At 43.8% G+C, this 72,089-nt stretch overlaps 1 protein-coding gene across 1 annotated transcript; it reads right to left on the minus strand.

Moving 5' to 3' along the window:
• Positions 1 to 13,182: 13,182 nt before the first annotated feature.
• On the minus strand, positions 13,183 to 34,751 carry LOC147001190 (uncharacterized). Its single transcript, XM_085830252.1, is given in 6 exon segments — positions 13,183 to 14,307; positions 14,728 to 14,802; positions 14,867 to 16,248; positions 17,571 to 17,631; positions 17,834 to 17,960; positions 34,487 to 34,751. Coding segments are annotated over 6 exon segments (1,875 nt in total). The 5' UTR covers positions 34,613 to 34,751; the 3' UTR covers positions 13,183 to 14,203.
• Between the last annotated feature and the right edge of the window lie 37,338 nt (positions 34,752 to 72,089).

The raw sequence follows: 72,089 nt of genomic DNA on the forward strand, positions 1-72,089 counted from the left end.
CAAATACTAGTATTGAAGAGAAAAGATCTAGACCCGGTGAAGCCATGTAGCTCCAAGGCCCTCACCACTGAGCCATTCACACAGGGAAACTTACAATGTGTCTCTGGCCTGGAGTTCACTTAGAAATGTCACCCATCAGATACATCTTGCTAACCAGAGAACTGACCATCAGAGAGCTGCAGAACCTCTCCTAAGTGAGCCAGGACCTGACTCCAGGATACCCAGGTATGGGATTGTGCTGGTATGACAGTCCCAGAGAGGGCAATGTGGAAACAGCTGCATTGCCACCATAGCTAGCCCTGTGCTTGTGGCTCCTCTTCATGATCAACAGCCCTGGACCCCACTGCCTTGCCACAGACCCTTGGTTTCCAGCTCATGAACGCAGCATCCACCCACCTCATTGAACACACATCACTGCTGTGTCTGTGATCTATCATCTAACAGATGCTACTAGAATGCCAAACTCCTTGTACCCTCTCTGCAAAAACCTGCCAGGAGGAGGCTGCAGTGCAGACAGCCTTGGAGGTGTTGGAGGAGAGGCTTCATTTCCCTTATTTCTCATGCCCTTCCCAATGGCTTGAAGATCTGCTCCTTACCAAATATTTCGGAGGTAGGAGCTCCAGAACACAGGGCTGTGCCTCTGCCCAGCCTTTGCCTCCTCCCTGTTATCAGGCTGCTAATTAGAATTCATGCTTTGCATTGGTTTTGGACATTCTTGCTGTTGTGGTTATAGTACACACACACACACACACACACACACACACACACACATAAACACACATACACACACACAGAGACAGATGGCCTTGTTCTCAGGATGTACTAATACTAATTTGGAGGCAGGAAGAATTTTGACATAGCTCACATCCAAGCAGATCCCAAGTGACCCTCTGTGGATCAAAGAACAAGGCGTAAGCATCAGGAGGATGGAGATCACCCGGGAAAATTCAATCCATGTTTCAGGGCTATCCCTGAGGTGTTGAGGGTTCATGGGATGTAGAAAAGGGAAAAGGAAGGGTCTGATCCTTAGGACCTGGTTCTGAGGAGCAATGGCTTGAAGATCTGCTCCTGCATGCAATGTCATTCAAAGAATGGGTTGTGACAATGGGAATGTGTCTGGCCATCTTAAGCACCTGGGACCAATGGCATAAACAGTATGAGATAAGGAGGAAGAGAGGGTAGGATTGACCCTTTTCTAAAACTCCAGTAAAGAAGGGCTCTATGTAAAGAAGCCTCAGTCATGGAGGGACTCCATGGAGCATAGTCCTCCTGCCCTGCCATGTTCCACTACACCCAGATGGGAAAACACACCTTTACAATGCTAAGTGCTGCTGAGACTCTTCAATATCCAGCAGCTAGCCCTGAGCCATAGGAACTCTCAGCCACTGCAGTCAGTGACAGTGACCCCTATTCCCCTCCAAAGGGGACAAGGATTCAGTACAGACACTTGGGACAAAGGACCAACAATCATATAGCAAGCTAGCCAAATAACCCTCCAAGAAGGACAAGAAAGCAGGCTCCCAGAAGCAGAAAGCCCCCTACACCCACCTTAGCCTCTTTCTTGACAGATACACCCCTTCACCTGGGAGAGTGTATCACCAGAGAAGCCCATACTTGAGCAGACAGTTAGGACCTGCTTCAGTGTTTTCCAGTCTCTTGGGTTCTTGAAGTATAGATGCTTGAGTCATGCTGGATTTTGGTCCCTACTCTCGAGTGCTCTGCACTACAAATGCACATTCCTAGGCAGGACAACTAGGTGCTCTGGCCAAGAAGATGGAATTTAGAGTCAAAACTGAAGGCCAAGAGGGGATTTTGGAAGATGACAGAGCCTCCAGTGAGTGGTAAACCGTCTCACATGCTTCAGCTAGTGAAGGAAAATGAGATTTTGTAACTTGTGATTCATGTAAAGAGTTGTCTAGGAGCCCAGATGCCAGGGCAGGGCTCTTCTGTAAAGATGAAAAAGAATGCAAGGACACAGGCAAGGCTATCTTGTCTGAGTTGACACCATCTGGCCAGAACCTCCCCTCTGTCTACTGCCCTTTGGCGCCGGGGTAATGTCATACATAAACTGGTTGCTATGTGAACAAAGATAAGCCCCCAGCCCACAGGAACAAGGTCATGATGCCCTTTGGCTGACATGTAATCTTACTGTTAATGTTTGAATGAGCCAATCCCATACCTTTGTTGAAATTCCTTGCACTCCTATCCCGTTTTCTTTCATAAGAACCCCCCTAGTTCTGGAGACTCTGAGTTGACTCCCCTGCCGTCTGTGTAAGGTACATGTCGGCCCAGAGATATTCCAATAAAGTCTCATATGTATTGCAACAAGAAGGATTCTTGCGTGTTCGTGGGTGCACCCTATCCCTGGATTAGAGTGGGGGTCGCTATATGGGGGTGTCCTACATTTAGGGGCTTGTCCGGGATTTGGAAGCGCCCAGAACCCCAAGAATATCCCTTTGAGGTATGTCTGTGTGAGTTTGGTGTGTCTGAGTGCGGTGCTGCTGAATTTGTGTCTCGGTTTTCCAGTTTTAGTATTCTGGCAACTACCGCTGAGGTCCGTGTGAGTCCAGTGGCTGTGGAAGGAGATGTCCTGAGTCCACAAGCTGCAATCCTGGGAAGACATTCCAAGGGTGACCCTGGAGGAAGTGCTCAGGGTTAGGGACAGCCGGGATGACCTGGCTGTCCTCTGGCAGAGTGAGGAAGATCAGGTGCTCTTTCTGCCGAGCAAGAGTGGACACGGAAACCCACCCCATCAGAGGTAGCGTTTGGCTGGTTGTATAGTTCCAGGCAGGGAAGAGTGTGCTTGGACGTTCTGGTGTCCCTTGTCTCTGTCTTCATTTTGTCTTTGTTTCTGATTTTTGTCATGGGACAGACTGTCTCAACCCCATTATCTTTGACTGAGGACCATTGGACACACGTTAGGGCAAGAGGACGAAATCTATCAGCAAGAGTTAAGAAGAAACCTTGGCAGACTTACTGTACCTCGGAATGGCCCATTTTTGGGGTGGGTTGGCCTCCCAAAGGAACGTTTGATCTCCCCACCATTAGGGCCGTAAAGGCCGTTGTTTTTCAGGAAGGACCAGGATCGCACCCGGACCAGCAACTGTACATCACAGTGTGGGAAGATTTAGCGCGATTTCTGCCTGCATGGGTTCGTCCATTTCTCCCACCAGTACGTCCACGTACCAAGGTTTTGATGGTCTGAGAGAATGCTGAGAAGGGGAAATCGAAACTACTACCTGTAGAAGCCAGTGAAAAATCTACTCCGCTGCAGCCAGCGGCCATTTCTAAAATCTACCCAGAAAAAGAGTGGCCCCCTGAATGGCCCAACTCTCTACCACCACCTTATCCCCTGATTCTCCAACCTGTACCCCAACCCTCAGCTCCCATGGCTCCACCTTCGGTTCTAGGGATCGGGGAGGGAGGTCCCTCAGCAGGAACAAGAAGCCAGCGGGGAGCCCCCAGCGAGGGGCCAGCCGATTCTATGGTGGCACTTCCCCTTAGGGCTGTTGGAGCTCCCCCCTGCCAGCCAGAACGATCTACAGCTTCTGCAAAACTGGCCTTTTTCTTCCTGTGATCTCTATAACTGGAAAGTAAACCACCCCCCTTTCTCAGAAAATCCTACAGGGCTTAAAGTGTTGATAGAGTCTCTGATGTACTCACACCAGCCCACCTAGGATGGTTCCCAACAGCTCCTACAAACCCTGTACACCACCTAGGAGAGAGAAAGAATTCTCCTCGAGGCACGGAAGAACGTCCGAGATGGGGCCAGTTGGCCAGTCCAGACCCCGGTCAAGATAGACAAAGGATTTCCTTTGACTCATCCTCAGTGGGATTATAACACAGCACAAGGTAGAGAACGGCTGTCCAATTACCAACAGACACTAGTTACGGGTCTCAGAGGGGCCGCTCATAGGCCCACAAATTTGGCTAAGGTAAGACAAGTTATCCAGGGGCCAACTGAGCCCCCCTCAGCTTTTTTAGAGAGACTCATGGAGGAATGCATTTTGTGGTGAACTTAGGGATAGACTTTAGACTTCGGGGAATCTTAGGCAAGCATTCTACCAACAGTCGTAGCCAACTCCAGCCTACCCTCCCTCCTCTCCCTCCCCCTCACATTTTCATGTGACACAGTCTTTTCTCTGTGTAGCCCTGGCTGTCCTGAAACTCCCTCTGAGACCAGGCTCACTTGGAACTCACACAGATCCATCTACCTCTGCCTCATGAGTACTGGGATTAAAGAAGAGCCTCACCACCATCTGGCTATGATAGAGTCTTTCTAAACAGCCCAGTCCAGCCTTGAACTCAAGACACTCTTCAGTCTGCTGAAATTACTGGAGCACAGCATGCCTTAAGTGCTCTTTTGAAGGAGATGTAAGACATTGCTGCAAGCAGGAAAGGGCAGAGGCCTCCAATTCGTTCCCCCAGTCCCTCTACAGATGGATGTCTTGTGGGATGGAGTCAGAATAGGCTTCTCTGTCTTGCTGCTCAGCATCCAGGATCAGGTTGGAATGTTGGAACCAGGCTTGATGCAGCAGGTTCTTTTGGATCCCTGAGCCAGCTATGTAATGACTCACACATGGGTTCCTGATTGGCTGGGATGACAGGTCATATCAACAGTGTTCTGATGCTGCAGGCCAAGAAGCCAGCAATGGCCTTCCCCCAGTAGCCAGGGGAATGGCACGGGGCCTCTAAGACTGGTTCTGCATGGTCAATGACTGAGGCTGCCCTAGCCAGTGGCCAGCACCCAACACTCCTGGGACGGTCCAGCAGTAACCCAAGGGTGCTGAGCCAGGCCTAGCATAGAGCATGGTAGAATATCTCTCATTGCTTGTGAATGAGCCTATGTGTGTCCCTCTCTAAAAGGAACTGCAGTTTACTTCGTCAGGCTGCAATGGGACATGCAGATTTGGTAGTCCCTGGGTCAATCCCTGCCTACAGCCTTCCCTTCTAGCCATATGTTCTTGCTACCTTGATTTCTCTGAGTCCTGTCTCCTTAGCTGTAAACCAAGAGTGAAGGTCCCTGTGTGTGGAGTTTACAGCCTATTTCTATGAAAGGAAACAGAAGCTATGAGGAGACAGACAAACTGAACCACAGGCAAATGCTCGGTGGGGACATTAGAGGACTTTTACTGTGAAAGACCACAGGCTTCCTCAATGAGCTCCATCTGAGTACAGCACCCTGTGAGGAGGGAAGCCACCGAACTGAAAATCTTCTCTTGCAGGTCACACCTAGTGTAGTGCCATTAAAAACCGTGTTCTGTGCTGGTAAAGAGCCTGGGGTCACTGTGATTTGGAAGCATCCCTGGGTAGGGTCAGTGACGTCCTAACTCCTGTACTTCAAACAGGAAATGAGGGGAGGGAAGGAATGATGTAGCCAGGCAAACATCAGCCCAGGGACCACAGAGGCTCCTGTTGCTGAGGGGCAGGTCTAGTACAGGGGCCCAAGCACCAAGGGCTTGCTAGACACAGGGTTGGGGTTTCAGGAGGAAGGCCCCTTCTCTCATGGTGGCAGGTATCCTGGGAGGTCCATGCCTACTGCTTGGGAATAGGAGTGTGAGGGTTAGGGACCCTCAGGCAGTGGCTCACACTTCACACCATACACGTTGTAAAGTTTACAGACACACACACACCCGAACACCCCTTCACCAACACAGAGATGTGTTACCTCACTGACTACTCAGAGGCTCCCATCCCTCCTGGCTCCTGTGATAGCCCAGGAGGAAGAGCGGTTAGAAGGAGGACTCCTCAGAGCACTACATAAGACTCCGGAAGATATTTGTCCTGGGAGCTCGCTATTCTTACACACAGGAATATGAGTCCTTTGCTCATTCATTCATCCAGCCACCTTTACCAAGTACGCATGGACTTGGCCTGAAGATGTGCTGAGCGAATGACCCTAAACTTCGGCAGATGGAGAATATGCTGACTGGTGGACGGGAAAGATGGATGCTGAGAGGAAGCCTCACTGTGCTCAGAGGTGAATCACTATGGCCCAGAGAGAGCAGGAACATGTGGAGAAATTAGGGAGGAAGGGAGTAGGTCATTATCTACTACCGCAGAGCTGTCACTCAGTACACATTGAGCTCTGAGCTGCAGAGATTCACTGCACCCCATCAGCATGACCCTTCTTCCCATCCTCTCTGGCCACGAATATCTCCACTGCTTCTGTATCCATCCCTATGGCTGCCACTGGGCCTTTGCTCCCACACCTTCTTCAGGCTCTCTCCGAGCTCACATCTCTTAGCCTTCCTGGAATACTTTGAGGAAAAGGGAAGACTCTACATACAACCTTCTATGCCTAACATCTTTCCAGCTTTACTTTTTCCAATATTATAATGAGTTCAAGGCCCAGGCTTTACTTTGCTTTTCTTTGCCATTAGAAACCAGAGCACTCAAGATCACTTGGGACAGTGTATATTCTTAATACATGCTGAGCATAGCCATACTGTCTGCCAAGGTAGACAGCTAGCAGGAAGGCTGTGCCCCAGACTTGTACATGCTTTCATCCACAGGCAGGTGGGTGGGAATGGTGGAGGTGCCAATCATCAGAGGGATCTTTCTACTGATCATCCTCTGACTTCTGACCCCATAGCAAAGTTCTGACATAAGATTAAGAATTATCTGACCCAGACTCTCCTCATTCAGTGCCGAGGTGTGTGTGGCTACAAAGGAGTCACTGGGTGTACACCAAAGCATCCAAGGGCCTCAGGATGAGAAGAGGCACTATAGGCTAGAACTTGTACTCCTCTGACCTCTTTGTCTGCTCCAGCTTCCAGACATCAGTTTCCAGGCTTGACTGGACCCTACCATACACTTGTGCATGGATGGCATCTGGAGTCGAGGACCCTGGGGCCTGGAGGTACATATGCAGTTGACATTCAGTCATATAGACTCAAGAACTGCTCTCTTTAGCCCCAGCAGTGCACACCATATTCCATTGTGTCTATTTTCGATTGAAGGGACTCAAAGACCCTCTTTCCGAAGACAAGGGCCTCTTTCAGGTTATCTCCTTCAGACTTACTTACAACCTGGACAGAATGTCTATGGAATGTGGGGGAGTGAAGAAAAAGGCAGCAGGAGATATCCTCTCCCTCCAGGAGATGAAGGCCAGAAAGGAACTCCACCCAGAGGAAGTCCTGAGGACACCAGGTGCCATTAAAATCCCTCTATGAATGCTATAGGAGCTTCGGTGTCTGGGGCTGGGTGTAGGGGTGAGGGAGACCCAGCCACTCCTAGGTTTGCTGGGAACTGCTGGTCTAAGTCTCTAGGGAACTAGCTGCATTTACCAGAGCCAGGGACAGAAGTACTGCTTGACATTTGCCTCTGCATGTTGCAGACCTCTTGAGGTAGCAGCCATTGGGATTAGAAAGAACCACGACACATGCATAATCTCAGAAACAATGGTGGTGCTGCTGGCCTCATGGTTAAGTAGGCCTGGCTCATCCTGGTACTTACAGGGTTCTTCTTACCTCTCAGCCTCCATTTCATGACCTGTCCTCTGAGATCTCTGAAGAGACTGTCCCCACAGTCTCTGCAAATGGCAACCCTTTCATCCTCAGCTCTAATGCTCTGCAGGCCTATTGGCCTCGGGGTGACTTATCTAGGACCAAGTGGAGGCCAAGGCAGAGCAGGGATCAGACCCACTGGGGGATGATGCACAGGCTCGACAAGCTGCTAGACCATGCCTGTGGAAAAGAAGACCACAGGTCATATAGGGCACTGGCACCTGGGTGAGCTCACAACATCCCTTCACGTACCCCAAGTACCCAAGTAAAGCTGATTGTGTGTGTGTTTACGTGAGTATGCACGTGTGTACTATGTGTGCATTTGTGTATGCATGTTCTCTGTGTGTGTGTAATTCCTATGATCCCCCATTAACAGAAGCCTGGTGAGATACTGGTCACCCTCAGCTGTAATAACATTGTCACAAAGCCAATGTGGGTGATGGTCATGGCCATTGCTCTATGGATTCAGGTGACTGGGCTATCCAGATGCAGCTGTGTGTGGCTCCTAGACCTTTTTCTTTTCTGGTCATTAGGATGCTTGATAGAGTATCCTGGCTGGGCTTGGGAAGGCTCAAAGGAGCACCCAAGGTCCTGCTGTGGAACTTATTAGGAGTGACCCGAGCCAGGCCTTTTCCTCAAAACCCATATTGCCCAGACGTGCTTTGCTGGCTCAGAAAATGGCAGATAGAAAATATACACATGGAATAAAAATATGTCCCAACTCAGACAGCACACTACTGTCACCAATCTGGTCAAAGATACACACAGTTGGCATCATGAATATAACTTAGCCAACCTTGTACAGCCAGCTCAGAAGGCCATCTCTTTCCTCCCTGTCTGTTCCCCATATGGGGACTGGAGGCCTCTTCCCAGTGAACAGTATTATGGGACTGTTCCTAAATAGTCTTGTACCTCACTCAAAGCTGTCATTGTACCCTGAGATACTCGGGACAGACCAAGGAGGGAGGCCCAGTGTTACCTCCATTTTCTTGAGAGGGAAGATGGGGCTCACAGGGAGGCTAGTAATTGACTCAAGAGCTAAGTGGCAGTCAGAATGGGATAGGAAAGTCCTGTCACCCGAGCACAACTTCTCTTCCTAGGCTACAGCACTGTCTCAGTTTCCCCTTATGGTGCAATCTCTCCATTCCCAGCAATGATCATACTTGCAATGTTCTTACTGAACCAAGCACTGGTTTGGCCCAGAGTCTGTTCTAAAGAGCAGGAGGACCTAGGACTCCCCTTGCTCTGCAGACTCGGGATAGTGGTGGAGTCTGTGTGTCTGCCCTCCTCCCACCCAGCCAGGTAGACTGGACACCATGAAGTCAAGAGGGCATCACTTCATTCATCACCTTGCATCAGTGCCTAACCAGGAGCTATAAACAAAGCAGGCACTCAATACTCAGTGCTTTACAAAGGATTACCCCTGAATTCAGACAAAGACCAAAAATCCAAGATCTGGACTAGAAAATCCATGCACTTCCCTAACAGATATGTGCACATTAGTGTGGAAATGTGCACGTTAATGCAGGTGCCCATTGAGGCCTGAAGACGGCACACCATTCCCCAGAGCTGGAGTTACTAGTGATTGCGAGCCTCTCAACACGGGAGGAAATGAACTAGCATCTGCTCAAAGAACAGTAAGAACTCTTAAGCATGGAGCCACCCCACCAGTCCACATATGTATTTTTTTATTAGATATTTTCATTATTTTATATTTCAAATATCCCCTTTCCTGTTTCCCCTTTGAAAATCACCTATCACTTGCCCCCCTTTCTATGCTCCCCAACCCACACACTCCTGCTTCCTGGCCCAGGCAATCCCCTATACTAGGGCATTGCACCATCACAGGACCAAGGGCCTCTCCTCCCATTGATGACTGACTAGGCCATCCTCTGCTACATATGCAGCTGGAGCCATGGGATTCTTTTTGGTTGGTGGTTTAGTCCCAGGGAGCTCTGGGGGTACTGGTTGGTTCATATTGTTTGTCCTATGGGGCAGCAAACCCCTTCAGCTCCTTGGGTCCCATATGTATTTTTAACTGACTTTATTTTAGGGCAGTTTTAGATTAATAGAAACATTGAGAGACAGGCACAGAGACATTCCCTGGGCCCAACTGTTTCTTATTACAAGAAAATAAGTGTTGGCCATGTTTCTGTTTTGTCTGTTGGGTTCTGAGGTTACAAGTGGGCAAAATCACATCTTACTTTCAATTGCATTTCAGTCATTGGGCACAAGCGGTTTTTACAGCCAAGTTGTTGTGGTAAATATTACTTGTGGATTTCTTACCACCACATAAATTATAGAGGTATTAAATAATAATAATAATAATAATCAAAGAAGAGAATAATAAACTAATAAGAAATAGTAATAATAAATAATATGAAATGATAAGAAATAATAAAATAAGAAATAATATTAATATGATGTAATAATATATTAAACAATAATAATGTGAAATAATATCAAATAATAAAATAAGAAATAATAATTATGATTAGTAATAATAATGATTATAAGCATTAAAGCAACATCATGGGGCACATATCATTGCTCTATGCTAATTTCTCTACTTCTTTACTAAGAACTGTGAGATATCACTCGCCATATTCTTTTTTTTTTTTTTTTTTTGATTTTTTCGAGAAAGGGTTTCTCTGTATAGCCCTGGCTCTTCTGGAACTCACTTTGTAGACAAAGCTGGCCTAGAACTCAGAAATCCGCCTGCCTCTGCTTCTCAAGTGTTGGGATTAAAGGCGAGTGGCATCATGCCCGGCTCACTTGCCATATTCTGGCCAGGCTGCTCATGCTCCTAGGCTAGCCCTCCTGGCCATGCTCTCCCAATCCATCCACGCATGGGACCTTTTTGCTCCTTCTTCTTTCCTCTCCTTCATGGTCTCTTCCAAAGACACCAAGGCCCGGAACTGAAAGGCCATCAACCTTTCTTCTTGCCAGCTGCAGGCATTAGATGTGTTTACTGATTGACCACAGAAGGTAAAAATGACGTAATCATAATCCCCAAATTATCGTAAAATATGGGTCCAGAGTCGGGGATCTGGTATTAGATCAAATGTTACTCATACTATTTCCTCGCAGACAGAACGTCTAAAACCTAGAACGTAACAGTTCTTTTAGGCAAGGCTACATCAAGCTAAACATATAGACAGACTTATCGATAGATAGATGGATAGATAGATAAATATATATATATATAAATTTAAAGATATATAGACCTTTATATATAGATTTATATATATATATATGAATATATAGATGATATATGTATAGATTTAGTGATATAGGTATAGATCTATAGTGTATAGATAGGGGTATACATATATAGATATATACATATAGATGTATAGATAAGTAGATATATAGATTTATAGGTGATATATAGATGTATAGATTGAAGATCTATTGATGATATAAAGATATAGAGATGAATAGATATAGAAATATATAGATCGATATATATCTATATATTGATATATTGTTGTAGGGGGAAATGTCACACAAGGACAGGTCAGTGTACTGACGTCAGGGGGTGAAGAGGATGGCAATCAGATAGGAAAAACAAATCTGTGAGCTAACCTGGACTCTTCAGACCTCCCAGCCAAAAACCAAGGAGCATCCAGGGTCTGGCTCATTGCCCCAGGCACATGTGTAGCAGAGGACTGCCTTGTCTCTCTGTGCACAACGGGACAGGAACAGGATGTACTTAAATAAATAAAAAAATTAATTAAAAAAGGAAAAATTGAAACATAATTGAATATATATATATATATATATATATGTGTGTGTGTGTGTGTGTGTGTGTGTGTGTGTGTGTGTGTATCTGGCAGAAAAAAATGGCTTTTAATCAATACTCTTTGACCTGGCTCCTGTGTGCAATATCAGTTACTGTGATCTGTCACATGACACACAACTACAGCCAATGGCCTGTGTCATAATCATCTGAGCTAACTAAACCCTGAAGGTGCATTGGACATATCTCCAAAATCAGAAATTCAATATTGCTTGGATCAAGCTAAAGTCCCCAATTTGCATATCTATCAATCTGGTCTGTCTTCATTCACCTGACATGAATAAATACACGCTGGAAAATTACAAAGTTGCTCACCCTGTCACCATCAGCTTTTTTTTTTTTAATGGTGACTCCAAGGTTAGTGATAAAAACAGGTGTCTCACAAAAAGTAACTCTTTCAAAAAGTGCCTCACTTGGCTACCCGTCCAGTGTAAGGAGAAAGAACACCTTGGGATAAATCACACATCTGATTAAATCGAAGCTGAATACTTAGCTTAGATAGCGCCATTCCATTCCATGACAATGGTACTCGATAATGTAATAAGGACCAGCATTTATCACTCTCTGGCTAATGACTCTGAGCTCATTTATATTGTCAAAGAAGGTCTTAAATATTCCAACAAAGCTACATTACAAGAAAAACACTATAACCCCAAATGTATGGAGATGACAGAGTTCCTTAAAGAGGAAATGACCAAATCACTTAGAGAAATCCAGGAAAACAAAAAAAAATTGGAGGAAATCAATAAATTCCACAAAGAAGTCCAGGAAAACACAAACCAAAAAGTAGAGGAAGCCAAAATTCCTATAAATAAAGCCAAGAAAGAACACACCAAAGGGTGAGGTAAACAAACTATTCAATACAGAAAAGTGGAAATAGAAACAAAAAAGAAAACTAAATCTTAGGAAATAGTGGAAATAAAAATTTAGGACTAAGCCGGGTGTGGTGGCGCACACCTTTAATCCCAGCACTTGGGAGGCAGAGGCAGGTGGATTTCTGAGTTCGAGGCCAGCCTGGTCTACAAAGTGAGTTCCAGGACAGCCAGGACTATACAGAGAAACCCTGCCTCGAAAAAACCAAAAAAAAAAAAAAAAATTAGGACTGCAAAAAGGAACTACAGAGGCAAGGTTCACCCACAGAACACAGACATGGAAGAAAAATCTCAATCATTGAATAAGCAATAGAAGGAATGGGTAAATCAGACAATGAAAATGTTAAGTCTAAATCTTCCTGATATAAAATATCATGGAAATCCAAGACACTGTAAAAGGACTAAACATAAGAATACTTAGGAAGAGAGGAAGGAGAATCCTCACTCAAAGTCTCAGAAAGTATTGACAACCAAATCCTAGAAGAAAAACTTCCTAACATAAAGAAAACACAAGAATCATCAAAACACCAAACGAAAGGGATCATAAAATAAAGTCTCTTCCCTGTGTAATAATCAAAACACACAGTTCAAGGAAAGAATACTAAAAGCTGCAAAGGCAAAAAGCCAGAAAAAGCATAAAGGAAGATCTATTAAGATCGCAGATGTCTTCTTGGAGTCTGTAGACACCAGAAGGGTTTGCACACATGTGCCGCAGAAACAACAGGTGCCTGGATTTTAATATGTAAAAAAATGACTATACTGTAAATGGAAAAAATTAAGATAGTCCACGATAAACTCAAATTTAAACAACCTCTCACTAAATATACTGACCAACACAAAGAGATAGAGATAGAATCTAACCCGAGGAAGTTAAGGATACAAAGGAAAACACGGGTAGTAAATAATCTCTTACTGTCTACAAAAGAAGGGAAAGTACACACACAGTCCAACACCAACACCACCCACAGCTGCAACAACAACAGCAACAAAATACAAGGAGTTAGCAATCACCATTTATTGACTCATTCAATAGAAATGTTTTGATTTGGGAGAAAATGTAGCTGTAAGTTGGCCCAGGACTTTGAGGTGTTTGTGTTTGAAAGCTATACAACTTTCTGTCTCAGGTTGGGTGTGGGCAGTGAGGTTTTGAAGATAAACTTCTGAGTATACTTTTGTGTCTCTCACTGATCAGTAGTGACTTAATTCCAATAAATTTTTTTTTGCTTTTTTTGTTTTCCCAGACAGGGTTTCTCTGTGTAGCCCTGGCTGTCCTGGAAAGCACTCTAGACTTGTTGGGCCTCAAATTAAAAAATCAGCCTGCATCTGCCTCCCAAGTGCTAGGATTAAAGGAGTGAACCACCATCACCACCCAGCCCAATAAATTCTTATCCTTTCCATTGTCCTGGTGTGTGAGTTGTGTTGAACCTGACTGGACCCAACAATGTAAAGGCTTTACCACACTGCTGACATTCATAGCATCCGTCTCCAGTATGAATAGTCTCATAAAAAGAAGAATATACATAAAAAGCTCAATGAAAAAGCTTCACCATACTAAATAGATTCACAATGTTTCTACCTAGTTCAAATTCTTCCATGATGAAGATGACTAGAAAATTGTGCAAAGGCTTTCCCATATTAAATATACTCAGAGGGTTTCTCCCTCAGCCTTTCAGTGGCTAGGAACAGATCTCATGACCAAACCAACTCTCAGAAAAGCAAACATTTAAATTGGGGTTTCTCTGCCATGCAGTTTGTCTTGTGTATGCCTAAACAACTATGACATGCAAAGGCTTTACTACATTCATAACATTGACATGGGTTCTCACTTGTATGTGACCTTTTATGTCATTGTAGATGACCGTGAAATCAAATGCTTTACAACACCAATTACCTTCCTAAGGTTTCTGTCTTCTATGTGTTCTTTAAAAATAATGGAGACTATAGAGTTGTAAAAAGTCTTTACCACATTGATTATAGAGACAATAACTTTGAGAATAAGCTTTATCACATTGATTACATTTCTAAGGTTTCTCTCCATTATGGGTTCTTTCATGATAATGGAGACAACTGTGACCTGCAAAGGCTTTACCACAGTGATTACATTCGTAGAGTTTCTCTCCATTATGTTTTTTTTTTTTTACATTTCAATCTTTTATTAGATATTTTCTTCATTTACATTTAAAAAGCTATCCTGAAAGTCCCCCTATACACTGCCCTACCCACCTACTCCCACTTCTGGGCCCTGGCATTCCCCTGTACTGGGGCTTAAAAAGTTTGCAAGACCATGGGGCCTCTATTCCCAATGATGGCAGACTAGGCCATCTTCTACTACTTATGCAGCTAGAGACATGAGCTCTGGGGGTATTGGTTAGTTTCTATTGTTGTTCTGCCTACAGGGATGTATACCCCTTCAGCTCCTTGGGGACTATCTCTAGCTCCTCCAATGACGGCCCTGTGTTCCATCCAATAGATGACTGTGAGCATCCACTTCTGTGTGCCAGGTATTGGAATAGCATCACAGGAAACAGCTTTATCAGGAAAGTATGTGTTCTTTTATGATATTGGAGATGACTGTGACCTGTAAAGGCTTTACCACATTGATAACATTCATAGAGCTTCTCTCCAGTACGTTTAGTTTTCTGACGTTGGAGATGACTGTGAGGTGCAAAGGCTTTACCAATTACGGTCTTAGGGTTTCTCTCCAGTATGTGTTCTCTTATGACATTGGAGATAACTGGGTCGTGCAAAGGCTTTACCACATTGATTACATTCATAGGGTTTCTCTCCAGTATGTGTTCTTTTATGACGGTGGAGATGACTGTGTTGTGAAAAGGCTTTACCACATTGATTACATTCATAGGGTTTCTCTCCAGTATGTGTTCTTTCATGATGGTGGAGACCACTGTGACTTGTAAAGGCTTTACCACACTGATTACATTCATAGGGTTTCTCTCCAGTATGTGTTCTTTTATGACATTGGAGAGGACTGTATTGTGAAAAGGCTTTACCACATTGATTACATTCATAGGGTTTCTCTCCAGTATGTGTTCTTTTATGACATTGGAGACTACTGAGTTGTGCAAAGGCTTTACCACATTGATTACATTCATAGGGTTTCTCTCCAGTATGTGTTCTTTTATGACGTTGGAGATAACTGTGACGTGCAAAGGCTTTACCACATTGAATACATTCATAGGGTTTCTCTCCAGTGTGTGTTCTTTTATGACATTGGAAACTACTGCGTAGTGCAAAGGCTTTACCACATTGAATACATTCATAGGGTTTCTCTCCAGTATGTGTTCTTTTATGACGTTGGAAATTACTGAGTTGTGCAAAGGCTTTACCACATTGATTACATTCATAGGGTTTCTCTCCAGTATGTATTCTTTTATGACGTTGGAGATAACTGTGACTTGTAAAGACTTTACCACATTGATTACATTCATAGGGTTTCTCTCCAGCATGTGTTCTTTTATGACATTGGAGACTACTGAGTCGTGCAAAGGCTTTACCACATTGATTACATTCATAGGGTTTCTCTCCAGTATGTGTTCTTTTATGACATTGGAGACTACTGAGTTGTGCAAAGGCTTTACCACATTGATTACATTCATAGGGTTTCTCTCCAGTATGTGTTCTGTTATGACGTTGGAGATCACTGTGACTTGTAAAGACTTTACCACATTGATTACATTCATAGGGTTTCTCTCCAGTATGTGTTCTTTTATGACATTGTAGATGACTGTGACGTGCAAATGCTTTCCCACATCGATTACATTCATAGGGTTTCTTTCTAGTATGGGTTCTTTTATGACATTGGAGATGATTGCATTTTTTAAAGGCTTGACCACATTGATGACATTCATAAGGGTTCTCTCCAGTATGGGTTCTTTTATGATATTGAAGATGACTGGGTGTTGGAAAGGCTTTACCACATTGGTTATGTTCATGTGTTTTCTCTCCAATTTGTCTTCTTATATTACTTTGGAGATGACTGGGACATGAAAAGGCTTTAGAACGTTCATTACATTCATAGAGTTTCTCTCCACTATGATTACTTACATACCTGCAATGAAAATTGGTACATGTGATATGTTTACTACATTAATTTCCCTATTCAATCATTCCATCAAGATGAATAAACTTTACAAATTGGTCTAATGATAAAGATGGACCGGATCATCTGGTTTTGTCACTTTATATATGTTCATGGTGTTCTCCCTCATTATGGATTGTTTTGCATCTTTCGAGATATCTGTGATGGTTATTACATGGCTAACATTTATAACATCCTTTTTATACGGGATATTTATATGGTGTATTTCATCTATATGAGGAAAATAGAACAACTCATAGCTTTGTAACAGGAATTGCTTTCATAATTTTTCCTGTAGCGTGAATTGTACCACATTTGAATGTGAACCAGGACAAACAAAAGAATTTACAAATTCCTACAACCCATAAAGATTTTCTACAGTGTGAGCTTTGGGAAGTTCCCAGTAAAATTAGAAAACCAATTCATAGCAAAGTTTTATCATATTCAGAATGTCTACCAAAGATAGAATATGACAATTTTCTCAAAGTTCTGGGATAGAAAGCGGTACATTACTTCTTTCAATATCCCTATGCTCAAATAGCTTTTATCCATTGGGACACATGATATATATATTAATAGAAGAGTAATAGATGCATTCACACTGTTTGACTTTTTGTTAATCATAGACGTGTAATATATGAATTAAGGTTTCTCCTATGACAACACTCTTGATTCTCATAAACTGTACCCTAAACAAATGATCAATTTCACTATAAGAATATGAGCATCACCAACTTTCCCATGGATATTTTGCTTATCGGAAGGTTTTGCTTATATATTTATCACTATTCGATGTGCAATATCTAAGTCTTGTAAGTCTATACACATTGTTCAGATCAGTATAGCTCTAGTAGAGGTAGAAATTGAATAAAGGTATCCCTTAAGGCAATGTTTCCTCGCCTTTTTTTTTTAAAAAGGAATGCTTTGATAAATAAATCACATAACTACATCTAGGAAGTACATTTTTTTTAAGAATAGTATTATTAGGGCTGGAGAGATGGCTCAGTGGTAAAGAGCACAGACTGCCCTTCCGAGGGTCCTGAGTTCAAATCCCAGCAACCACATGGTGGCTCATAACCATTTGTAACAAAATTTGATGCCCTCTTCTGGAGTATCTGCGGACAGCTACAGTGTACTTATATATAATAAATAAATAAATATTGAAAAAATATTGTAATTATAGTTACACCTCAGGTATTGACATTTTACACTCCTGCTTTGATTTAGAGCTTCCATATCATAGTAAAATTTCCTTAGAGGCATAATTGCATAAGCTTTCACGTGAAAATTACCTTAGATTTCTTCTTGTACTTTGACAATGTCTTTCAATATGATGGTTTTCCCAAGTGTAGCCTAAAAGACAATACCAGAATAATGAATGATACAGTATTGGAAATAAGGCAAAATTCAAGGTACTGTGAATTTTCACATCACTGGACACTATTTATTCAGCTCAGTCTTCCTTGTTCTCAATTGTAATAGCAGAGCACCAACACTCACCAAGAGACATGTCTTCCCACTATTTTGAAAAGCAAAAGAAAATTCACAGTCATACCTATAACAGTGAGGTTCCAGTAGGTCTCCAGCATCACATCTTTGTAGAGACTCTTCTGGGAAGGATCCAGCAAATTCCACTCTTCCCCAGTGAAGTTCACGTGCACATCATCATAAGTCACTGCATCCTAAAATATCCCATACATGTGTACATCACAAAGCATGGTACTGACATCATTGTAAAGCAAATGTACGCTTCCTTGACCATATTCATATTACATATTCATGTAATTCTGGTGCTTCCTCCACTGACTTCCTGACACAGAAGTTATAACCTAAGTACTATAACATTTTAAAGGAAATTGAGTTGAAGGTTCACCTGTGTTGCTTATGATCATTTTAAATAAATAGGGGAAAGACTTTCGAGAGGAATTTCAATTGTGAGGGAGATGTAGGGTGAAATAGATCAACAGTACTGAGCACATATCCCCGAAATTGTAAGAAGAATTACTAACGAGAAAAATCACGGACAAGCAGGGTGTATTTGTTCATGTCTTTAATCCCAGAATCACGGGCAGGTATACGTCATTGAACTGGATCCCTGTCTGTTCTATGTAACACATTCCAGGACAGCAAAGGTTCCATATTAAGACCCTTACTCCACTGCAAAAATCAACCACGGAGACAAAAATGATAGAAAGAACTCAGTTGTTTACGACAGTTCCTACAAAGAAGTATACATTCCCTGCACTTATGTACTCATCTAGCAGAAACAGGAAGTGTACCGCTTTAAACTGCAACATTAGTAAAACTTTACTGGCAATCAAAGCACATTTAGTGGACCAATGGTCAGATGAAAATATTATTAATATAAGTGTTGAACATAAAAAGCAGCATAAGGCAGGAGATTGCCATAACTCAGCCGTGGAAAGCTATTGCTTGTCTTCCAGAAATGGTGGTCAAATACTAGCATTCCCGTGACCCATGGCTTTATGAACAGGAGTTCGGAGTCCACCTTCCAACAACACTAACGAGGTGGCACACATGATATTCATATTCACGCACACAGGCAAAACACTCCTATTTATTTAAAAATTTCAAAACAAACACAAGAGTTTGGGAAAACATCAACACCCAGAATATAATGACTCTGAAACCTCAGGCAGTATTGATGTCATGAGCATATGCCATCCTAAGAAATAGACTATAATCTATGTGCCCACGGCGTACATAGGGGGCCCCAACCCCACTCAAAGGAGAAACAGAGGAGATTGGGAGGAGGGAGTCTGTGAGGGCAGGGACCTAGAGTAAGGACAGTGATCAGGGTGATAATGAATATCTAAATTATAGGATTAAAAAAAAAAAAAGGAAAGAAAGAAAAAGGAAAATTTTGAGTGTATATACACTTTCATCTCCCCAAGATGAATCTAGAAAGACTCCTGCACTGTTCAAACGTCTAAAGTCTCTGCTGACACTCAAAACAATATCTTGACAGCCACATCAGAAAGCAAAGTTGCAAAATCAAACAGCAAGCTATATCTTTCCAACTTAAAATGGCACTGAATACCCCTTCCCATTCCAATCAATAGGAATGTGCACACAGGGAGAGAAGATTGGACAAAGGCAAGAGAAACAGAAGGGCAAACACCAAATCCTATAGCTTTGTCTCAAACACATTGGACTTCAATTCCTAAAGGCATAGATGGTGCTCTTCCTGTAACTTCTCATACATCTCTCAGTTTGGGTACTTCATCTCCCTGTAAGCTTCTCTCCATGGCAGATTTCTCAATGCGTTAGTTTTCTCCACAACCTGTGGTCACAAAATGCAACTCAAGCATCAACCTCACCACTTAAATGCAAGGAACTCTCACAGAGTCTTCCCTGGGATCGTGACTCTGTCAAAAGATGGCTGGAGTGGTGCTAAACTGAAACCATAGAGAAAGAATCTATGACCATGGTATTTTCATCTTTCAGTTTCCAGAAGCAGCACGATATGGATGATCCTGTGAAGTTTTGCTTCTAAATTAACGGACCCTGCCTCACTTGGACCACATTTGCAGCAGGTTTTGTTTAAGGTTCCATCCTGGGATGAGGAAACACGTTGAATACTCCTTCCATTAATTTAAAACATAGCAAGCCAAAGGAAGTACTACACTCAGGGTACCTTCATAGGCATATACCCACAAGGGCATTTGCTCCAATAAGTTCACAGCCACTTTATTTATAACAGTTAGAAACAGGAAAGAATGCAGATGTTCCTCAACTAAAATGTGGACACAAAAACCATGTTTCATTTACAAAATGGAGTGCTTCTCAGGTATGAAAAACAAGGACATCATGAATTTTGCAGAGAAATGGGTACAATTAGAAACTAATATCTGGAATGAGGTAACTCAGGCCCAAAAGGACATGAATGTACATACTCACTTCCAAGTGAATAATAACCATAAGTACAGGATACCCACAATGCACTTCATAGACGGAAAGACAGTAAACAAGACATGGCACAAAAGAGCATGGTTGAATCTCACTGAATGGGGTATGAAAGAGACAGAAGAGGTAGATGGAAGGGAGAAACTGGATGAGACAGTAGTTAAGAAATAAGAAGGGGAGTGTTAGGAACAAGTGTGGTAAGAGACAAGGGCCAGAGAGCCAGGAAAATGAAATGAAATCAGCAGATGCTGGGAGAGGGGGGGGGGTTAGGGTGGGGGCATCTGTATAATGTGCCTGAGACTATGAATGGGAGGGCACAAATGCGGCTAGGGAGGTGATCTTAGCTTAGATATAAAGCATTGAATTATGGGCCATGAAGAGGTGACATCTTGCAGTCAGGCAGAACCACCAGTGAAGTGTTCACTACACCAAGAAAACCAAATACCTTTACTCCCAAAATTTGTTCTGTCTGCAAGTAAGGCAGGCACAAAGTTGAAACAGAGACTGAGGGAATGGCCAAACTATACCCTGCCCAACTGGTAACCCATCCCATGGGCAAGCACCAAGGCTGGCATTACTGAGGATAATTTGTTATACTTGCAGATAGTAGCTTAGCATCATTGTCCTCTGAGCGTTTCCATCCAGCATCTGACTGAAACATATGCAGAGACCCACAACCTAACATTGGACAGGGCTCAGGGAGTATTTTAAAAGAGTTGGGAAAAGAATTGACGGCCTCTGTAGGAATAGGAAGTCCATGAGAAGACCCTCAGAGTCAAATAACCCAGAACCTAGGAGACTCTCAGAGATGGAGCCACCAACCAACGAGCACACACAGACTGGGATGGAGGCCCCCACCATATATGTAGTGGATGTGCTGGTCAGTCTTCATGGGGTCCCCAACATCCAGAGCAGGGCATGTCCCTTAAGCTGTTCCTGACTGTGCAAACTGTTTCCCTAACTGGGGTGCTTTGTCTGACATCAGTGGGAAAGGATGTGTCTAACCCTGCAGAGACTTGACATGCCATAGTTCAGGGATACTAAAGTGGTTCCCACCATCCCTGGGGAGATAAAAGGGAGTCAGTAATGAGGGACTGTGGAAGGTGGAATGGGATGGGTGTAACAATTAGAATGTAAATTGAATAAAGAAATAGGGGAAGTCAGGTCTTGGTGGAGCAGGACTTTAATCCCAGCACTCAGGAGGCAGAGGCAGGGGGATTTCTGAGTTCAAGGACAGCCTGGTCTACAAAGTAAGTTCCTGAACAGCCAGGGAGACACAGAGAAACTCTGTCTCAGAGGAAAAAAAAAAAAAAAAAAAAAAAAGAAATAGGAAGATTGAACAAATAATTATCAGTTGCATAAAAATATACAAATCAGGCAATATTTTTGTTTGTTTGACCTACTCAATATTTCAGGGCATAAGCCAAGTACAAAAGTTTTCTAGTTTTCTTTTCTTTTTTTTTTTTTTTTTTTGGCCAAAATATCACAGAAATGACCTCTTCCTAAAGTTTTCAGTCTATTTTCCACTGAAATAGTATGACCTCAACTTCCTGTGGCTGCATTACTGTAAATGCTCCAATCTTCCAGATCCTATGGGAACAACCGATTAAGCTCCATATACAGCTTTCTATGAATTTTGCCATCTCAATTTCTGATATTTTCCATATTCCTTCAATAGAGAACAGAGATTCTGTCCAGCAGCAAAATCAGCTTTTGAAACAATTGTTGTTGTTGCTGTTGTTGTTGCTTTTGTTGTTATTGTTCTGCCTTGCAACTCTGCTGCTGTGATGGTTTCCTCTGAGCAGAAGCATCTCAGGTAATAAATGTTTGTTTTACATGGTTCTGTCAGATCACAGCACATCCTACTGCAAGCTCAGACTAGAAACTGAAGCTAGAAAATGAAGGCAAAAATATTTGACAAACACTACTTCCTGCCTTGCTTTCTTGCTTGGTCACTCTCTCATGCTCTGTAGCCTCCCTCAGCCTTGAAGCAGGCTGAGCCAGACTTTGACCTTGCTGCCATTAAGAAGGAGATTACCTAGTGTCTTAGTCAGGGTTTCTATTCCTAAACAAACATCATGACCAAGAAGCAAGTTGGGGAGGAAAGGGTTTATTCGACTTACACTTCAATACTGCTGTTCATCACCAAGGAAGTCAGGACTGGAACTCAAGCAGGTCAGAAAGCAGGAGCTGATACAGAGACCATGGAGGGATGTTCATTACTGGCTTGCCTCCCCTGGCTTGCTCAGCTTGCTCTCTTATAGAACCAAGACTACCAGCCCAGAGATGGTCCCACCCACAAAGGGGCCTTTCCCCCTTGATCACTAATGGAGAAAATGCCTTACAGTTGGATCTCATGGAGGCATTTCCTCAACTGAAGCTCCTTTCTCTGTGATAACTCCAGCTGGTCAAGTTGACACATAAAACCAGACAGTACACCTAGGGTAGAGACTTCTGACCTTGATGGCCCTATTTGCTCTTCTCCAATACTCTGCTTCCTGCTGAAAGGTCCTGGAGACTATCTGGAGACAAGCCCTATAGATCGCCTATGGGCTGGCTCCAGGCACAAAGAATGGGCTGGCAGATGATGGGCCTACCCTCTTTATAAGCAGGGACTCTCAGTAAACTTCAGAGGCTTTGAACAGAAAGGTTTGTCTTGGCCTCATTCTTTTGTTGCCCTCTGATCTCTTTCAGCCCCGGGCTGCCTTTCAGGGGAACCCAGTTCACATGGCCACAGGCGGCTACAATGCTCACCTAGCTCTCTCATCCAACCCATGTCCACTTGCTTCCCAATATTGCCACCCTTCATGGAAGAGTCTTCCTATATCAATTATCAACACTATCTCTCAGAGACATAGAAACCAGCCATTCTGATGAGGGCACACCTGCAACTGAGGCTCCTTCAGATGACTGTAGCCTGAAATGTTGAGTTAAAACAACTATGACACAGAGACAATAATAAACGAGAGAGTTGTAAAATTCCAAAACCAATGATCTAACCATATCATTACAGGACCCCTGCCACCACATCAGGGAGTGGGAGTAGTGTCTGAGCCAGGATAAAATGGGAAGGGCTCCTGGCTCAGAGCATGGAAGGATATGGTGGAATGGGGAGAAGGGAAGCTGCACTGCCCTGTGGTAAGGTGTCCTTAACCCTGGATTCCCAGGCCAGGGAGACCAAAGAGGTGGCCAAACAGCTGGAAGGTGAATAGAGGAGTAGATTGCCCCACAGACCTGGAAATAAGACTGCTGGTCTAAGGAAGATATGCTAACTTTGCTGGAAGGGATGAAAAACAACCTCCTATATACTAACAGCTCCAAGTTCAAAACTACAGAGTCACATATAGACTGAGAACAGGGTTGTTTAGAAGGGGGCAAAATGAGTTCTTTGTCCTTTCCACCCTGTTTTGCAGGGTCTGATTTTACCCTGAATGTGGTCATAAAGAGCTCTCTGTCAGGGGCAATTTAATGGGTACAGGTCCTCTTGATAAGAGGGATTTAACCCAAGGTGGAAGGTGAGTAACTATATCAATTGGGATGGAATCAGTCTCACTTCCTCTCTCAGTAAGAGAATACTAAAGTGGCACACACATAATAGAGGGCCACGAGGGGGCGGTGAAGGCTAAGCAGCAGATTCCACCACTTGTACAGAGGAGAAAATGAAGACAGGATTGGCAGCTGTGAGCCATGGAGCAGGGTTCCAAGACTGCTGTAACTTCCCAGAAATTAAGGCCAGGGGCATACAACCCCTGTTCCAGGGTCTGGAACATCTTCCTAGCCCTTTGTAGCTACGACTCGCCAGCATTTCCACTTCACTGGAGTTCCACATTCACTATGTTCATCTCACTCCACAAGTACTCAAGAAAAATCAAAAAACCAAGGTACACAGACACATTTCTGACAGACAGGTCACTGATGCAAAGAACAACAATGACACATCCTAACAGCGGTCTTTCAAGCGTTCCGATGGGAGTCCTGAGGGTCTTGGGGTTCCAGTCAAAGCATGAAGGTTTTATGCCTAACTTACAGAAACTATAATGAACAGCACAGAGCCTATTGCAATGCAAACACACAGAGGCCTTTTTTATGACCTCAGTAACAAGGACTCTCAGCAGTCAAACTCCGATTAGGTACAAACTGAGAGATCAAGTCTAGAGGTTTTGAGTATTTATTGTAGTTACAACAAGAGTGGGGAGTTTGCATACAAATCAGCATTGTAATATTTTGAAAATTGTATGTCTGGCATAATGTGCAGGAACCAAGCAAGGGGGGCAAAAAAATCTGACAACCATGATGGGTAAGCTGTTTCTGTTTTTGGTTTCTATAGGAGGTCTTAGTTATCTCTATGTAGCTTAACCCTGCTGATGTACCTTAACTGGCTGTTGATAAGGGGATTTTGTCATGGGATTTTTGCTGGAATGTACAAATGTACATTCTCAAAAAGCAAACTGTTTGGGATTTACAAACTCATCTCTGTTGCTGAGCCCCTGATTATAGACAGAAACTCCTGGTTAACCACAACCATGCCTGTCTGTAGACTAGACTTTGTCCAAAGACCTACCTCACTCTCTGTTACTGCAGACCCTAATATCAGCTGCCCTTAACACTGGTAAAGAGTAGCAGTGGAAATATCCTCTCCTCCTGTGCAAGCCTCCTATAGATACCATAGACAATCCCCACCTGCCTATCCATTCCTGCCTCATCCCTGTGTCTCAGCCCCCACTTGGGCAGATACTCCCTATTCAACCACATTCCATGACTGAAAGGACACAAGGTAAGCTTCCATAGATCAACCTCATGATTGATTGATTTACCACAGGTTCAATTTTCCCAGTTGTTCCAACATTGTATTAAACACCATGGGCTGCTTGACCTCTCTTCTGACTACGGCTCCTTGTGGATTACTAAGATCTTCTGTTCCTGCCTGTCGCTTCTCCCAGATTTTAATATCACAAAGCATCCCCTGTTGACCATACCTACAAAATAGGTCAGTAAAATAGGAAACTGTCAGTGAACACTCTCTTCAAATCCATGTATCAAACAGTAACCCAGGAACAAAACTCCCACCCAAAAAGACAAACCCAGAGGCCAGTACCTAGGTCAATAATCACCCAAACAGAGATGGCTACACACCAGCATAGCAACATAGAGAGTAACAGCCAGGAACAATTGCAACCAAGAAATCCAAGCTATCCCATCACAGCAGGTCTGAGAAATTAAAGCATGCAACAGATAAAGTGCAAAAGAGGTTGTTTGGGGGAAGGGAGAGGAGTGAGAACCTGGGGAAGGGATAGAAATACATAAGAGGACCTGCAGACAGACACACAGACAGGGAGGAGAAAGAGAGCCATGAGGGGAGAGATGACAGAGAGTGTGCATGTGCAGAGAACAGAGACAGGGAACAAAAATAGAGAGCTGCTATAGCTGGTGGCTGATGTATATAAAGCACGCCTGACAACAGACACAGGGGATGGAGGCAGGAAATGACATAAGGAGTTGCTAAGTCCCTAAGAGCAGGACATGAGATTACCTGACAACTACAGAGGCAAGGTTCACCCACAGAACAGGAAAGGAAGACAGAATCTCATGGATTCAAAACGAAGAGAAAAAATTGATATTTCAGTTAAAAAATGTGGATTCTAAAAGTTTCGTGGCAATAAACAACTGGGACTTCTGCAAAGTATGTGAAGGCGAAAATTACAAATGATTGGAATAGAAGAATATCAGCTCAGAGGTCTATCATTTTCCAATAAAACCACAAAAAAATTCTGAAATTATTAAAGTCCCTTTCCCAAATAATAATAAACTCACTAAACATGTGATGCAAAAAATATGAAAAACTGCAACAGAACAAAAATTAACAAAACCTAAACAAAACAAAAACAAGTATAATGTATGAAATCAGACCTATTAGAATTTTACCTGTTTTCGTAATGTATAAATAAAGACAAAGGGGTTTGGACATGTGTGCTACAGACTCAAAGAAACCACCCTTGTTTTCACAAGCCAGCCTAACTAAGGTCCAAAGGATTTGGGAAATGATAGGGAAGTTATTAGAGGTCACCCCTGATGGAGCAAGTGAGGAGCAACACGAGAGACCTCACAGGTGCTCACATATGGCTTATACTTCCCATCCAGCCCCAGAGAGGACTCACCACCCCAGCTTCCACTGCTCAGCACCACCCTGCCCCTATCCTCTGTGGGCAGTAACCCTGTGCTCACCATGCCTGGAATTCAGAGCTTCCCTGAGGTCCTCTCACAGCACCCAACAGCAGAGCTCAGAGCAGGACACAGAGAACCATTCAAGCCTGCACAGCCAAAGTGAACTTGGGGAAAGGCACCTGGAAGATCCTGCCTCCTTGTCTGACTGGCAGGCCTGCCTGTGGAGACCTTGATTGGCCAGTGGGTCTCACCCTTCCTCAAGGTTAAAGTGTGCTTCTTGTCCAGGGCCACACCTTTTCCAGGTCTCAGGTGTGGTTTGCACTACATTAGCATTTGAGCCTGATCTCCAAGAGGACTCTCACCCCTCCCAGCCCTGGGGGAGAACTCACCATTCACGTGGGGCATTGGGCTGTGCACAGACAGGCAGGTCTCCAGTTGAGCTGAGGTCTGAACCCCGGGAGGGTGATAATTCACTTACTTGACAAGGAAGGCATCAATTCCCTCATGCTTCTGGAACTCAGGCTCCTGCCTAAGTTACCAACCCCCACCCCCACCCCAGCCACCACAAGAGAAGCCTGGCTAAAAGTCAGGTAGGCAATATCCCAAGCTTCTGACCTTCAGGCTAAACTCCTCCCCAGTTACCTAGCAACAGTAAAGCCCATAAAAAGGGCTGTTCAGCCTCTCCTATCTCTCTTGCTCTCACTCCTTTGATCTCTTACCTCTCACTTCTTGCACTCCTCTCTCCTCTTTCCTTTCTCTTTGTCTTCTCCTCTCCTTTCCTCTCCTCTCCTCTCCTCTCCTCTCCTCTCTCCCTCTTACTCTCTTTCTATCTAGCCTTCCCACTTCTAGCCTTCTAGGGGGGACTCTCTCTCTCTCTTCTACCTTCTCTCTTTCTCCCTGCCTTTCTATAATAAAGCTCTAAAACCATAGAATGTCTCCGTTCATCAAGGCCCACTGCGCTTGGAGGATGGGATAGGCTTTCTCATAATGAGCCTTTTCTACTCTCCAGATGGAAGGCCTTCATGTGCTCCAGTCAAGATCCACTGTGCTCACTCTCACAGGTGTGGGAACCTCTCATCCCTCATCACTCTCTCCATTAACCCCAGGGCTTTAGGAAAGTAGTCCTGGGGCTCCCAGGTTGGACTGCCCCTTGTTCAGACCCAAAGAGGGGGGCCAAAGGCTTAGATGCCCACCCGGGGCTGAGCAGAGAGTGTATGGCAGCTCTCCCACATCTCTGTCCAGAGCATAGGTGGAACTCTGGCAGGGAGTGGGCCTTCCCACCCTTTCCTTTCTTGCCCAGGGTCCCCTTTTAGTTCCCAACACATTCCAGCTCAGGCTAGTCAGCTGCCTGCTCCTGTTCTCTGTGAGCAATGATCCTGCATTACCAGGACCTGACTTCAGACCTTGCCTGAGCTTGCCTCACATCACTTGCCTTCTTCTTCCTGAAATCCAGGGGAAGAGCATGCATAGCCCATTACCCAAGGTGCAGTGGGGTTATCAATCTGAGTGGGAAGGTACCCAGGCAATGAACATTAAAGAGGGATTTTAGGAAACAAGAGTTTTGTTTGTGGCTCAGTTCTGGGCTCAGGGAGACTGCAGCTCCCTTTCCCAGATGATAGGTACCAACCAACCCTGGGAGGAAAGCCAGAAATGTAAGGGAAACACTGTTGAGCCATCTTGTTAGCCAGCACATCGCCATCAGTGGCAAAGTAGAGAAAAGCCACAGTTGTATTAGGACAGGTTCTCTAGATAAACATATCTCAAATCAGAATGAATTTCTCTGTGGATATAGAAAGGAAATGTAATAGAATGTCTCTCTAATGTCTAATATAGAAAGGTTCTTGGCCAAGGGAACTTAGAAAAATCAAGGGCGGGTTATCTCATGTTGCAGGTTATTACAGCTGATATTCACTATGTACCAGAATTCTGAAGAAATAAGTACTTTCCAATGCCAATTTTAAAAATCAAACTAGCAAATCACCTTTTCTAAAATACAAAAATAGGGCAAGTATAAAAAATGAAAGAACAACCCTGTTCATTGTCTTTTATGTATGTAGGATGCCAAAAGAATCTATTGCCTAGATTAAAGGTGGATCTGATGATCTCAAAAGATCAAGATTAAGAAATGGTTTCTCACTTCAAAAGGTATAATGAACACATTTCCCTCACAGTAAGCAGGGTTAGACTTAGGGTTAGCCTATTAGAGGGTTAGGGTAAGGATTAGGGTTCTTAGTGTTAGGGTTTTTAGAGGCAAGGCAATGGTCAGGAAGCAGGGGTGAGCTGGACTGGAAGGTTTATTATTTATTTGTTAGTAATTTATTCTTTGACAATTCATATGTGCACACAGTATATCTTGATTGTTTCTATCTCTCATTCCTACCTCTACCTACATCCTCTCTGACACTTGCACCTTCATGTCTCCATTGTGTCTTCTTTGTCCTTCTAGTTCCCCCATTTCTCCTTCCTCTCCATCCCCTCCTCCTCCTCTTCTTCTTCTTCTTCTCTTCTTCATCCTCCTCCTCCTTCTCCTTCTTCATCACCATCATTACTAAGGTCACTTAGTGCTGCCTGATGGAATATTACTCAATATCTGTTAGGCTGGATCTTGTGCATATAAATGGAATGGCACTGCCCAGGGTGCAATGGTCACATTATATCCAGAAAGCAAGTGTTTTACCAAATGTGTCCTCTGATGCTCTTTGTACCCCCTCTTCTGCCATGTTCCTGTGGGCATTAGTTTTGGAGACTTTTTCTTTGATCTGAGAAGAATGGATCCTGATGATTAGGACAGCCCTAGGTGGAAGGTCTGTCCCTAACAGTTACCTTAATTGGCATGGTTTAGCTTGTGCCCCTCTAAGAAGCAGCAGCCACCACACACAGATCTCCTGACCTGGAAGACCCAGCCTCAGTCCATTCACTATGAGGCCTTTATGTACACAACCCAGATGGTTTTCTGGAACCCACAGCCCTAAGGGACCAGGTGTATTATTAGACAACTCACTCCGTGGCAGTGAAGGCCTCTCCTCAGTAAATGCCTCTAGAGGCTATGGAGGCAGCTCAGTTGGTAGAATGTTTGCCTGGCATTCAAGAGGCCCAGGGTTTGATCCCTGGCACCACATAAAACAAACATGATAACACATGCTGTAATTGCAGCCTTCAAAGGTGGAGGCAGAGGCAGGAGGATCTGAAATCCAAAGTTATATTTGGTACATAGAGTTCAAGGCAACCCTGAAGCCCTGACTAAAAAGTAAAACAAGAAAAGAAAAGCCTCTAAAAAAGGGCCTCTAATGCCTCCCCAGGGGTTAGCACTTGATATCTCTGGAGTTGTCAGTCTTGGCTCCTCTAAGTCGACAACAATGGAAGCTGGCCTGCAGAGACTCAATGGACACCAGCTTGCACTAAGGAAACGCACCCCAGTACAGTGAAAGGACATTGAAGAACCAACCAGAGTGGTCAGAACTCCTGTTTTGTCACCTGCTGAAACCCAGAGTCACATGACTCCATGGTGCCTATATGACCTCTCTCAAAAAGGAATAATCTTAAATAAGCCCATTTAATGCTTTCTTACTTTACAATTACTTTTCTTTATTTTTTGAAATTGTAATATAATCTCATCGTTTCTATTCTCAAAACCAACCCGCATATCCCTGCTTCCTCTTTAAAATTCATAACCTCTCTTTTCCTTTGTTATTTTATACATATATGTATATTCCCTAAACATGTAAACACAGCCTGCACAATCTGTATAATATTATTTATATGTCTGGTTTCGGTGCTGACCATTTGGTATTAGGCAACTAACTGGCAAAAGCACATTTTCTTAACATAGAATTAAAGCTCATAAAAATGCTAGTTATAGCCAGGTGTGGTGGTGCATGCCTTTAATCCCAGCACTCAGGAGGCAGAGGCAGCTGGATTCCTGGGTTCGGGGCCAGACTGGTCTACTAAGTGAGTTCCAGGACACCCAGGGCTATACAGAGAAAACCTGTCTCGAAACCCACCCCCCAAAAAAACCCCAAAACCAAAAACAAACAAACAAACAAAAAACAAAAACAAAAAGAAAAAAGACTGTTTTCAATACAAGTCCTCCAGCCAGTCAATCTTCACAGTAGACCTGGTCTCTACCACTAAGGCATGCTGGACAGTGCCACTATTACCTTGGGGATGATAGGAGACCCAGGCTTCAAGTACCAGTGGAACTACTGGGCGGAGCCTGGGCCCATGAACAGCATCCCCTGAGAGTCTGTACAGTCCAAATGTTCATTCTCCTTTTGCAGTTAGAACAGCAAAGCGATTTCCAAGGTAACCAAGGACAATAGAATAAGAGAGTCATAGTCCTGGAAGGAAGGAGATTAAATTTTAATACTTAAGAGTCAATATCAAATTTATTTTTAAAACTACATCAACACCAAATAAGCAGAGTAGGAATGAATGGAGCTATGAAGAAGCCCTAACAAACAACAGGAGTGTCTCAAGAATGCACACAATGTTTCTCTATTTCCAGAGTATTTTGTAGTAACCAGAGGCTCAAATAAACTAAGAAACAAAAATCAAAGCTGGGAAGAAAATCAAAGCTGGGAAGAGGGTGGGGGTGGCGCAGCTCAGTTTTCAGATTTATGCCACAACTACTTATTTTCTCCCTTATTTCCAAAGCACAAAGCTGACACCAGTTGCGCTCTGCACTTTGCAGACTGTGCAAAGTAAGTCACCCAGAGAAAGTCAACACAAAGTAAAAAGTTTCAAACCAGTTACACTCTCACTTGTTACCAAGACAATAAGCTCCTTAGAGAGAATGCATGGAGGCTGGGACGAGAGCTTAGGGGGTCAGGTGCTTGCTACACAAGCTTGTGAACCTGCATGGGGATCCCCAGGATTCATGGGAAGCAGAGACAGGCTGTGGGGAACTTACTCAGCAAAGCATTGCAAGGTCAGCCTCTGTGCTAGGTCAGCACAGGAGCCAACACACACACACACACACACACACACTCTCTCTCTCACAGTCACACACAGGCACACCTAGGGGGAGGGACAACAATTTCCATTTATATGCACACCTTCATCCATTCATCCATTTTCTTCTCCCCTGCTCCATTCTCATTCCAGGGTCTATACAGTAACTACAGTGAAATCTGGTAAAGCAGCTACCATTTACTAAGTCTACTGGGTACTGTACCAGAACCTTCAGAAATAGACATGATTATCTAGACTGTGAACTGGACTGAAAACTGTAAAAGAGTGTGTGGGTGGGGAGGGTCTCATCCCAATTCATACAACTGGAAAGTGATGGAGCCTGACTTGGAGGTGGCTGATCTAGCTATGGGCAGTTTTGAGAATGCACCATCACTAAGCATTAGAAAAAGCCATGCAGTTTGAGAAAGCAGCATCCAGTCAAGTTTAAACTCCACTTGCTGTGTCTATAACCTGAACTGATCTCCTAGCCTCAAATTCCTCATCTGCACATCACGGATAGAGATTAAACACAACAGTTTGATACCTGTAATACAGGTCAGGCACTGACTGAATTACTGATATTCTAGCTAAAGGTGTGTAAGTCAAGAAAGCCTATTTCAGGGGCTGGTGAGATGGCTCAGCGGGTAAGAGCACCCAACTGCTCTTCTGAAGGTTTGAAGTTCAAATCCCAGCAACCACATGGTGGCTCACAACCATCCTTAATGAGATCTGACTCCCTCTTTTGGAGTGTCTGAGGACAACTACAGTATACTTACATATAATAAAAATAAATAAATCTTTAAAATAAAAAAGAAAGAAAGCCTATTTCAATCAGAAAATGACAACAGCTAGACATATTCTCCATTGGGAGCAATCAGGTTTGCCAAACTTAATCAGATAAGTTTACTAATTCCATAACTCATTTAAGTAGAAGGCCAGGGACTTATTTTTTTAGTTGTATTTCTATGAAATGCGTAGCTTTTTGTATGTCACAAAACCTACCCTAATGTCTCATCCGACCATAAAAAGACATTTGCTTAAAGTCTAAGTATTGTAAACATGGTGTGTTATTACACTAGACAGAGAACAACTTTTTGTTTTGGAAGTAAACATTAAATAATGTAGGAGGAGAAAGAAAGCATTATTTTAAGTAATCCACACTGAGTCCTTTCACCCTTCGAATCAGTTCATACACACTATTATCTTAGAGTGGATGCTGGCCTCACTTAAAATGAGATGAGCCTGCAAGGAGTTCAGGTTTTCCCTGTTTCCAACTCAAATCCATTTTCTGCTTTGGAGGCTGAGTGAAGCCAGCCTGCTATTTGATAGAAAGACCAAATCCAGTCTCTCTTTAATCTACTCAGTAACTGAGCTCTTGGGTAATCTCCTGCACTGCATGGAAAAGCAGCTTTGGGTTCATCCAAAATAAACTAAAATTAATCAGAGAGAGGCCATGCCAACTTTAATTGCAACTCCTATTTGCCAGGCTTTCCAACATCTGCCAGTATTACTGATACCTAACTGATTCAATACAATGAGAGAAGTGTCCTAGCTTTATAAACATGGGCTTTCTTTTAAGGACATCACACACAAGTGTCCTTTCCACAGAGGGAATCCTACCTTTTTTGGATGTAATCATTTTCATAAGCATTAATGATGTATTTTCAAAACACTGTGACTATCTTCCTAGTGCTTTTCAAGGCCCTCGTGGGGGAGGGGCTCACATCCCCCTCATCCCCCACCTGCCTCATTAAAGGCATCAGTGGCACCTAAAGGCCAGGCTGACAAAAGTGGACTAAAGCAATCTGCTCTCACTGAATTTGCTACAAAAGATTTACAAGCAGATCCTTTGGAAGAGAGGTGAGAGAAAAGAAAGGGGGGGGGGGAGGATGAAGGAGAAGAACGGATACCCTAGCTCACTTCCAAGAGCAGGATGCTGAACCTAGTATTTTTCATTGAGTCTAGTCCTGACTGTGTAGGTCTACAAATATTTTACACGAAAGAATAATAGTCTAGTCCCCCACCCAACTCCCCGCCCAGCCAAAGCCTAATAGTGAATGCTTTGTTCAACCAACAGGAAAGGATGTAATGACATAGCTTAATTTAAAAGCTCTCCGAACACCAACCTCTGGCAAGAGTATTTTAAAATATGTACCTTGATCTTAAAATTCTGAGCAAAAGAAATGTAGTCATCGGTTCACTACTGCTACACATGTGTGTCTCGTTCTCCAGCTACCTTTTGTGAGTCTAGCTGGACGAACAAAGCCTACAGAACCGAAAACACGAAACTCTAAATTCTGTTGGGGAGGTAAAGAAAATGATGTAAGTGAGGCTTTCCCAAGCTGTGGACAGCCGTGGTCTCTGGACTCACACAGCCTCTTCTAATCCTGCTTCAATTTTCAAACCAAATTGCTTCCTTCTCGCAGTCCCTCTTCCCCAGGATCTGGAGAGCTCGCGGCTTAGCCACTCAATACAATGACTATGCAGGCCCTTTCCAGGTTAAGGGCACAGGAGCTGATCATACTGTCAACAGGCACCACACAGGTAGCCCAGAAGCGGCCACCAAAAAACTTTTGGACCTCAAAGAAACCATTCTCCACATCCCTCTACAGCGCTGCTCTGTGGCAAGTAGTGGGCACTGCCAGGCCTCCCAAGATGGGATGGGCACCCGTGCCTAAGCAGCTTGGGGTCCCTGGAACTGCTCTACATGTTGGCTCAGAAGCCACAGCTGCTCCCGCCGGGCTACTTCCGGAACAAGTTGGAGAGGTCCGCGCAGAGAGACCTATCACTCCGGGGCCGCAGAGCTCGCAGGGGTCCCCGGCTCGCAGCCGCCACGCAGTATGCAGCCAAAGTTGACCTTTCCGAGGATGGGAGCAAAGGACCTGAAACCCTGCGCTGGAAATGGGAACAGGCAGGATCGTTCCCAAAAAAAGGCCCAAGGTGGTCAAGCAGCCTCTCCCTAGAGCAGGGAACAAAGGGCTTCTGTGTCGGGCACTGCTGGCCCGGCTGCGTCCGGCTTTGGGGGACCAGAAACTTTTCCCGGGTGTGGGCGCAGGCGGAGGGCACTGGGTATCGGTCACCAGGCGCGGAAGCCTACCGGGTGCCCAGGACGCAGCGCGATCCCCGCGACCCTAGCCTCCCGCCCGGCGCGGGCTACGCTACCGCTCACCTCCTCGATGGCCGCCACGGTGTTCCTGCACTGGGCCGTGCGCGTGGTGAAGCTAGAGGCCGTGGGCGCCTTGTAGTCCTCAAGGGTCTCGGCCACGAATTCCGACACAGAGATCTGGTCCGGCATCGCCAGGGCGCCGGGGCGTGGACTGCGGCAGCCTCAGTCGCCCAGGGCGCGGGCTCCGACCCCGCCGCCGCTTGGGGACTTGAACAAAGGGAAGCGCGGGCGCGGAAGTCGCCGCGGGGCGCGGGAGCCACCGCGGGACGCCCGGTGGCAGCAGGGGCGCGCGCAGCCCGCCGCTCTGCCCGCTGTGCTCCAGGAGCTGCAGCTACCGAGTCCTCTGCAAAGGAGCCCAGCAGCTGGCGCGCACCGTTAGCGGGAACCACGCGCCACCAAGCCTCTGTCCGTGACGCCTCCAGCGGAAAGGGGAGGGCCCGGCTGGGGAGGGCGCGGAGGCCCGCCCGGCGGGGCGGGGCCCAGACCTGGCCGCCAATCGGGTCGCCCGCCGCTACCGAGCCGCCAGGAAGCTGAGGTCTCAGCAAGGAGGGCTATGTGCGCTCAGGGCCTGTCAGTGGCTGTGGGCTGCTGGGTTGCATCTGCCTTCGGGTAGTGCTGGCGTTCGAGGGCGCGCCCTCTCCTGAGCTGCGGTGCCCGCCTCCCACCCCGCACCTGCCATGACCTCTAGCAACATTGCCCAGAGGGCGTGGAGTGGAACCGGGGATACTGGCTTCCGGGCTGGAAGGGAGCCCACCCTTTTACTCCCCAATCCCACCCTTGGGCTCAGGACCCCCTGAATTCCCCACCAGAACCTCAGGGAAGGGCCAGTGAGACAGTGTGGGTAGCTCGCCCCCTACAGGACAGTGAAATCCTCCAGGGCACTTTAGCGGGACGAGATGTAGGGACAGTTTGGGATGCAATGATGGGGACCATGTTCTGTCTGTGTGCCTTCTCACAGCCTTAAGAAGCCAGGGGTAAAGGCAGGTATTTTGCATAGGGAGTTGACCATGGTACAAGCCTAATGGGAATTCAAACCCATGACCTTCGACTTGGAAGAATACTCCAACCCCTAATAAGCATCCTGTTCCCTAAGCTTGTACAATTAGGGACACTCCCAGTTACTTGATGACAGTTTTAGGGTGCTAGGCCAGGCTTCACCCTGAGAACATCATAGAATGTACTGATGTGGGGTGGGAAGTGGGGGATACCCAAGAGAACCAGAGGTAGAGCATGGTGGGGGGGGGCGCATATTATGCCTGATGGTTCTCAGAGAGTACCCCAACCCACAGCTGACTGATCACAGACAAAACTGGGCCAATAAATCATCTGAATTAGGACATTTTTGTCTATATCTCATTCAGAAATTCTCAGCTGTATTTTAAAAACCCAGAGGTTCTGAAGATACTAGTCAAAAATCACACCATCTAACTCCCCGAGGCAAGAGGCAGTTACTGCTGCTGCCAACAATACAGCCTAGAGAAACTTACAAAAACCTTTTGTGCATCTGAAAAGGAGGGAATGTGAGGAACATTGTAAACCCAACATGGGAAATAAAAGTGGTCTCCTGCTGCCATAGGACAGTAGACCAATCAATCTTTTTAAGGCTCCCATGTACAAATCTGCTGTATGAGGTGGCAGCTGGGGTCAGACATTATTATGGCTTCTGGTATTTTACCAGCACTGCCTGTGAATAAGTTCAGCCTTCGAAAATAGCTGTGCCAGTGGGTAGCTTTTATTCCAGCACAAGGCAATAAACTGAAATCCCAAAACTCTGCCACTCTCTGCCACTTTCCACCATTGTGAACATCCTTCCATTTAGTGTCTCAGGAACACATCTATCTCAGCATGTATAACTCGAGGGTATTGTGTTATAGTACAGACTCTCCTGCACGAAGCAATTTTCTGATCCCTCTGCCTCTCTTCCCACCTATAAGTCCTTTTGTTTTTCTCTGAAATTGAAGGATATTCCCTGTAACGTTTCAAGGTTTTATTTTTGGAGACCTGGTCTCTGTGATGCCTTGGGAAGTTAAAAGAAAGTAGTGTTTTTCCTTGACATAATATAGTACCAGTCAAACTAATCAATGTGTCTAACACACACACACAGACACATAGACACCCAGACACACAGACACACATATACAGAGACACACAGAGAGACACACACAGACACACACACACAGACACACACACACACACACAGAGACATACACACATACAAACACAGGGACACACACATACACACACAGACACAGAGAGACACAGACACACACACATACACAGAGAAACACACACAGAGACACACATAAAGGGATACACACGCAAAAACATACACACACAGACACAGAGAGACACAGACACACACATACACAGAGAAACACACACAGAGACACAAACAAAGGAACACACACACACACACACACACAGACAGACATGAACATAATTTAAGGTTTAAATGTTGAACAGGAATCAAGAGAGCACTACCCACTCCTTTGTATGTGGTGCTGAGGATTGAATCCAAGGCCTTGAACCTATAGGCAAGTGCTCGAACACAGAGTTACTACCCCAGCCCTCATTTACATATTTTTAATGCATCCAGAAAAGAAGATGCTGGTATTACCATTAGAGACACGGACACCACTAAGTTTATTTTTAAAAAAACCTGAAATATCTATTTCTAAAAATAATTCTTGTTGGGCATGGTGTCAAATCCCTTTAACCCCAGCACTCAGGGATCAGAGACAGGTGGATCTCTATGAGTTTAAGGACAGCCAAGTCTACAAAGTGAGTTCCTGGATAGCCAGGGCTCTATACAGAGAAACCCTGACTCAAAAAAGATATAATAATTCTCAAGGATAAAATTGTCCTAAAACTGATTTGAGGCATTATACAATTTCACTTATCCCATACCATACAAACATTTATGTTTTGCTGTAAAATATAAATGCCTTTGATCATACACTATTCTTGTAGACCTCACTAGGGGCTTGGTTCAAAATACATACCACGTAAACCTATGTTAGTTTTAAAGTCTGAGAAATTATGAATCCATATATATTTGAGCCTATATTTTTTATATAAAAGACTATAGTCCTATTATTTTTTTCCCTTGGGTGTACTGGTCTGTTTCTGTGGCTATAATATACCTGAGGTTGAAATTTTTGAAGAAGAGGAGGTTGGCTAGGATGTTGCCCAAATGGTACATTGTTAGTGCTTGTATGGAGTATATAGAGCCTGTGGGTTCATCTCTACACCGGGAGAAAATAAGAAAAGCAAGGATAGGGGAGAGGGGAGGAAGTTAGCTAGTGGTTTTGGAAGCTGCCCTGGTTAGTTTTGTCAACTGGACACAAACCTAGACATAACTGGAAGGGGAATCTCAGTCAAGGAATTGTTTCCATCAGATTGGGATTCAGACATGTCTGTATGACATTTTCATGATTATTAATTGATGTAGATGGCCAAGTCCACTGTGGGTGGCACAATTCCTAGGCAGGTGAGCATGGCCTGTGTAAGAAAGAGGCTAAGTAGATCAAGGAAGGCAAGCCAGTAAGCATCATTCCTCCACAGTCTCTGCTTCAGCTCCTGACTCCAGTTCCTGTCTTGGCTTTCCTGAATGATGGTCTATAACCTGTAACCCAGTTAAACCCTTTCCTTCCTCGAGTTTTAATCAGTGTTTTATTACAGCACAGAAAACAAACTAGGACAGAGGTGTACAGTCTAAGATCAAGCAGCCCCTTCCATGTAGCTTCATGTAGGTGGTAGCATAATGTTGACATTATTTACTTGTAAGATTGATCACAGGCTGGAAGCCAGAAAAACAGACATCAAACTCCCTACTTTAGAACTCGCTTTAATGAGAACTAATGGAGGTTCCCAAGAAAATTCCCTTAATTGCTTCCAAGGATAGTACCCTCAGTGCCCTAACTCCTCCTAGTCCCCACCTGAGCCCCACCATGACACCAAGGCCAAGACTACAATACGAGGATCATTAGGGGACAAACCACATCAGAGCAGTAGCAGAGAGAGAAAGGGTTTGTTATCCCAGAAGTTGGGATAAGCAAGAACTATGCATAAATTCATACAAGTTCATTTCAGATCAGTTTATTTTGTTTTGTTTTTGTTTTTTTGTAGACAGGATTTCTCTGTGTACCCTGGCTGTCCTGAAACTCACTTTGTAGACCAGGCTGGCCTTGAACTCAGAAATCTGCCTGTCCCTGCCTCCTGAGTGCTGGGATTAAAGGCGTGCACCACCACGCCCCACACTTCAGATCAGTTTTACCACTGAGAGTTATTTTTAAAAACTAGACCTTTGCCAGGTGTGGTGGCCATACCTTAAATCCCAGCACTCTAACGAAAGAAACAGGCAGATCTCTCTTAGGCTGTGGCTAACCTGGGCTGCACAGTGAGACCCTCTCTCAGAAAAGTGGATTCTTTTTGAGACTTTGAAGAGCTAAAAAGGTCTAGATAACGACTTGTAGACCTCTCATGACATCATCAGCATCCTCTGAACAGTGCTTCTGGGAGATAATGGAAGCTAGCAGACAGGCCTTTGTTTGGCAAGTGTTACTAGATCCTTTCAGGGAAGAAAATACTGGAAGTCTGGCTTCTCTCCTCTCTCTGATTCCCCTCTGTCATGTTGTGAGCATCTCCCCTACCCTGCATTCTTCCACCAGGATGTTTTGCCTCAATTACAGGCCCCAAACCAGCAAGACCAAAAGACAGAAACCTCTAATCCTGTAGGCAACATAAGCTTCATCCTTTACTCAATTCAGCTAAGGAAACCAAAGGAAGGAGGATAGAAAAGCTCATGCCTGGTGCCCAGTAAGATTGACTAACAGCCCATTTTCCAGAGGAATGTTCTGCCTCTAGTAATTCCCAAGAACCTGAGATTTCTCACTGTCCAGCCAAAGGAAAAGGTAATGTTCTCAGCTCCGGAATTTTCTGGAGGCTTGGCTGGTTTAACACAGACATTTCCAGTTTGCTTGCTGTTAACTTGTAAATGATTACTCTTGGAATGAACAGATCTGAGTCTTAAAGGAACTTTGTGGTAAACTATGCAATAAAATAGGGACACCCACAAGTACCCGTGATGTGAACAGGGAAATGTCACTGGGACTTTCACCTCCACCTCATAGAGTACTTACCCCCAGATAATGTTGTGAAAGCAAGCCATTTACACCCCAAGGTGAGAGACAGCCACATGTATGGGTCACTCACCTCATGGTTTGTGCTTTGGGGACAGAGGCAGGGAAGGATTTGGCAGCACACAATTATAACAGAGATGGAAATTTAGATCTGGGGGTCAATCTTTTGCTGGTGTGCCCAAAGACCAGAGAGGGTGTCAGATCCCCTTGAACTGGGGTTACAGATAGTTGTTTTGTTTTTGTTTTTGTTTTTTTTTCCGAGACAGGGTTTCTCTGTATAGCCCTGGCTGTTCTGGAACTCACTCTATAGACCAGGCTGGCCTCGATCTCAGAAATGCTCCTGCCCCTGCCTCCCAAGTGTCCCAGTGGTGTGCCACCACTGCCTGGCCAGATAGTTGTAAGCAACCATGTGAGTGCTGGGAGGAGCAACAAGTACTTTTAAATGCCAAGTCATCATTTCTCCACCCCACCCCTATCTTTAAAACACACTCACAGGCATGCACACACATGTACAAGTGCACACATACACATGCACACACATGTACAAGTGTACACATATAATGCACACATACACACACATTTTAAAGTTCTTGTCATTTTTTATGTGGCTGTTTTGCTTTCATGTATGTCTGTGCACCACATGCATGCAGTGCTCTCAGAGACCAGAGAGGGCATCACATCCCCTGGAACTGGAATGACAGATGATTGTAAACTTCTGTGCTGGGAATTGAACCTGCTTTCAACCTCTGAATCATCCCCCCTTTAAAAGGTGTTCTTCCACTGAGCTATATGTCCTAGATGTGCTCATGTCTACACCACAGGTCTCTGCTCTAGTGTTCACCATCCCATTATCCATGTTTTGTGTTTGTTTCTGAAAAGAAAAAAATACCTTAGGAAGCTCATCATTGGGCCCAGACACTTGTATTTGTTCTTATTTTTTGAGACAGGATCTACTTTGTAGCCTGGATAGCCTGGAATTTTCTTGTAGACAAGGCCGGCTTCAAACTCACAGATATTTGCCTGCCTCTGCATTCCTGAGTTCTGGGATTAAAAGTAAGTGCCACCATGCCCAGTTTAGGCCTCAACATTTGAAAATGTGTGTTTTCTGGGTCACCTTTATGACTGACTTTAGAAAATGAATGACAAGCAGATCTATCCTCAGCTTATTTTACAGAACAGAACACAAAGACTGTTCATTTTGTCATTTTAATAAAGTCTGTAGACTCTCCGTGCTGAAATAAAGTAGACAGTCCTAGATAAAGAAGCCTTAAACTGGAGTCTGTGGGGGCTACTCAGGTGAGCTGTGCCACACAGTCAGGAAAGCTGGGTTTGGGAACTTGTGTATGTGGTAGAAATACTACATGGTGGTATGTCACTGTGCATCTCTTCCCAGTTCCATAGTCTGGCAGCTTGAAATTGCTTCGTAGGAGTATTTACACCAGAGAAATGGGCAGCCGCTGATCCTGACTGGACTTCTTGCTTCACTGATTGTCTAAGCCAAACAAGGCAGGGGAGTGGTGGGACTTTGTTGAGGATTATATTCACACGCAGGCACATCTGAGCCACCGCATTGTGAGTAGCAAAGATGTTTGTGGAAAAACGCTGCCAATCCTCTCTGTTATAGCAAGGAGGCCACAGGTGTCATGGGCAGATGAAGTTACACCAGACATCTTTACCAGCCTTGCTTGCTCATTAACATAAACAAATGCCAACTGACATTGATGTCGGAAAGAGACTCACCTGTCAATGACAGCAGCTACTTCTTTGCTGACTGAGCTGGATAATAAGCATTTCTTCTACGTCTTATTTTGTCCAGGCATGTTTAAACTGCAGACTGGGTATTGATGTAACCACTTGGCAAAAATCAATGGGAGCATGTATGAGAATCAATTAGCTACATGGGCTTCACTATAGAGTAGTGGATATCTCTGAATCCTTTGCAGGCTGTGTGCTGTCCAGTCTGTAAGTCAGCAAACATAAAATAAGTGTATTTATGGATATACACACACATCTATTTTCAGAGACTAGCCTTTCAGTATTTACTAGCCCACTTTGAATACATTTCTATCTTTCCTGCCAACGGGCAGAACAGTGGCCCTCCCAACTCTGATTCATGCTCCTGGAATTAAATACATATAGGATTAAAGCCCTGATATGCTGAAATGCAAGCAAATGCAATGAGTGTTAAAAATATTATTTGTCTTTCAGCAATTAAGGGAATGCCATTTGTTGTTTTCAAGCACTTAGAATAATACAAACAAGTGCCAGAAAAGGGCGGGGTTTGTTTTCATGGGAAAGCAAAACAAACCAAAAGAAATAAGAGTTTAATTAGCACTCCATATGCAGATAGCTTTTGCTAAAGCTTTTAAAGAGTGCTTGCAATACTTTATTTTTTTCTTAGATCACAGCACTCTCTTCATAGCTGGGTGTGGTGGTGCATGCCTGTGATCCCAGCACAGGTGAGGCTGAGTGGGAAGCTTAGGAATTTGAAGCTACAAATTCCGGGCAGTAGAGCTGATTTGAAGCCAGACATAGTGAGATCCTATTTCTAGAAAACAAAACAAACAAACAAAAAATCCCTCTTCCTTCAGCGTGCGGATGCTGAAGGTTTCTCTCCCTCTCCTTTAGATGGGGGAGCCATTTCTCCAGTGTTTTCCTATTGTCTATGAAATAAAAGTGAAGATCTTGATTCTACTCTAGCCCTTCCCCCAATCCTTCTGCCAGCTACCCTCTGACCTCTAAGGACCTCCAAACCCTGCCTGCATGTGTAGGGGCCTTCCACTAAGAATAACTTTGACAGGTTCTGTGGGACTCAGCCACGAATGACTGGGAAACTTTTTTTTTATTATGCATTTCATAACATGCGCATAGTATATAATATGCTGCATAGCCTTCTAACAGGAACAGATGACCACAGCTGAGTGATTTTTCTCATCAGCCTGGAAAACATTTCCTTAGTCAATGTTCTCCAGGCCCTTGAGGCTGAACTTGAGCAGCTGTTTCCTTGCCCCTGTTGGTGAAATTGTGGATGTATGCAATGGACACCCCAAGGATGATCAAGCACACCCCCATAATGGCAAGGCCAGGGAGAATCTAGAACCACAACTCCACACCATTACTCACACTCCAACCTGTCACTGGATCCTCAAAGGTGACCCGGCTTTACCTCTCTTCCCCTGAGAAACTTACTTACTTTATCTTTCTTTCTTCTTTTATTTCTTCCTTCCTTCCTTTCTTTCTTTCTTTCTTTCTTTCTTTCTTTCTTTCTTTCTGTCTGTCTGTCTGTCTTTCTTTCTTTCGCTTGTTTGTTTGTTTGTTTGTTTGTTTTTGTTTGTTTGTTTTTGTTTGTTTGTTTGTTTGTTTTTGAGACAGGGTTTTTCTGTATAGCCTTGGCTGTCCTGGAACTCACTTTGTAGACCAGGCTGGCCTCAAACACAGAAATCCACCTGCCTCTGCCTCCCGAGTGCTGGGTTTAAAGGCATGTGCCACCATGCCCAGTCTGAGAAACTTTCTCGACCACACCATTCATTCACCCGTAGAGAGTTGAGAAGTTGCAACACTCACCCAAGAGCCCCACACTAAAGCATCTGCAGTACACTAGACCTGCTCAGCAGAGAGTATCAACCACATCCTTGAGACTTCAAGCTGCCCTTCCCTGCAGCTCAGAGTGCCCCTCTGTGTTTCCCCACTGAGAGCAGCTCTGCTCCTCATTGGCTTCCTGTAGGACAGGCTAGCTAGCTTTTGACCCTGGAACTTTGTCGTGAGTTTCCTCATCTTCACACACCTTCATACCCTCGAACCAAATCCTTGGCCTGGAACACTTTCTTTTTCTTGACTGCCTGGGAATTGTCTTGGTCATCTTTCAGAATCAACCCCAAACCTGAGCCTGAGGGTCCAGCTCTTTTCAATTTTTCTCAGCCTGTCTGGGCAAAATTCGTGGTCTTGGCTACTCTCTTTCCTTGAAGCTTTAGACAGAATCTGTGAGGCAGCAGAAAAGAAACAGAGCAGAGCACAGCACTAAGGTCTTGGTGCATGGGGGTAGAGGGGAGGGACATCGTCTTGGAGACTGGGAAGAGGAAAGGGATGAGAAACTGCCGGAGGTTAGACCAGGAGGGGGATAATGACTGGACTGTAGAAAAAAGAACTATTATTAATAAGAATAATACTAATAGATCTTGGTGCACAGTGAGACGCCTACCACACATTTCTCTGCCTGTCTCCATCCTCACTGATATGTGAAGTGATTGGTTTTTGGCCAAATATTGAGTCCGACAGCCATGAACACAGTTGCATATGAATAAAGGAACTCCTGCCTCAATCTGTGGTGTGACAACTGTTGTCTGGAGAGCAGCAGCAGCCTGGGAGCCTGGTAGAAATGCAGAACTCACTCCTACCAAGACTTAGGGAGACCTCGAGCTAACTCGTTTGCACTTAACCTTTGAGAGATGTTTTTCTAGCTTACATAGGGATACACCAAAAACAAGGACTTTGTTTTCTCATCTTGTCAGAAGGGTTCAATTTGAAAGCATGCGAATTCTATTGTACTATTGGGATTTAATCTAAGAAAAATCAGAGGTTTGGGTCTCGATCATAAGAATGTGTCATTTTGAGAAAAGCACCTGAGCAGCTGGGGCGCAGGGTCTGCTGACACTCGCCAACTGCCCACAACACCCGCCACAGGATCTTAAGACTTCTGGTGAGTGGAGCACAGCTTCTGCTCCAATCCAATTGCGTGGGACCTGAGACTGCATTAGTTAGGGAAGCAGAAACTGGCCTGAGTAGGGCCACAGGCCTCACCCGGCCGGATCAGCGCCAGGGTAGCGGGAGCGCAGGGTGGCCTGACACCCGCCAGCTACCCACGACCCCCGCCGCAGGATTTTGGGACTGCTGGTGAGTGGAACACAGCTTCTGCTCCAGTCCAATCATGCGGGACCTGAGACTGCTCTGGTTGGGGAGAGAGAAATCCGGCCTACATAGGGCCACAACCCTCTTCCGGTCAGAAAAGCACCTGAGCAGCTGGGGCGCAGGGTCTGCTGACACTCGCCAACTGCCCACAACACCCGCCACAGGATCTTAAGACTTCTGGTGAGTGGAGCACAGCTTCTGCTCCAATCCAATTGCGCGGGACCTGAGACTGCATTAGTTAGGGAAGCAGAAACCGGCCTGAGTAGGACCACAGGCCTCATCCAGCTGGATCAGCGCCGGGGTAGTGGGAGCGCAGGGTTGCCTGACACCCGCCAGCTACCCACGACCCCCGCCGCAGGATTTTGGGACTGCTGGTGAGTGGAACACAGCTTCTGCTCCAATCCAATTGCGCGGGACCTGAGACTGCATTAGTTAGGGAAGCAGAAACTGGCCTGAGTAGGGCCACAGGCCTCACCCGGCCGGATCAGCGCCAGAGTAGCAGGAGCGCAGGGTTGCCTGACACCCGCCAGCTACCCACGACCCCCGCCGCAGGATTTTGGGACTGCTGGTGAGTGGAACACAGCTTCTGCTCCAATCTTTAAATAGTGACAACGATAACAACTAACCCCAGAGATTACCAGATGGCGAAAGGTAAACGTAATAATCTTACTAACAGAAACCAAGACCACTCACCATCATCAGAACCCAGCACCCCCACTTCACCCAGTCCAGGGCACCCCAACACACCGGAAAAGCTAGACACGGATTTAAAAGCATATCTCCTGATGATGATAGAGGACTTCAAGAAGGACGTTAATAACACACTTAAAGAAATGCAGGAGAACACTGCTAAAAAGGAAGAAGACAATAAAGAGGAAGCACAAAAATCCCTTAAAGAATTGCAGGAGAACACTGCTAAAGAGTTACAAATCCTTAAAGAAAAACATGATAACATAATCAAACAGGTAGAAGTCCTTACAGAAAAACAGGAAAACACATCCAAACAGATGATGGAAATGAACAAAACCATACTAGACCTAAAAAGGGAAGTAGACACAATAAAGAAAACCCAAAATGAGGCAACACTGGAGATAGAAACCCTAGGAAAGAAATCTGGAACCATAGATACGAGCATCAGCAACAGAATACAAGAGATGGAAGAGAGAATCTCAGGTGCAGAAGATTCCATAGAGAACATCGGCACAACAATCAAGGAAAATGGAAAATGCAAAAAGATCCTAACTCAAAACATCCAAGAAATACAGGACATAATGAGAAGACCAAACCTACGGATAATAGGAGTGGATGAGAATGAAGATTTTCAACTCAAAGGACCAGCAAACATCTTCAACAAAATTATAGAAGAAAACTTCCCAAATCTAAAGAAAGAGATGCCCATGAACATACAAGAAGCCTACAGAACTCCAAATAGACTGGATCAGAAAAGAAATACCTCCCGACACATAATAATCAGAGCAACAAATGCTCTAAATAAAGATAGAATACTAAAAGCAGTAAGAGAAAAAGGCCAAGTAACATATAAAGGCAAGCCTATCAGAATTACACCAGACTTTTCACCAGAGACTATGAAAGCCAGAAGATCCTGGACAGATGTTATACAGACACTAAAAGAACACAAATTCCAGCCCAGGCTACTATACCCAGCCAAACTCTCAATTAACATAGATGGAGAAACCAAAGTATTCCACGACAAAACCAAATTCACACATTATCTCTCCACGAATCCAGCCCTTCAAAGGATAATAACAGAAAAAAACCAATACAAGGACAGGAACCACGCCCTAGAAACAACAAGAAGGTAATCCCTCAACAAACCTAAAAGAAGACAGCCACAAGAACAAAATGCCAACTTTAACATCAAAAATAACAGGAAACACCAATTTCTTTTCCTTAATATCTCTTAATATCAATGGACTCAACTCCCCGATAAAAAGACATAGACTAACAAACTGGCTACACAAACAAGACCCAACATTTTGCTGCTTACAGGAAACTCATCTCAGAGAAAAGGATAGACACTACCTCAGAATGAAAGGCTGGAAAACAATTTTCCAAGCAAATGGCATGAAGAAACAAGCTGGAGTAGCCATTCTAATATCTGATAAGATTGACTTCCAATCCAAAGTCATTAAAAAAGACAGGGAGGGACACTTCATACTCATCAAAGGTAAAATCCTCCAAGAGGAACTATCAATCCTGAATATCTATGCTCCAAATACAAAGGCAGCCACATTCATTAAAGAAACTTTAGTAAAGCTCAAAGCACACATTGCACCTCATACAATAATAGTGGGAGACTTCAACACACCACTTTCACCAATGGACAGATCATGGAAACAGAAACTAAACAGGGACACAGTGAAACTAACAGAAATTATGAATCAAATGGATCTGGCAGATATCTACAGAACATTCTATCCTAAAACAAAAGGATATACCTTCTTCTCAGCACCTCATGGTACCTTCTCCAAAATTGACCACATAATTGGTCACAAAACAGGCCTCAACAGATATAAAAATATTGAAATTGTCCCATGCATCCTATCAGATCACCATGGACTAAGGCTGATCTTCAATAACAAAATAAATAATAGAAAGCCAACCTTCACGTGGAAACTGAACAACACTCTTCTCAATGATACCTTGGTCAAGGAAGGAATAAAGAAAGAAATTAAGGACTTTTTAGAGTTCAATGAAAATGAAGCCACAACATACCCAAACTTATGGGACGCAATGAAAGCATTTTTAAGAGGAAAACTCATAGCTCTGAGTGCCTCCAAAAGGAAACTAGAGAGAGCACACATTAGCAGCTTGACAACACACCTAAAAGCACTAGAACAAAAGGAAGCAAATTCACCCAAGAGGAGTAGACGGCAGGAAATAATCAAACTCAGGGGTGAAATCAACCAAGTGGAAACAAGAAAAACTATTCAAAGAATCAACCAATCAAGGAGCTGGTTCTTTGAGAAAATCAACAAGATAGATAAACCCTTAGCCAGACTCACTAGAGGGCACAGGGAAAGCATCCTAATTAACAAAATCAGAAATGAAAAAGGAGACATAACAACAGATCCTGAAGACATCCAAAACACCATCAGATCCTTCTACCAAAGGCTATACTCAACAAAACTGGAGAACCTGGATGAAATGGACAAGTTCCTAGACAGATACCAGGTACCAAAGCTGAATCAAGATCAGGTTAATGATCTAAACAGCCCTATATCCCCCAAAGAAATAGAAGCAGTCATTAATAGTCTCCCAACTAAAAAAAGCCCAGGACCAGATGGGTTTAGTGCAGAGTTCTATCAGACCTTCAAAGAAGATCTAATCCCAGTTCTTCACAAACTATTCCACAAAATAGAAACAGAAGGTACTCTACCCAACTCATTCTATGAAGCCACAATTACTCTGATACCTAAACCACAAAAAGACCCAACAAAGATAGAAAACTTCAGACCAATATCCCTTATGAATATTGATGCAAAAATCCTCAATAAAGTTCTTGCTAACCGAATCCAAGAACACATCAAAACAATCATCCATCCTGACCAAGTAGGTTTCATCCCAGGGATGCAGGGATGGTTCAATATACGGAAATCCATCAACGTAATCCAGTATATAAACAAACTCAAAGACAAAAACCACATGGTCATCTCCTTAGATGCGGAAAAAGCATTTGACAAGATCCAACACCCATTCATGATAAAAGTCTTGGAAAGATCAGGAATTCAAGGCCCATACCTAAACATGATAAAAGCAATCTACAGCAAACCAGTAGCCAACATCAAAGTAAATGGTGAGAAGCTTGAAGCAATCCCTCTAAAATCAGGGACTAGACAAGGCTGTCCACTTTCTCCATACCTATTCAACATTGTACTTGAAGTCCTAGCCAGAGCAATTCGACAACAAAAGGAGATCAAAGGGATACAAATTGGAAAAGATGAAGTCAAAATATCACTTTTTGCAGATGATATGATAGTATATATAAGTGACCCTAAAAATTCCACCAGAGAACTCCTAAGCCTGATAAACAGCTTCGGTGAAGTAGCTGGATATAAAATTAACTCAAACAAATCAATGGCCTTTCTCTACACAAAGAATAAACAGGCTGAGAAAGAAATTAGGGAAACAACACCCTTCTCAATAGTCACAAATAATATAAAATATCTTGGCGTGACTCTAACTAAGGAAGTGAAAGATCTGTATAATAAAAACTTCAAGTCTCTGAAGAAAGAAATTATAGAAGATCTCAGAAGATGGAAAGATCTCCCATGCTCATGGATTGGCAGGATCAACATTGTAAAAATGGCTATCTTGCCAAAAGCAATCTACAGATTCAATGCAATCCCCATCAAAATTCCAAATCAATTCTTCAACGAATTAGAAAGTGCAATCTGCAAATTCATCTGGAATAACAAAAAACCTAGGATAGCAAAAACTCTCCTCAAGGATAAAAGAACCTCTGGTGGAATCACCATGCCGGACCTAAAGCTCTACTACAGAGCAATTGTGATAAAAACTGCATGGTACTGGTATAGTGACAGACAAATAGACCAATGGAATAGAATTGAAGACCCAGAAATGAATCCACACACCTATGGTCACTTGATCTTCGACAAGGGAGCTAAAAACATCCAGTGGAAGAAAGACAGCATTTTCAACAAATGGTGCTGGCACAACTGGTTGTTAACATGTAGAAGAATGCGAATCGATCCATTCCTATCTCCTTGTACTAAGGTCAAGTCTAAGTGGATCAAGGAACTTCACATAAAACCAGAGACACTGAAACTTATAGAGGAGAAAGTGGGGAAAAGCCTTGAAGATATGGGCACAGGGGAAAAATTCCTGAATCGAACAGTAATGGCTTGTGCTGTAAGATCGAGAATTGACAAGTGGGACCTCATGAAACTACAAAGCTTCTGCAAGGCTAAAGACACCATCAATAAGACAAAAAAACCACCAACAGATTGGGAAAGGATCTTCACCTATCCTAAATCAGATAAGGGACTAATATCCAATATATATAAAGAACTCAAGAAGGTGGACTCCAGAAAGTCAAATAACCCCATTAAAAAATGGGGCTCAGAACTGAACAAAGAATTCTCACCTGAGGAATACCGAATGGCAGAGAAGCACCTGAAAAAATGTTCAACATCCTTAATCATCAGGGAAATGCAAATCAAAACAACCCTGAGATTCCACCTCACACCAGTCAGAATGGCTAAGATCAAAAATTCAGGTGACAGCAGATGCTGGCGAGGATGTGCAGAAAGTGGAACACTCCTCCATTGTTGGTGGGATTGCAAGCTTGTACAACCACTCTGGAAATCAGTCTGGCGGTTCCTCAGAAAATTGGACATAGTACTACCGGAGGATCCAGCAATACCTCTCCTGGGCATATATCCAGAAGATGTCCCAACCGGTAAAAAGGACACATGCTCCACTATGTTCATAGCAGCCCTATTTATAATAGCCAGAAGCTGGAAAGAACCCAGATGTCCCTCAACAGAGGAATGGATACAGAAATTATGGTACATTTACACAATGGAGTACTACTCAGCTATTAAAAAGAATGAATTTATGAAATTCCTAGCCAAATGGATGGACCTGGAGGGCATCATCTTGAGTGAAGTAACACAATCACAAAAGATCTCACACAATATGTATTCATTGATAAGTGGATATTAGCCCAAAACTTAGGATACCCAAGATATAAGATACAATTTGATAAACGCATGAAACTCAAGAAGAATGAAGACCAAAGTGTGGACATTGTGCACCTTCTTAGAATTGGGAACAAAACACCCAGGGAAGGAGTTACAGAGACAAAGTTCGTAGCTGGGATGAAAGGATGGACCATTTAGAGACTGCTGTATCCAGGGATCCGTCCCATAATCAGCTTCTAAACGCTGACACCATTGCATACACTAGTAAGATCTTGCTGAAAGGACCCAAATATAGCTGTCTCTTGTGAGACGATGCCGGGGCCTAGCAAACACAGGAGTGGATGTTCACAGTCAGCTACTGGATGTATCACAGGGCTCCCAATGGAGAAGCTAGAGAAAGTACCCAAGGAGCTAAAGGGATCTGCAACCCTATTGTTGGAACAACATGATGTACTAACCAGAACCCTGGAGCTCTTGTCTCTAGCTGCATATGTATCGAAAGATGGCCTAGTCGGCCATCAATGGAAAGAGAGGCCCATTGGACTTGCAAACTTTATATGCCCCAATATAGGGGAATGCCAGGGCCAAAATTATGGGAATGGGTGGGTAGGGAAGTGGGGGGCGCTATGGGGGACTTTTGGGATAGTATTGGAAATGTAATTGAGGAAAATATGTAATAAAAATATTAAAAATAAAATAAAATAAAAAATAAAACAATCTGATATAATTTCCCATGTTCAATGAAAACTATTTAAATTCACAAATGCTATAAATATATTTGTAAAACAAAAAAAAAAAAAAGAATGTGTCATTTTGAGGGCCACAAGCCTCTTCCGGTCAGAAAAGCACCTGGGAAGCTAGGGCGCAGGGTCGGCAGACACTCGCCAGCTACCCACAGCACCCGCCACAGGATATTGAGACTTCTGGTGAGTGGAACACAGCTTCTGCTCCAATCCAATTGCGCGTGGGACCTGAGACTGCATTAGTTAGGGAAGCAGAAACCGGCCTGAGTAGGGCCACAGGCCTCATCCGGCCGGATCAGCACCAGGGGAGCTAGAGCGCAGGGTCGGCTGACACCTGCCAGCTACCCACAAACCCCGCCACAGGATTTTGAGACTGCTGGTGAGTGGAACACAGCTTCTGCTCCAGTCCAATCACGCAGGACCTGAGACTGCTCTGGTTGGGGAGAGAGAAATCCGGCCTACATAGGGCCACAAGCCTCTTCCGGTCAGAAAAGCACCTGGGTGGCTAGGGCCCAGGGTCGGCTGACACTCGCCAGCTACCCACAACACCCGCCACAGGATCTTAAGACTTCTGGAGAGTGGAACACAGCTTCTGCTCAAATCCAATTGCGCGCGGGACCTGAGACTGCATTAGTTAGGGAAGCAGAAAACCGGCCCGAGTAGGACCACAGGCCTCTTCCGGCTGGACCAGCACCGGGGTACCGCCAGCTACCCACGACCCCAGCCACAGGATTTTGAGACTGCTGGTGAGTGGAACACAGCTTCTGCTCCAATCTTCAAACAGTGACAACGACAACAACTAACCCCAGAGATTACCAGATGGCGAAAGGTAAACGTAATAATCTTACGAACAGAAACCAAGACCACTCACCATCATCAGAACCCAGCACTCCCACTTCGCCCAGTCCAGGGCACCCCAACACACCGGAAAAGCTAGACACGGATCTAAAAGCATATCTCCTGATGATGATAGAGGACTTCAAGAAGGACTTTATTTTTTTTTTTGATTTTTAATATTTTTATTACATATTTTCCTCAATTACATTTCCAATGCTATCCCAAAAGTCCCCCATAGCGCCCCCCACTTCCCTACCCACCCATTCCCATTCTTTTGGCCCTGGCATTCCCCTATATTGGGGCATATAAAGTTTGTAAGTCCAATGGGCCTCTCTTTCCATTGATGACCGACTAGGCCATCTTTCGATACATATGCAGCTAGAGACAAGAGCTCCGGGGTTCTGGTTAGTACATCATGTTGTTCCAACAATAGGGTTGCAGATCCCTTTAGCTCCTTGGGTACTTTCTCTAGCTTCTTCATTGGGAGCCCTGTGATACATCCAATAGCTGACTGTGAACATCCACTCCTGCGTTTGCTAGGCCCCGGCATCGTCTCACAAGAGACAGCTATATTTGGGTCCTTTCAGCAAAATCTTGCTAGTGTATGCAATGGTGTCAGCGTTTAGAAGCTGATTATGGGATGGATCCCCGGATACGGCAGTCTCTAAATGGTCCATCCTTTCATCACAGCTACGAACTTTGTCTCTGTAACTCCTTCCCTGGGTGTTTTGTTCCCAATTCTAAGAAGGGGCACAGTGTCCACACTTTGGTCTTCATTCTTCTTGAGTTTCATGCGTTTATCAAATTGTATCTTATATCTTGGGTATCCTAAGTTTTGGGCTAATATCCACTTATCAGTGAATACATATTGTGTGAGTTCTTTTGTGATTGTGTTACTTCACTCAAGATGATGCCCTCCAGGTCCATCCATTTGGCTAGGAATTTCATAAATTCATTCTTTTTAATAGCTGAGTAGTATTCCATTGTGTAAATGTACCATAATTTCTGTATCCATTCCTCTGTTGAGGGACATCTGGGTTCTTTCCAGCTTCTGGCTATTATAAATAGGGCTGCTATGAACATAGTGGAGCATGTGTCCTTTTTACCGGTTGGGACATCTTCTGGATATATGCCCAGGAGAGGTATTGCTGGATCCTCCGGTAGTACTATGTCCAATTTTCTGAGGAACCGCCAGACTGATTTCCAGAGTGGTTGTACAAGCTTGCAATCCCACCAACAATGGAGGAGTGTTCCTCTTTCTCCACATCCTCGCCAGCATCTGCTGTCACCTGAATTTTTGATCTTAGCCATTCTGACTGGTGTGAGGTGGAATCTCAGGGTTGTTTTTATTTACATTTCCCTGATGATTAAGGATGTTGAACATTTTTTTAGGTGCTCAGATGGGGCTCAGAACTGAACAAAGAATTCTCACCTGAGGAATACCGAATGGTAGAGAAGCACCTGAAAAAATGTTCAACATCCTTAATCATCAGGGAAATGCAAATCAAAACAACCCTGAGATTCCACCTCACACAAGTCAGAATGGCTAAGATCAAAAATTCAGGTGACAGCAGATGCTGGCGAGGATGTGCAGAAAGAGGAACACTCCTCCATTGTTGGTGGGATTGCAAGCTTGTACAACCACTCTGGAAATCAGTCTGGCGGTTCCTCAGAAAATTGGACATAGTACTACCGGAGGATCCAGCAATACCTCTCCTGGGCTTATATCCAGAAGATGTCCCAACCGGTAAAAAGGACACATGCTCCACTATGTTCATAGCAGCCCTATTTATAATAGCCAGAAGCTGGAAAGAACCCAGCTGTCCCTCAACAGAGGAATGGATACAGAAATTATGGTACATTTACACAATGGAGTACTACTCAGCTATTAAAAAGAATGAATTTATGAAATTCCTAGCCAAATGGATGGACCTGGAGGGCATCATCTTGAGTGAAGTAACACAATCACAAAAGAACTCACACAATATGTATTCACTGATAAGTGGATATTAGCCCAAAACTTAGGATACCCAAGATATAAGATACAATTTGCTAATCGCATGAAACTCAAGAAGAATGAATACCAAAGTGTGGACACTGTGCCCCTTCTTAGAATTGGGAACAAAACACCCAGGGAAGGAGTTACAGAGACAAAGTTCGTAGCTGGGATGAAAGGATGGACCATTTAGAGACTGCCGTATCCAGGGATCCATCCCATAAGCAGCTTCTAAACGCTGACACCATTGCATACACTAGCAAGATTTTGCTGAAAGGACCCAAATATAGCTGTCTCTTGTGAGACGATGCCGGGGCCTAGCAAACACAGGAGTGGATGTTCACAGTCAGCTATTGGATGTATCACAGGGCTCCCAATGGAGAAGCTAGAGAAAGTACCCAAGGAGCTAAAGGGATCTGCAACCCTATTGTTGGAACAACATGATGTACTAACCAGAACCCCGGAGCTCTTATCTCTAGCTGCATATGTATGGAAAGATGGCCTAGTCGGCCATCACTGGAAAGAGAGGCCCATTGGACTTGCAAACTTTATATGCCCCAATATAGGGGAATGCCAGGGCCAAAATTATGGGAATGGGTGGGTAGGGAAGTGGGCGGCGCTATGGGGGACTTTTGGGATAGCATTGGAAATGTAACTGAGGAAAATATATAATAAAAATATTAAAAATTAAAAAAAAGAAAAAACCCACCATGACCAGCAGTCGAGAGCTCATGTCTATCTTTTTTCTTCATTTTTCCACAAATTTTTCTTTTTTTTTTTAAAGAAAATATTCGTTTTCATTGTAGTGCACTGGTATTTCACCTGCATGAATGTCTGTGTTAGGATGTCTGATCTCCTCGAGCTAGAGTTACAGACAGTCGTGAACTGCCATGTGGGTGCTCACCTCAGGATTCATTCCATCAACAGCAGCCCCACGTTATTTCAGAAGTATCATCCAAGGATGGGCTATAAACTCCAGCACACAGAATAGTCCAGCAATATCTCCCCTCAACACCTGTTGAGAATGCTGTGTCTTTTCTCATGGCCGGCCTAGACCTCTCCACTCCTGGCTTGCCATAGGTACAGTCCTCAGCATCTTTTCTCACCTACTGGGGCTATGGTTGCAATGACCATGGTCAAAGCCATGATCATATCTTTGGACGTGATCCCGTGCCAGAGCTGCCATGCTGCTGAATTAAAATTCCTCTCCACATGTGTGCTCGGCTTTGAACTCAAGTCATGCTTGCCCAATAAGTACACTTGCCCTGACCCCATTTTCCAAATCTAGATTCTGGGAGGCCTTATTTAGACCTTTAAAATTAGTCTTCAGGAGAGGAGCTCAGGTAGCTTGTATGCTTAATAGGATTTCCAGGATTTTCCATCAAACAAAATTCGGAAGCTTTATGTGGCAGTTAGGTGGAGAAGCTCAAAGCCAGAGTGTTGGGAATTTCTTTATGAGTGTAGGCAGGCATGGGGTCATTCTTGGAGGTAAGTGAGCAGTGAGCCCATTCCAGAGCTCACAATCCAGCAAACCTCTGAGGATTCATCTACAAAATAATGACTCAAGAACAAACATGGCCAAAAAGTGGGAAAAACACTTGCCACAAAGCCTGGTGACCTAAGTTCAGTTCTCAGAACCAACATGGTAGAAGAGAGAACCAAGTCATGAAGAGTGTTCTCTATTTCCACATTAGTGAATGCTCACACAAATATAATGAGAAAAAATTTTAAGACCAAAAGCGTTCCCAGTGGAGCTGAAAGTGTCTAATATCCATGCTTGGATCACTCCTTTGCTCTTCTGGTATGTGTTTGAGGTAAAGGGATTTGCTTGTATGATTTTGAGCTACCTGTAAGTGGAAGCAATGCTCAAATCACAGAGGCGACCTAGTCCCTACAGACTGTTTTCTCAGTGCAGTGGAATTCCTAGTGTCTGATGCCCTGGGGGGGGGGCTCTCTTTGCAAAAAGCTTATGATTGTTTTCCTGAGGCTTTTTGATTTGCTTGGAAAACTAACTCTAACAGCCTGAGGGTTGGGCATAATTCTCCCAGACAGCATTGGGGAACCAGGCACTTTGCCCCCAAACTTTCCCTTTTCTGTTAGTGCTTAAAAAACAGGGTTACATTCCTTTTCTGTTTGTTCCAGTACTCCTCTCCTCTCTCTCCTGACCTCTCCAACTCAGCTTGGGCTTCACAGCCAATGCTGATCTCACTGGCTGACTCTGCATTGCATTTTGGTGAGTCCCACTTACTAGTGCCAAGAAGTGAATGCAGAAGCAACTAGCTCCTGTCTTGGTCAAAGTTTCATAGGGGCTCTCAGCCTCCCCAGGGTCATGCCCTGAATCCTCCCCTGGGTAGAACCCCTGAGTGTGGCAAAGAAGGCCCCTGAATGGGCCAGACCTGTAGAAATGGCTGGTTAGGCAGGCTCTCTGGGTCCCTCTGAGTAATTAGCTGGAGATCGCAGTCCAGCAAGGCCAAGATCAAGGGATTTGACAGCAGGGTTGCCAGCTGATCAATGCGGTCCTTGTCCCTTGTTCCAAAAAAGATGACATAGTGATCCAGACTGAAGCTTTTAGGAACAAGCAGCATCCCTGGAAGATGCTACTCACTACTGTGAACCAGGAAGAGCAATGATGGCAAGCAAGGAGTAACATCCATCCTTCATGTCTCAGGGGACTCATAGCCCATATAAGCAGGCTACTCACTTGTCTGAAGTCTGATCCTACAGATCCTGTCCTGGCTAGTTTCATGTCAACTTAACACAAGCTAGAGTCATCTGAGAGGAGAAATCTAGATTTAGAAAAATGCTTCCATAAGATCCAGCTGTAACGCATTTTCTTAATGAAGAAATTAAGGCAATTTTATAATTAGATGTGGGAGGGCCCAGCCAATTGAGGGTGCTGTCATCTCTGGGCTGGTGGTCCTGGGTTCTATAAGAAAGCAGGCTGAGCAAGCCAGAAGGAGCAAACCAATAACTAGCACTCTCTCCTTCATGACCTCTGCCTCAGCTCCTGACTCCAGGTTTCTGCCCTGCTCAAGTTCCTGTTCTGACTTCCTTTGATGATGAACTGTGAGGTGGAAGCCTAAGCCAAATAAGCCCTTTTCTCCCCCAAGATGCTTTGGTCATGCTGTTTCTGCACAGTAATGGTACCCCTGACTTCAACAGGTCCCTTGTCAGATTAACTACGTGGGGCACTAAAACATGCTCACTTTCACGGAGGTCCGAGTGGTTCCCAACCCACAGGGAGTGGATGCTTCTCTTGCCCACTGTTCACTGTCTTTGTTCTTCTCCCTCTAGTTATCTAAGCAGAAGCTTCAGTACCACTTTCCGGGCTCTTCCTCTTCAACTAAGGACAATCAGTTGGTAACGAATCCACGTGTCATTGGATTGGATATTTCAGTTTATTATCCACGGGCACTGTGGTCCTGAGCCCTCATTTCCCATTGTGCCCTTATGCATTTAGGTCTCTCCTCATCTGCAAGTGTTAATTTATAATAAATCTTCCCATCTCTGGGTTAATCAATTTTCCAATCACCCTGTTTACTGAGTGCCAGACTCTTTCCCATAGTGATCCTTCTAAGAAGCAAATGTAGTTTTAAGTGGCTCAATATCTTCCAGGGTCTCCCTACAGTCTATGAATAAATCCTAAATTCTTCAATATGCTCTAAGAGATCCTTCATGGCCCAGAATTCCTGACTGTGCTGCCTCACTTTTCCTCCAACCTTGCTTGAACCCAGAGATTGAACCATAGTCTACTGACTCAGGCATTTCCTCATTCAGTTCCTGCTTTATTTTTTTAAGGTGTATCTATTTATTGTATGTATATGAGTACAATGTAGCTGTCTTCAGACACACTAGAAGAGGGCATCAGACCCCATTACAAGTGGTTGTGAGCCACCATGTGGTTGCTAGAAATTGAACTCAGGACCCCTGGAAGAGCAGTCAGTGCTTTTAACCACTGAGCCATGTCTCCATCCCCAGTTCCTGCTTTATTTATCATTACACAATTAGTGTTTGGGAGGGGGGGATGGAGCATACATATAAGGGAGTGTACATTTGCCCTAGCATGAGGTCAGAGGGCAACTTGCAGGAATTGGTTGCTCTATCTTCCCATGATTTAGGTCACAGGATCAAACTACTGTTGTCTGCTCATGAAAAGTCACCAAACCACTTCAAGAAGGTTTGCATTTTCAAAGTATCTCCCTGACTGGGAATGAAAGAACATTTTGAAATCCAGGCATGGTGGTACATGTCTTGAATCCCAGCACATGAGAGGCAGAGGCAGGTAGATCTCTGTGAGTTTGAGTCCAGCATGATCTCCATAGTGAGTTCCAGGTCAGCCAGGGCTACATAGTGAGACTCTGTCTGGAGAAAAGAAAAACCAAAAAGAATGCCTTGAACCCAGATTACCACATGGTCTTCTGTGCTCAACAGAAGCCAACCAACCTTTCATCCACTAGGGCTGACTTCCACTTCAGTCTACCTGATGAATTCATTCCCACAGTTCAAAACTCAGCTTGCAAGCTTTAAAATTCAAGAGCACTCCTTCCCTTCTTCCCTTGCCATGTTGAGCATATCTTCAACACTTCCCATGGGACCTTGTTCTGTTATAGCATGTGGTAGTTTAGATGTGAAATATCTGCCAAAGACCCAAGTTTTGAAGAATTGCTCCTCCAGGTGTGGCCTGAGGAAGAAAGTTAGATCATTGGGAGCATGCCTTTGAGGCTCTGTTGGGACCTTGCTCCCCTTCCCCTCCCTGCTTCTCTGCCATGGTAAACCTGATACATGCTGCTACCATGATGCACTAAGTTGCTAGATGCCCAAAGCTACAGGGCCAAGCAACCATGGACAGAAACCATGAGCCAAAAACTAACTCTTTCCTCCTAAATTGATTCTTTCATTTTGTCACAGTGATGTAAAAGTGAGTGACACACAGCACTCTCCACTCACAGGTCTGTCTTTGTCACTAGATGAGTTTGCTGAAGATCAGGTATATAATCCTTTCAGCTTTATGTCCCTAAAATCCAGCACTTGATTTAATTGTATCCTTTGAGTGGATACATTCATACTGGTGTGTGTGTGTGTGTGTGTGTGTGTATGGTGAGAGTACAGAAAGGTCCTCCTTTGAATCATAGAAAATGCCTTTATCCACCGTCTGGAGGACCCTGTCCATCTGTCTTAGTCAGGGTTTCTATTCTTGTACAAACATCATGAACAAGAAGCAAGTTGAGGAAGAAAGGGTTTATTCGGCTTACACTTCCATACTGCTGTTCATCACCAAAGGAAGTCAGGACTGGAACTCAAGCAGGTCAGAAAGCAGGAGCTGATGCAGAGGCCATGGAGGGATGTTCTTTACTGGCTTGCCTCCCCTGGCTTGCTCAGCCTACTCTCTTATAGAACCCAAGACTACCAGCCCAGGGATGGTCCCACCCACAAGGGGCCTTTCCCCCTTAATCACTAATTGAGAAAATGCCTTACAGTTGGATCTCATGGAGGCATTTCCTCAACTGAAGCTCCTTTCTCTGTGATAACTCCAGCTGTGTCAAGTTGACACAAAAATAGCCAGTACAATTGACCCCTTGTCAACTTGACACACAAACACATCACTAGTAAGCCTCAACCCTTACATTCTTATTCATCCCCAAGATCTAAATAACTTTAAAAGTCCCACAGTCTTTACATATTCTTAAAATTTCAATCTCTTTAAAATATAAAATCCAAAGTCTTTTTACAATTAAAAGTCTCTTAACTGTGGGCTCCACTAAAACAGTTTCTTCCTTCAAGAGGGAAAATATCAGGGCACAGTCACAATCAAAGCAAAAATCAATCTCCAACTGTCCAACGTCTGGGATCCAACTCACGATCTTCTGGGCTCCTCCAAGGGCTTGGGTCACTTCTCCAGCCATGCCCTTTGTAGCACACACGTCGTCCTCTGGGCTCCAGATGCCTGTACTCCACTGCTGCTGCTGCTCTTGGTGGTCATCTCATGGTACTGGCATCTCCAAAACACTGCATGACCCCTTCAGTCCTGGGCCTTCAATTGCAACTGAGGCTGCACCTACCAATGGCCTTCCATGGCCTCTCACAGTGCCGAGCCTCAGCTCCTCTGCATGACCCCTTCATGCCTTCAAAACCAGTACCACCTGGGTGACCCTTACACATTACCAAGTCCCACTGCAGAAGGAGTACAACCTTGCCTATCTCTGGAACACAGCCTCTTTGTGCTTTCAGAAAACACTTCCCAGAAGATGTCACCTCAACAATGCTGGTCTCTTCTTAATCACCGCTAATTTCTTAGCTCCAGCTAACCAGCATCAATAGTCCCAGTAATGCAAAGTTTTTGCTTTAGTAGTTCTGGTATCTTGTTAATCACAGCTGATTCTTCAGCCCCAGCTAACCAGAACTACAAAATCTTCACAATAAAAACAGCAATGGCCCTGAAGAGAGTCTTTAATTTTCCCTCTGAAATTTCACAAACCAGGCCTCCATCTTCTGCACTGTTCTCAGCATTATCTTCCAAGCTCCTACACAACATCTGACAGAGCTCTTAACAACGAATGGATCTTCAAGCCCAAAGTTCCAAAGTCCTTCCACAGTCCTCCCCAAAACATGGTCAGGTTGTCACAGGAATACCCCACTCTGCTGGTACCAATTTGTCTTAGTCAGGGTTTCTATTCCTGCACAAACATCATGACCAAGAAGCAAGTTGGGGAGGAAAGGGTTTATTCGGCTTACACTTCCATACTGCTGTTCATCACCAAAGGAAGTCAGGACTGGAACTCAAGCAGGTCAGAAAGCAGGAGCTGATGCAGAGGCCATGGAGGGATGTTCTTTACTGGCTTGCCTCCCCTGGCTTGCTCAGCCTACTCTCTTATAGAACCCAAGACTACCAGCCCAGGGATGGTCCCACCCACAAGGGGCCTTTCCCCCTTGATCACTAATTGAGAAAATGCCTTACAGTTGGATCTCATGGAGGCATTTCCTCAACTGAAGCTCCTTTCTCTGTGATAACTCCAGCTGTGTCAAGTTGACACAAAAATAGCCAGTACACCATCTAAGACCCAAAAACCTTGTAAGGATAGGTGGACCCTGAGTGTTGCTAATATTCCTCAAACAGGCTTCTAGAGGAACGGGAAAGAGGGCTTATTTTTATTGATTTGGTTACGTTTGGCTGCTGCTGTTGTTGTCCTGGGGAGTCAAACCCAGGATCTTAAGCTTGCTAGACAAGCACTCTGCCATCGAGCTGTTCCTTAGCCCAAGGAGGGGGGTTTTGAGCATTCTCCCAACATTGCATGATTTGGAATAGAAGTCTCTTGAACACAGACCTACATGGGAGGTGTAAACTCACAGTAGGCTTCAGTGAAGCAGGGCAGAAGGCCATGCAGACTGTGTGACATGGAACTATGGGGAGGAAGGGTTTCCTTGTCCTTCACAGTTGGCAAGCTCCACCTGCAGATTTCCTGGGCTCCATGGCCTATGAGTGACATTGGAAATAAGAGAAACAGGTAACTTCTCCATGATGAAAACAGCTCCCCACTGACCAGACATAGTAAAGCTTGTGAGGTTTGAAAACCAGAAGGGGTGTTTCAGTGAGAAGCTTGACTGAAATTGTGACTAAATCCTGTGAGTCTTTAGTTGAGATTAATCAGTTTAGGAAGAAGCAGGTTGGGACTCGAACTCAGAATGCACGTAACATCTTTGCTGAAATGGTAACCTGATATCTATGTATGAATCCTTGAAAACTGAGATTCACTCATTCTTTCATTCATTTCCTCATCCATACACTCAACATGTTCATGAAGGACCGCTTTTCTAATATTTTTATTTCATTTAACACTTTAAAAATTATTATTTTGTCACTTTTATCATTATTAATCTGTTTGTATCACACACATACCCACTAGGCATGCAAAAGTCAGGGGACCGTTTTCTTTTCTTTTTTCAAAAAATTTTTTATTTTTAAAGTTTTATCTATTTATTATTTATGTGTACACTGTTGCTGTCTTCAGACACACCAGAAGGGTGCATCAGATCCAATTACAGATGGTTGTGAGCCACCATGTGGTTGCTAGGAAGTGATCTCAGGACCTCTGGAAGAGTAGTCTCTGCTCTTAACCACTGAGCCATCTCTCCAGCCCCATCTGAGGACCATTTTTAAGAGTAAGTCTTCTCCTTCCTCTGTGGGTTCCAGGGATTGAACTCAAGATGTCAGACTTGCCTGCGGGCACTGTTACATACTGAGCCATGTTACTGGTCCAAGCATCACTTTTGTGCCTAGCAATGACTGCACAGTTTATTCTCACAAATCCTTTTTAGTGCATTTATTATAATTGCCACTGTGCTACTTACAAAGCTAAATAAGTGTGCTTAGTTTAGGACATAATGTAGGGTTTCAGTCTGGGTCCTCTCCCTTTTAGAACTGAAGCATGCCAGGAAATACCAATGACCTGCAATAGAAGGTCCTATCCTGGAACTCATTATATAGACTAGGCTGGCCTCGAACTCACAGAACTCTGCCTCTTTCTGCCTCCCAAAGTGCTGGAATTAAATTTTATGCCACTATGCACTTTAATTTTTTTTAAATGTTTTTTGATTAGGTGTGTGCGTGCATGTGTGTGTGTGGGCTCGCCCGCAGGTACTTTCATGAGTGTGCTTTCCCATAGAAGCCAGAAGCCAGAGTGTGATCCCCTGGTTGCGATCCCCAGTTGGGAATGCTGGGATCTGAACCCAGATGTTCTGAAGGGGCAGTAGATCTTAATTGCCGAGTCATCTCTCATTGATCATTGATTTATCTCCCTGGCTCCAGGAAGAACCTTTCAGACTGGCAACATGTGAGGCTGCTTCTTGGCACTGACAGAATTTGGAGATGCAGAGAAGAGGATGAGATCACAGAGCAAGTGATTGCATGGAGCTCTGGTTCTCAAACTCTATCATCCTGGAAGGATGCAAATATCAGGAGGTGTTGAAGACAGAAGGGTAGAAGGACTGAGTTATGCAAGCCCTTCCCCACTTTGGCACTAACCTGTGAAAAGTCATAGCCTCTGATCCAGTGATCCAAAATTTGAGAGGCTAAGAAGGGGCCCTATGCCATCCAAGCACACATAAGGTAGGAGGGCTTCAAATTAGCAGAACAACCTCCAGATCAGACTCTGTGTTCGATTTTATCTTCCTAGGCAATAAAACGTGAAGCACATTCTTTGGCAGCGAGGAGAAAGGCAGACTGTGGGCTTTTCCTAATTCTTTGGAGTTTTATAGCATGTCAGTTAGTATAGCTCTGTTTACCACAGAGCCTGTGTCTCTGGAGCTGGAGCAGGCTGTGGATGTAATAGGATGTGTGGTCAGAACAGTAAAGCTCATGGTGGAGGGAGCGCTTGGTATCCAGGCTCTTAACTCTTTCAAGATCTGTTCAGCGAACAAATGCATGTCTGACTGACTGGGGTTAGAGCTCAGTTGGTAGAGTGCTCACTCAGTCCTGGCTTCAAGTCCCAGCACTGCACAATGTGGGTGTGGGGATGGTACAGGCTTGTTATGACAGCCCTTGTAGGGTGGAGGCAAGGTCAAAGTTCAAGGCCATTTCCCTCCTTGCAGCAAGTTGGAGGTCAGCCATAGTTATATTGAGATCCTATTATTATAAACAAACAAATATAGAATAGAGTTTGTATCTACATTACATACCAGGACTGCCCCTGGAAAATACTCCCTAGTCATTAGGGATATATTTTACATGAAACCTGTTACCCTAGGCTCTCTACTGTTATGGATGCTTTAGTGTGGTCTATGGTGTTCATGTCTAAGGGGTTTGCTACCATTCAAATTTATTATGCTTTCAAAAGTACTTGGTAGATGGGATTGCTTTCAATCTTATAATTTCATAGCTATCTTTTGAATAGAGTTTAGCATATATAAAATAATTATACTAAGCAGCCCAATGATTATTCCATCATGATAAACATCTGCTTACAAGGATCAGTTCTTGTATAGAGTAATGGTAAGTTTTCCATGTCTGAAACACATGTCCTCAGAAAGAAAAAAAGATGGGATTATTGGATGAGAAAAGTTTTTGGTGCTAAAACACTGGTGTCCAAAACTCTGTCTTCAGTTTTTACCAAAATGCTGGACTCAAAGATGAAGAACAGTTGGCATGAGAAGTAGAAAGGAGCCTTCAGAAGATAGACCTGGGTCCTTCAGTCCCACACCTGTTGCTGCTACTGTTAATGGAGCTGATCTCTGACCCTAACCCAGAGGGCTGGATTCCAAGGACTAAGCTGAATAGCAGGAATCATGGTACTGGAATGCTGTCCAGAGGGCCTTTAGCAGGTGAACATTGTTGTAGAACACAGCCCTCTGACCAAAACAGACATCATCTTTATCACGCATTCTCCCTCATCAACCATGCATTCTCTCAAGAGATCATCAGAAGCAGCCTGTGAAATGCTGACCTTCCCTCAGAAAAGGAGTCCCTGGATCCTTAGGTGAGATTTCAGCTTCTCCTTGCAGGCATTTTCAATTCGGCCCAATTGTACTTAGTCTGGGGCTTAGGGATTACTAAAGCACAATGACTGTGGAGGGGATGTAGTTATATGGGATGTATCAGATGTGCTGAGTGAAGAGTTTCCAGTGTGCCTTCTTAGGGGTCACCCGTGTACCTGCTTGTAACTCTTCACCCCCACACTGTAAGGAAATAGTTTGCTTAGTTTGTTTTCTATTGGTGGGATAGACTGCCATTAAAGGAAGTGACTTGGGGTTGAAAGGGTTTATTTCATCTTACAGCTTGTAGTCCATCATGACAGGAAGTTGGAGAGGAAGCTAAAAGCAGAGATCTGGAAGCAGGAACTAAAAAAAAAAAAAAAAAAAAAAAAAGCCCTGGAAATATGCCACTTACTGGCTTGCTCCCATGGATAGCTCAATCTCTTTTCTTATGCTGTTCAAGAGCATGTGCTTAGGGGAACACCATCTGTCAGAGACCATCCCATGAGAAAGTGATCCCTTCACAAATCTCTTTAACAAATCAAATGGCCTTGTGCTAAGAGCTGGTTGCCACCCCCTTCCTCCTTATTCCCTTCCTAACACCTAAGGCTGTAAAGTTGAATAATAGTCCCCTCTTCCCTATCTCTTCCTGAGTTCCCATGACATCCAAGGACATGAGCTATGCCTGAGCCCAGCCTGACACCCAAGGCTGTCAAGGAGGATCTATGTTCCAGAGATAAGATGAAGAGTGCCCGCCGTTTGGCACCTGACCTCAGCCCCCATGTCAGCAGATGCCCACTTCTTTGTTCTTTGTATAATTCTCCCTCGACCCCTCCCATTATTCCCCGCGCGATGTATGCTTTAAAAAGAAGGCACCTCAACATAATAAACGAGACCTTGATAGGTACAATCTACTTGGTCTCCACCTCTCTTTCTTTTCCTCCCATTTCCTTCTAGGTTCTCGGTCCCCCTCGCACCCACAAATAACTGAATCCCGCGGGACGGGATAAGTGGTGCCCGACGTGAGGGTGAGGTCCAGATTGTAATTCCTAATCAGTGGAGGTTCCAGAGAAGTTCGTCGCGACCCCAACAATTCAGAAGCAGTGAAGGACCCCTTTCGCCGCTCACGGAAGAGCGAGAAGTCCTTGGTGAGTGAGTCATCTCCACTTCAGGTTATGGGAAATAAGCTATCTAAAGAGGCAGCCTTCATCAAAGGCTTAAAGGTAGCTCTCAGAGAAAGAGGAGTACGAGTAAAAAAGAAAAATTAGATTAGACTTTTTATTTTCATAGACCAGGTATGTCCATGGTTTATTATAGATGATGCAGAGATACATTGTAAAAATGGTGAAAGGTAGGTAGAGACTTAAATGATAAACTAGCTAATGAGGGTCCCGATGCGGTCCCTACAACTGTCTTTTCTTATTAAAGAGTAACTATCAAAGCAACCACTGTGCCTCCTCTCCCTTCTCTGGATGTATTCCCAGAAGAAGGAGATAAGGAAGTAGACTCTAAACATGAGAGAGAGAAAATAAGTTTTAGAAAAGCAGTTATCCCCTGTTTGAGACCTTTTAGCAAAAAAGAAAAAAAAATGAAAATAAGCTATTTCAGAGCTCTCCTGGGAACAGAAGGAAAATGGGAGACGTCCTGCTTCCTCTCTATCTCCTATGGAGATATTCTTAGCTCTGGTTAAGATATCTGTGTCCCTTTGAGACACCAAGTTCTATTCCCTGTCTGTCTATTGTCTGTTTTAGGTGCACCAAATTTTCCATATATTTGTCAATTCATGTTTGTTTTTGTTTTGTTGTTTAAATGATTGTTGTTCTGTGTTTCATGTTAAAAAATATGAATGGTTAAAACTTTATCTGCTGGCTGTACATCCTTTAATTTAGTTTAACTTGTTTAAAAAGCAGTCTCAATTTGCATAGCACAAACTGATAAGTTAGCTGCACTGTGGCTAAGAGCCAAGTACAGCTAAAAAAGTCCTGCTAAGGGCCAATTACAATCTCTTAAAGGGGCAGGCAGCCTTTTGCTTGTAACAGAAAGTTAGCTTAAAATTGAGAACTCAGGGTTGGAGTCATTCTAAACAGTACTAACCCCGAAAAACAGGTCTTTAAAGATAGTTCAAAGTAGGGATAATCTTTGGGCCAAGACTCTGACAGAGTGTTCAGATTGAGAAAATGTTTGCGTTTAGGTTGATGCTGAGCTCAGAGGAGAGCAGCCTCAGCGCGGCTTGTGTGGCACTTCTTAGAGCCTTGTTACAGACCTAGACCATGTTGTTCTAAATAAAGTTTAAATTCAACGTTTATAAAAGGTCAATCAAGCTGTGGAATTTATCAAGACATTACGATTGACTTGCCTACTTTATATAAAGTTATAGTGTACAGAGTTTGCTTATATATATGTCTTTTCCTTGTTCCAAACAGCCATTAATTTAGTTATTGCAGAATATTGATGTTTGATCTATTACATACCATCATATTAAGTAAAATTGATAGTCATTATCTTAAAATAAGTTAAACAATGTTTTTATGCATGCTCCTATATCTTGTATAAATTCATGCATGCATGCATCCCATTTACTGTGTTTAAAAAATAGCCTTTATATGAGAGAAAAGTATATGTAAATTAAATCACATGCTTATCCTATTTCAGCACAGATAATTAAATTGTGTGCTAAAGATGGTGTTTAAAAAAGTTGAACAATCAAACTTTAAGTTGTATATTAATAGTCAATATTATATCTCAGAGCTTGCAATTGCTTATGCGACTTATAAGAAAAAATACTGTTCCTTTAAAAAGATTGTTTTTAGACAGTTAAGAAATTGTCTTGGGTTGCCTAGAAAAGCCCCCCAAGATTTGCTTTTATGTTGTAGAGGTTTACATAAAGCTTTAACTGTTAAAGATTACAGATAGCTCCTAAAAAAAAAAATACAAACTCAAGATCCTTATAATTATTTGGGTTTTAAACTTACTGATCAAGCTGCTTTTCTCTAAAAGATAGTTATTCTCAAAGCAAACTTAAAGACTTTCTCTTATTTCTGATTATTAAATAAATAAATTATACACATGTGACTATAATAACTTTTCAAAAATTCTAGTTACAATCTCTCTTCAAGAGAAACAGTTGAAAGTTTAATTAGTCACTGTCCATGTTATATTAAAACCAACTATAACAGTCCAGTATTTAAGTGGTTTTGTCAACAATTTTATAATTCTCAAAGACAAGATATTATATAACTTTAAAAACTCTATCTTCTTTAAACAAAAAGGGGAGAAATTATACCCCCATACACATTATTTATACCCCCATACACATTATTTAAATCATACTTTTATTTTTAAGAATTTTAAAATTCAGATGTCTAAGAACTTAATAAATGCCTCATAGTATCTTAAAACTAGACATAATCATGTCTAGGTGAAATGATAAGGATCCACTCATTGACACATGGCATAAGCCTGAACAGAAGGTTATTATGGGGAAAAGAGGGCGGTGTTTCTGTTTTATCCACAGAATACTGCAGAAACATGCTAGCTTCTAAAATGATTCCTGTGACAGACTGACCTGTGAGTTCATGAGTGCCCTGGCAGTGATAACAAGAAAGCTGTGTTAAGTGCACAGAAAAAGAGGAGTCAGAGAGAGCAGCCACTTACAAACAAGATGAAGAAACTTCCTATCTTCGCCATGGGCTACAGCAAAGAGAGCCAACCTGGTGTCAATTTGAAGACAACTATAAATGAGGACTTGTGAAGCAAAGAGACTGCTACAGTGTATTTAACAAGATTTCATCACAGACACTGTTTTTCGCCATTCAGGCCAACTCCCCTATAGCTGTGAAAGCTTTTGTACCTTACATATATACTATATTGTTAGATAATTTTAAGAGTTAAGATCACCAATCTTGACAAGTCTTTTCATATTCATTGTAATTGTTGTCAATTAACTAATTATGTAGATCCTAATTTAGATGAGAAATTTGCTGTTATGATTTTGTTAAAGAGACTTACATATGTTTTGCTGCCTGTTAGAATTAGGAAATGATCCTTAGTTTAAAAATCTGGGAATGCAAACTTAAAAAAGGTCAAATGAACAATTTTAAGATTTACTGCTTTAATTGCAATTTTAACTTCAATATCTACCACAGCTTTAGATCAACAGCTGCATACTGATCATTTTGTTAATGATATACATAAGAATATTAGCAACTTATTGTAGATAAAACATTGGAAGCAAAGGTTAATGTCTTAAAAGTAGTGGTCTCAACAATAAGACAAGATATAACAAATATTAAGGTTACGAAGACAGAAATTTCAGATATTAAAAGAGTGTTGTTTTTACTCTAACAAGACTGGCTTAGTTCAAGATAGCATAGATAAAGTTAGAGCTAGTTTAATAGAGAGAAAACGTAACAGAGAGAAACAAAAATATTGGTATAAAAATTGGTTTTCTACTTCTCCCTGGGTCACTACCTTGCTTCCCACACTTTTGGGACCTTTCTTGGGTATTCTGCTGCTTTTGTCTTTTGGCCCCTGGGCCTTTAAAAAATTAACCAGTTTTGTTAAGTCACAGATTAAAGCTGCTCTAAGTAAGCCGATTGCAGTCCACTACCATCAGCTAGATATCCAAGACTCAGACAAAGAAGATCCTCCTCCCACCGAGGCAGAAACAGCGACTCGTCTCCAATTTTCCACCCTTGCTGCTATGCAGAGTCCCCTTGGTTCCTTAGGTTTTGGAGACAATAGGGACAAAGAAGGGTGACCTCCAGCTCCTATTATAGCTTAAGAGCCACAAATTGTGGCGTTACAATTGACATAATTCTTGTAGAGGCCTTACTGAGTCTGAGGTTGATAATTCTCCTACGAGAACTGCACAAAACTCAGAATTGTGCATGCTAGTTCGTTAAAAATGTAAGTCTGGTATGGGCCCAGCATGGGTGCAAACTAAGTATTGCAGGGGAAGGTCCATATAGACCATTTCTGAGTTCCCTGAGAGACAAACCCGGTTTGGAAAGAGGTTGGTATCTAATTTCAGTTACAATTAATAATTTTTCTAAGGCTCTGCCTCGCCTCCCCAAAAGATACCAAGAGCCACAAGTGTGGGTCTGTGACAGCACCCACGGGAGGAAACGGGTCAATGTCCCCCCAGCCATGGTAATGCCCGCTCATCTAAAGATGAAAAGATTATTTGATCACCTCAGTTAAGTGTGGCCTTATTAAATTTAATTCAGAAGGGGGAGATGTCAGAGACCATCCCGTGAGAAAATGATCCCTTCACAAATCTCTTTAACAAATCAAATGGCCTTGTGCTAAGAGCTGGTTGCCACCCCCTTCCTCCTTATTCCCTTCCTAACACCTAAGGCTGTAAAGTTGAATAATAGTCCCCTCTTCCCTATCTCTTCCTGAGTTCCCATGACATCCAAGGACATGAGCTATGCCTGAGCCCAGCCTGACACCCAAGGCTGTCAAGGAGGATCTATGTTCCAGAGATAAGATGCAGAGTGCCCGCCGTTTGGCACCTGACCTCAGCCCCCATGTCAGCAGATGCCCACTTCTTTGTTCTTTGTATAATTCTCCCTCGACCCCTCCCATATTCCCCGTGATGTATGCTTTAAAAAGAAGGCACCTCAACATAATAAACGAGACCTTGATAGGTACAATCTACTTGGTCTCCACCTCTCTTTCTTTTCCTCCCATTTCCTTCCAGGTTCTCGGTCCCCCTCGCACCCACGAATAACTGAATCCCGCGGGACGGGATAACCATCCCTGGTGGGCTGGGTCGTCCTCTCTCAATTATCAGTCAAGATAACCCTGCAGATTTGCATATAGTAAATCTGATGGAGGCATTTTCTCAATTGTGGTTCTTTCTGTTTGACTACAGCTTGTGTCAAGCTGAGAAAAAACTAACCAGGACATAACCTCAGTAAACTCATTGGTTCTGCTGGATGATCCTCAGTAGAAACATATGTTGGTTTGTCATTGGGGCCTTAGCAGGAGGGAGTAGATGCTGCTTATGTTTCTCCAGAGAGAAACCAAGGCCTATCATTGCATATCTAGCCATAGAGTAAGAAGGAGGAATTTCCAAGATCATAAGACCATGCAGGCACACTAAGCCTCATAGAAGCAAAAATCTATGTTCTGTGTTTTTCCCCATCAATTCCTTAGAAAGCAGATCCCTTGGGATGATAGAAAGGGAAAGTGGGTTCATTGCTTTTCTGTTGCTATAACCAAACCCCTCACCAAAAACAACTCATGGAAGACAGGGTTTGTTTTAGCTCATAGCTACAGTGGGATATGAGTCTCTCATGGCAGGAAGGCACAGCAGGAAGTGACAGGCACAGATGGAGAAAGAGGAAGTTGAAAGATCACATCTTCAACTCCATTCAGAAAGAGGAGAAGAGCAGAAGTGGAAGTGGGGAGCATTTATAAACTCTGAAAGCCCACCCCTATTCTATGCTTGATCCAGCAAAGCTATACCTCCTAAACTTCCTCTGACAGCACCACCAACTGGAGATTTGCTGTTTAAATCCCTGAGCCTATAGGGCAGTGATTCTCAACCCATCGGTGGCGAACACTTGGGGGAGTCAAATGCCCTTTTAATACAAGTCACATATAAGATATTTACATTATGATTCACTACAGTAGCACAATTACAGTTATGAATTAGCAGTGAAATACTTTTATGGTTGGGGGTCCCCACAACATGAGGAACTGTATTAAAGGGTCACAGCATCAGGATGGTTTAGAAGCACTGCTCTAGGGGATATTTCTATTTCAAACCACTACAGAAAGGAGGTGTGGCCTGTGTTCTGTCATACTTCACCATTTTAACTATCTGTTTGGTAGGCTCTCCACGAACACCTTACAAACAAGAGTCAGCTGGCTCTGTGAGCTAACATCACTTTAAAGTGGTGCTCGCCCATCTGCAAGCACAGGAGCTTCCCTGCTGTCTGGTTGTCATTCTGTGAATGTTCTATATAAGCCAGACTCTAAGGATCAGGGTCCATATGGAGGTGGTATAACCTACGCTAAAGGAATATGTCTTTTTAGGTTTCAAACTAAGCTGGCTGCACAGTACACAGTGCACCTTCCTTGGCAAGGGAATAAAATCAAGCTGCCTAAATCAGATGGGAAAAGAGACATCCGTATTTGGTTTGTCCAATGGGAGGAGCATGCCAGAAGCCTACCTGCTCTTGGAGATAGCACTTCAGAGTCCTCCTTACCATCTTGAAAACTACCAAGAAGAAGGATAGTGATACCAAAATGTTACATCTCCCAGAGAAAAAGCCAGGAGTAGGCCTGGCCTTGCAGCCTGGCCACCTCCACCAGCCCCCCTCTTCCTAGCTTGAGCATTAAAGTGTTCTCTGTGGAAGCTGGATGGTCAGTCAGTCCCACTGAGGCTATTCACAGTTGCCTGCTTGAGCTAACTAAAATAGATTGTGATCTCAAATAGGTCTCAGCAACCAGCTTGCTCCATTGTCATAGTCACAAGGTGAAGATGTCCAGGGTTGCTCTGCAAAAAAGGAACCAACACAGGGCTCTGCCCATATAAGGGAGGTATTTGTTTTCATCTCCTGCTATTAAAGTTCTTTGTATAAACTGCTCTGATCACAGATGATTTAACAAAAGCCACATAGGAGGGTAACAAGAGCCAAGGGCACTGAGGTCCCTGCACAGCCCACAGGAGAGACTGGGGGTCTAAGTGAGTTTGGGAAGTTTCCACAGACTCGGCAGATCCCAGACTTGGGTTCCCAGAAGGGTCTGGGTCAGGGACAGTCCAGACAGAAGTAAAACATGGCAAGGTCTTTGCCAAGGGCACGCTAATACCTCTCATCT

This window comes from Mus caroli, unplaced genomic scaffold (genome assembly GCF_978045245.1).
Source record: "Mus caroli unplaced genomic scaffold, Mus_caroli_1 scaffold_14, whole genome shotgun sequence".
Lineage (NCBI taxonomy): Eukaryota > Metazoa > Chordata > Mammalia > Rodentia > Muridae > Mus > Mus caroli.